Consider the following 72,089-nt stretch of genomic DNA (forward strand, 5'->3'; position numbering starts at 1 on the left):
TTTTTTTTTTTTTTTTTTTTTTTTTTTCAAATAAGCTAGGGTTAGGCATGTAGAAAGCTGTATGTTATTTTTCATGTATAGAGCGCGACCCGCGCTTAGATAAAGTAATGATGGAGAGCGACCTGCACCTCAGGCATGACCGAGGTCCAGTAGCTAGAGCGCGACCTGCGCTCTCCTCTAGCACAAACAGAGCGCGACCCGCGCCCCGTGTTTCTCAAGTTACTGACTGTTTTGTTTCTTTGTTTTATAACCTCTATATAAACACTTGTAACCTCTTTAGAATTTAATCAAGTAAATATAGAACTGAATTGAATTGAATCATCTGATTTAACATGGTATTAGAGTCAAACCATTGAAATCCGCTACGTATTACAACCATTAATCAAACCATCCTTGAATCCTTGAATCTCAAATCCAAAAAAAATTCCAAAACCTAAACCCTAAACCTAAATTTTTCGTTTTTTTCTGTAATGGCTGGATATGACAACAATTCTTCAAACGTCATTCATCACCACTACACCCCACAAGACAACTCAGCGTTCCCAAAATCTATTTCATTAGATGAGTCCAACTATATCATATGGGCTCCTCTTATGCGGATGCGTATTGGAGCAAGGAAAAAGATTGGTTTTTTTACTGGCGCAAAGGTTGAACCGATATGAATTCGACCGAATATGAAGTTTGGGCAATAGATAATGAAAAGGTGAAAAGTTGGCTTATTGATTCTATGGAGATTCTCTTATGAATCAATATATTTGTCTTCCTACTGCAAAAGACATTTGGGAGGCTGTGGAGAAGACCTTTTATGATGACTATGATGAAACTCGAATTTTTGAATTGAATACAAAGTGCTTTGAAGTGAAGCAGAATGGGAGACCTATTCCTTCCTATTACAACGAATTGGTGGCCATGTTCTAGGAGATTGATCAAAGGGTGACCTCCCAGAATAACAATGTTGCAGCTGTAGTCCAGGACACGTCAACAATGTCCAGATTACGGGTTCATATGTTTTTGCGTGGACTCAATTCAGAGTATGATCAGGTGCGTGGAGAGATTCTTCGTAAGGACCCTAAATTTTCCTTGGAGCAAAGCTATGCTTACATTCGCAAGGTGCAATCGGAGAAATAGGCTATAGGGCGTGCTGTATCAACTGAATCCTCTGTCTTGGCTGTTCATAGCAAGACAATTACTCCACCCGGTTTCTCTGGTTCTTCACGCCACCCTAAAGGTAAATCCAATCCTTATGCAGATAAAAAGTGTAGTGTTTGTAGATAATTGGGTCATAGCAAGGAGAGATGTTATGAAGTGATTGGCTATCCTGATTGGTGGGACTTCGCAAAGAGGCCACGAAAGAATATAAGTAAAGCCATTGCCATTGCATGGAATCGATATGACTAATATGATTCAATCGGGTGCATGGATAATTGGATTTCGGTGCATCCGACCATATGACAAATGACCCTAGCCTTGTGGAAAGTCTTAGAGCTTCATCTCAAACTGCTGTTTCTACTGCAGATGGCACTCAACTCCGGTTAGCGGAGAAGGTTCTATTGTGTTATCTAAAACCCTCACTCTTGATTAAATCTTAGTTGTTCCATCCCTTGCTTATAACCTATTGTCTGTTTGTCAAATCATTCTAGCACTTATATGTACTGTGACGTTCTATCCAACCTTCTGTGTTTTTCAGGCCATTCTGACTCGACAAGTCCTTGGTTATGGTGTTAAAATATCTGGATTTGACAGAAACTAGAGAGAAACAGAAGAATTTTCTGGGGCAAGCTAATCAGGTCAATAGGATTGAGAATGCAAAAGAAGTTGTGTGGTTATGACATCGTAGGTTAGGTCATCTTTTGTTTAGTTATCTTAAGAGGTTGCAACCTCAGTTATTTTCAGTTGTTAGTGATTCTGAGTTTCATTGTGACATTTGTGAACTGGCCAAGAGCCACCGTATTTCATATTCACCAAGTATTAATAGATGTCCTGTTCCTTTTATGAAAATTCACTCTGATGTTTGGGGCCCTGCTACAATTTCTTCATTTTTAGAGTTCGCTATTATGTGACTTTTATTGATGATTGCACTCGCATGACTTGGGTGTCATTACTGAAAAACAAAAGTGATGTATATGAGATGTTTAATGGGTTTTACAAAATGGTGGCGACACATTATCAACAATCTATCAGGATTTTTCAGTCTGATAATGGTGGCGAATTTGTGAATGGCCTCATGTCTGAATTTTGCCGGTCAATTGGAATTCGTCATCAAACCTCCAATTCTGGTACCCCCAACAAAATGGTTTAACAGAACGGAAGAACATGCAGTTGTTGGAAGTTGTTCGTGCTTCCTTGTTTGGCATGAATGTACCTCGATCCTATTAGGGTGAAGTAGTGAAATCAGCAGCCTATGTTATAAACCGTACTCCCTCACGGGTAATTAAGTTCCAGAATCCTTATCAGAAACTCGATACACTTTTGTCCATCCCATCCATGCCTAACTTGGAGCCTCGGGTGTTTGGATGTATAGCTTATGTCCATATCCCACAACCAAACGAAGTAAACTTGATCCTCGTGCGAAGAAGTGTATTTTTGTGGGTTATATAGGCCGAGTTTCAGAAAGTATATAGGTGTTATGATCCAATTACTGACAAGATGCATATATCTCTTGATGTCTCATTCCATGAATCCGACCCGTATTACTCAGGGGGAGTTTCCCAGTCTTCCCTTCAGGGGGAGAGTGTCGGTGAAGGGAATCCTGATGTCTTTGGAGAATTGGAACACTTGGAGGAATGATTTGAAGTTCCTGAAGCAGTAGAGACAGAAGCACATGATCTGGATGTATCTGAAACTGTAGTACAAGACATTTTCCTTTCTACATCAATAACTGAAGATCTCGATCAGAATGATCCGCCTCAGGTACTTCCTACAACCGTTAATGAATCTGTTGGGTTAGAAAGTCTTGAACCTAGACAATCGCAAAGAACTAGTAAGGGAGTTCCTAAGAAACAATATGAAACTAGACATCAAAGCCAATGCCAAATATCCTATAGCTAACTGTATGCCTAACCATAGCCTTTCTGAGTCACATGCACTTGTCATAAATCAATTATCTACTGTATCTATTCCTAGTAACGTGCAGGATGCTTTGAAAGATCCAAAATAGAAGAAAGCAATGAATGAAGAATTGGAAGCCCTTCAAAAGAATGTAACATGGGAGGTAGTTGATATGCCTGTTGGAATGAAGACTGTTGGATGTCGTTGGGTGTTTACTGTGAAGCTTAATGCAGATGGAACTATTAATAGATATAAGGCGAGATTGGTTGCCAAGGGATACACACATCGTTATGGAATTGATTATGAGGAGACTTTCGCACCTGTGGCGAAAATCAATACGGTCCGAATTTTAATTTCTCTTGCAGCAAATAAAGATTGGCCCTTGCACCAGCTTGATGTGAAGAATGCATTCCTAAATGGGAATTTGGAGGAAGAAGTATTCATGGATATGCCTCCAGGTGTGAAGAACCATCCCAAAGATGTTGGGAAGGTGTGTAAACTGAAGAAGGCTTTGTATGGCCTGAAACAATCTCCAAGAGCTTGGTTTGGAAGACTTACACAGTCAATGAGAATTTTTGGGTACAAACAGAGCAATTCTGACCATACCTTGTTTATCAAACACAAGGATGGTAAGATTACATCTCTAATTGTGTATGTTGATGACATGATCATTACAGGGGATGATCTGAAGGAAATAAATGAATTGCAAAAGTATTTGTTGGAAGAATTTGAAATGAAGGATCTAGGACAACTGAAGTATTTTCTGGGTATTGAAGTTGCAAGGTCTAAAAAAGGGATTTCACTCTCACAGAGGAAGTATGTCCTAGATTTGCTTGCTGAAACAGGAATGTTGGATTGCAAACCTTTGGAGACACCCATTGAGATGAATCATGGACTCGCCATTCATCCTGATCAAGTTCCTACTGATAAAAGAAGGTATCAACGTCTTGTAGGAAAGTTAATTTATCTCTCTCATACTAGACCTGATATTGCTTATGTTGTGAGTGTGGTTAGTCAGTTTATGCATTGTCCTAGTGAAGAACATATGGATGCAGTCTATCGTATCTTGAAGTATTTGAAGAAGGCACCTGGCAAAGGTTTACTGTTTGGAAAGTATGATGTGTTGGATATTGTAGGATACACAGATGCAGATTGAGCTGGTGATAAAACTGATAGACGTTCTACATCAGGATATTTCACTTTTGTCGGTGGAAATCTTGTAACTTGGCATAGTAAGAAGCAGAAAGTTGTTGCTAGATCGAGTGCAGAAGCTGAATTTCGAGGTATGGCACAGGGAGTATATGAATTGTTATGGATCTGTACTGTCTTGATGGAATTGGGCTTCAAGCTTCAAAAGCCTATGGATTTATATTGTGATAATCAAGCCACCATTCAAATTGCACATAACCCAGTTCAGCATGATCGAACAAAGCATGTGGAGGTTAATCGTCATTTTATTAAAGAAAATCTTGACAGGAATGTTATTTGTTTTCCATTCGTAACCTCAAAGGAGCAATTAGCTGATATTCTTACCAAAGGTGTATCCCACAAGGTGTCTGACAGCTCAGTTGACAAGTTGGGCATGATTGAATGCACCAACTTGAGGGGGAGTGTAGAAAGTTGTATGTTATTTTTCATGAATAGAGCGCGACCCGTGCTTAGATAAAGTAATGATGGAGCGCGACCTGTGCCTCAGGCATGACCGAGGTCCAGTAGCTAGTCTCCTCCAGCACAAACAGAGCGCGACCTGCGCCCCGTGTTTCTTAAGCCACCTACTGTTTTGTTTCTTTGTTTTGTAACCTCTATATAAACACTTGTAACCTCTTTAAAATTCAATCAAGAAAATATAGAACTGAATTGAATTGAATCCTCTGGTTTAACAAGGCAGACCCTCACCTGTATTAAAATCAATAACAGCTTACATAGACATATCCACTGACATCCTCTTTTAGATAGGCTTATGATAAGAACCCAAAACTGTAGTTTTAACCCTGTATCAGTCATACTTTTAGACCAATTATGTGAGTAATAATTAAGAGTTAACACTGATTATGTGTTTTTATGCATTTCAGGTTTCAAAGTCCATTCTGTGCAGAAATGTGCCACTTTAGCGAGATAAAGGAGCAAAGGTCGGTTACTAAGGAGTTTCGTGATTAAAGGCCAAGATTCAAGAAGACAAAGCCTTTCTAAAGCCCGGTCAAAAGCTGAAAAGTCGACGCGGGCAGAAACAACACACAAGTCAGCAGAACTTCCAAAGGCCGTATCTTTGGACTCAGACCTCGGAATGGGGCCTACCTTATGTCAAAACGACCGGCTCAGAAAGAGCTTTCCAATGGTCTAAGTCTTGATCCAATCAGAAGAGCAGAAATGGACGAAAAGTCTGTTGAATCCAACTGCAGCTGAAGAGGCCTTTTTGGACTGAAAGTATTGGGTTTTGGGCCTGATTCTCTGGCCCAAGACATGGCTCCAAGCCCATGCACGATTTTTGGATCTGAAAGTATAAAAACCAAAGCTTCACTCTTTGTTAATGGTAGCTAGTTAGACCTAAAAATATATATATAATTCTAGATCTAGTTTTCAGTAGAGTAATTAAGTTTAAGTTCCAATTTCAATTCTTGTTTTAGATTAAGTCTTGAATCATTGTTCTTGATTGATTAGATAAATAAAATAGTTATTTCTATCAATTTAGATTTTTGTCATTTCAATTTATAGATCTAATTTAATTCTTGTTGATTATCATTTCGTAGTTTAAGTAGATTGAAACATTGTTAGTTAAATTAGTTAAGTTAGAATTTTAATATGATGTGTAGTTATAATTCAATGGGAAATGATGGGTTGATGACTCAAGGCTAAAACCTCCATTAGAGGGGTTGATGAAGCCTTGATGAAAACTTAGTGGTATAGTGTAGAAGCATTGTAGAATCTATTCCACTCTAGAAGGTCGTGATTCGCCATGAGAATGGGTGGACGACCTCACATGCTAGTTAGTATTTGGTAGAAATGCCATGAACACTAGGAATTAGAACTCGAAATTCTTGCCATAAGAACGTGAGAATCGAGATACAAGAATCTATGCTAGGTTACTAAGTTGGATTCGAGGTGGATTCAATTCCCCTCTAATCCTTTATCTAGATTAAAAAACAATCATATTTCCATAGCATTCGTAGTTTAAATTCAACATAATCAATTTCATATTGTATCGTAGTATAACACCCTTCGTAAACCTCTCATTAGACTTAAGACCGATTAATTAGACTATAAAACATTCCATGCTAGAGAACTAGGAGTGGAACGAATTTGTTACTCCACTCTATTTCGATAGAATTGAGAGTAGAAACTTTGATAAATATAGACACATAAATAGTTTTAGTTTACTTATGTTTTGAGAGTTCATTGTTCATTTCGTAGGTAAACTATTCAATTTTATCGTTTATCAAATGGCGCCGCTGCCATCTTAGTTTCACTTTAGTATTATTTTCATAGTATAATTAGTCATTTTTAAGTCCCATTAAACCCACCCACCCTTGTTTGATTCATACTGTGGTTGTCCGTTTCGTTGAAAAGTTCAAAAAAATATACACGCGAGCGCGACGCTTCTATCCGAAGCACCTGCCCAAAAGCTGGAACCTTGGCGTGACCGCCCCGAAAAAAACTGGAATTCTAAAACATTGGAATTTAAAGTTACTTTCGGGCGACCGCTTCTAAGTGATTTTTCGCCCTAAGCTAAATTTTCGGATTTCTACAGGTTTGTTTTGACTTCGATTTTTTAAGTTTTTTCGTTGTTATAACTTGTTATTTACACTAAACACGCGTAAACAAGACGCTATTCATAAGTGAAGCAAGGACGCTATCAGGTATTCCTTTCTTCCATACCTTGCATCTCCAGTTAGAGGTTTATACTAAAATATCAAGATTGTTTGGAGTGTTGTCATGTTTAGACTTAGACTTGCATGAGATTAAGGTTTAGTCGGAGAAAAACACCGAACGTAATTAACCGTCAGCGTCAACAAACAAATCTATCGAGTATACCAATCACTACACCTCTAGCTACTATTCCACCAACCACACCGACATAATGGTTGAAGAAAGAGAGACTCCTCTCTCCGACTTTTACAAAGCCTTGGCGATAGCCCTAAATCTTGCATCGTTCTAGCGGACCCGATTGGGGGATTTTCGAATTCCCCAAACATATTTAATTTGTTACCCGTTTTTCCATGGTTTAGATCATGAAAACCTTATCAACACATGCATAGGATTGAACAAGTCCTTACAACATTCCATCATCCTACGGTTAGTGCGGAACAAATTAAACGAGGGTATTTCCTTTCACCTTAGCCCGATAAGGCGTCGTCTTGGTTAACGCCTGGCGCCTAACTCGTGGACTCGTGGGCTAAACTTGTTCAAATTTGTTTATGGAACATTTTACCCACCCCTAAAGACGGATGAGATGCTTTCCAAGATTCATTTTTCCGACAAAATCCTCATGAATCATTTTTTCGAGGCTTGGAATCGCTTTCACCGATCCGCTTATAGAGTGTCCACACCATAACCTAGCAAAAGACACGTTAGTTCGTGCCTTTTCAAAGGACTTCAACATCACCATAAAGAAGTCCTTGACATAATGAATGGGGTAGTTTCTAAGTAAAGGAACCCCGGAGGCTTACAAATTTTAGAAGATCAAACTAAACGTAATAACAATTGGGGGTAGTGATGATATCCCCGCTCGTTAGTTCTTCTTCAACATTAAGGCCGCCCGGTATGTTTGAGATGAAACCCGATCTAGAACTTAAAAATTTAATAGAATCTCTAACTAAAAAGGTTGAGGCTATTTAACAGACAACAAAAGCTTATTCCCGTCATGAATGTTAACTCCAACCCATGTAATGTCTGTTTGAGTCCCGAAAGCACCCGAATCCTATTGTCCTCTCGCCTATGAACAACAACAATTAGAGCAAGACAATGTTTGCTCCATTAATAGCTATCCTATTCCTAATGCCCCATGGAGACAACATCCCAACTTTAGTTGGCGAAATCATCAACAAGTTTCACCTCCAGGGTTGAATAACCAAAATGTTAGGCAAGCAAACAACTATAATCAAGCTCCACCTAGGCAAGGACATGGACAAAGTTAGGGAAATTATAAAATTATAACAACCAAGCGCAACCACGACAAGGTTTAGCACAAGGTCAGGGTAATTATAATAGTTATAATACCAATAGAGGTATCGTTCCGGTTAACAATAGTAACTATCACAACCCACCCATAAATAATCAACGTGAGATAGTTCCAGTCGCACCACCTGTGACTACTACACCATCACATCCGAATCGTATAGACGCCTTTATACAAGGTTACACAACAACTTTTCCAATCAATGACTCAATCAAACCAACAGATCTTACAATCCATAAATCGGGGCATACAATAGTTAGCCCAAGAGAAAGCCCAACAAAAGTGTTTCGGGACAAAGCGATACCAAACCCTAAAACAAAGCAAACACGACCTTTGAGGTAAATGGTAACACTAGTCTTGAAACTACAATCGTAGGTGACCTTAATGCCATCACCACTCTCTCGCCTCGGAAGAGTGGTTGATAACACGATAACTATGCCTATAGTTACCCCGTGATACTCTACACCGGATATCGAACTAGATACCACAAGGTAGAAACTGAAGAGCCTACCAGCGTAGAGGTACCGGTTAAACAACAAACTAAGAAATAGAAAGCCAAGGTAACACATCAAGTCGAGCCATACGCTAAATATAGAGCCGAAACTACCATTCCCTCGAAGTTAGCCATGCTAACCCGGGGATACAAACTTTGAGGAGATTAGGAACGTTTTCAAGAATCTAACGATAAACCTTCCTTTTCGAAGCTATTAAAAGCTACCTAACCACGCTAAGTTTCTTAAAGAGTTGTGCACTACTAGGCGTAAGACCAACATAATTAAAGGCGCTTTTAAGCGGAAGCAGTTCCCAACTTTATCCGAAAATAATGGAATTGTTAAGTACAAGGACCCCGGTCGTCCCTATTGTAAAATGCACCTTAGGAGATTCCCACACACGGCACGCTTTATTAGACACGGGGGGGCAAGTGTTAACTTACTCCCTTATTACTTGTATAAACAAATAGGTCTACGGAAATGCAACCTACAAAAATAATGTTGCAATTAGCGGACCAGTCAATTAAGTATCCTAAAGGGTGTAGTGGAAAAGCGTGCTTGTTAAGGTTCGTGGATTTTACTATCCTGGCGATTTTGTTATCCTCGATACGAAGTCGCTAAAGACTCAGACCGATCATCTTAGTAGCCCCTTCTTGGCAACCGCCAACGACTTATAAATTACGCGATGGTAAGATGTCCTTATCTTTTGGCCATCTTACAATTGAGGTAAATGTTTTAAAATGATGAAACAGAGTTATCGATTAGATACATAGATGGGGAGGTTAGCATGATCGAGAGTTTAGCTCAAGATTATTTTAACAACACGTTTCGAAAACAATATGTACAAATTCCTTTCTTTTGGAACTTCAGATTTTGTAAATGACTTCTACTTAGAGGAAGTCAACACCATCCTTGAGTCCACACCAATTGTAGACCCTTCGGTTGCTTCATATACTCAGTATGAAGACTTGCTACCAAAGCAAGTATTCATTATGCAAAATGAGGACCCGAAATTGAAACATCTATTGATTTTCCTTCCACCCGGTCTTAAACCTCTTCCCGGAGTTAAAATATATTCAACTTGATCCGGATGGTAGTCATCCGGTAAGTATATCTTCTCTGTTATCTAAGAATGAAGAGACACGTTTAATCCGGGTGATTAGGGAACATCGGTCGGCGATTGGTTGGTCCCTAGCCAACATTAAGGGAATTGACCCTAATGTTTGCACTCATCGTATCCATTTAGAGGATAACGCGAAGACTTCTCGCGAACCTCAGTGTCGCTTGAACCCTGCCATGAAAGAGGTGGTTAGGGAAGAAGTTTTACGATTACTCGATGCGGGTATCATATACCCAATCTCTGATAGCAAATGGGTAAGCCCCATTCATGTAGTTCCTAAGAAATCGGGAGTTACCATGGTACGTAACGGGAAGGGTGACTATGTTGTCACACAAAGTCCTATGAAATGAAGGATATGTATTGATTCTGGGGCGTTTAAATGCTATGACACAAAAGGATCACTTTCCTTTACCTTTTATAGATCAAATGCTTTCGAGCGCCCTAAATGGGTCATGCTTTTTATTGTTTTTATGGATGGCTACTCGGGCTATTTTCAGATTATTATTGATATTGATGACCAAGAAAAGACTACCTTCACATGTCCCTTTGGAGCGTATGCCTATAAACGAATGCCTTTTGGCCTTTGTAATGCTCCCCGTACCTTCCGGTGTATGCTTCATATATTTAGTGACATGGTAGAGCTTTTATGGAAGTTTTCATGGATGATTTTTCTATCTATGGAGACTCCTTCACGATTGTTTGTCTAACCTATCTAAGGTTTTGACACGGTGTGAAGAAAAGAGCCTCGTTTTTAAAGCTGGGAAAAGTGTCATTTCATGGTGAAAAAGGGCATAGTACTAGGTCACATCATTATCTAGTGATGGTATCGAAGTAGATAAAGCCAAACTAGATAAGATAGCGACCCTACCTAAACCACGGACTGTCGCGTGATATTAGAGCCTTTCTAGGCCATGCGAGGTTTTTATAGGCGGTTTATTAAAGACTTCTAAAAATAGCTAGGCCTTTAACTAATATGCTTTTGAAAGATGCAATCTTTGATTTTAATTTTAACCGCATAACGGGCTTTTGAAACTTTAAAAGCCGCCATAACCTCTCGCACCAATTATATAGCCTCCCGATTGGTCTAAACCTTTCGAACTCATGTGTGATACTAGTGACTATGCGGTTGGTGCGATCTTGGGACAAAAAACTAGATAATAAGTCCACTATTATTTATTATGCTAGTAAAACCTTAAACGATGCTCAACGGAATTATTCAACTACAAAAAAAGAATTCTTAGCTGTCATTTATGCTTTAGATAAGTTTCGTCCTTATTTGGTTGGTTCTAAAACTTTAGTTTACACGGACCATCGCGACCTTTAAGTACCTTCTTGCAAAGAAGGATGCTTTGAGATTAATCCGTTGGATCCTTCTCCGCAAGAGTTCACATTAGAAATAAAAGGACAAAAGAGGGGTTGAAAATGTAGTTGCCGACCACTTATCTAGACTCACAAACGGACGATCGAGTGATTCCGAGTCCATACCGGACTTTTTCCCCGATGAGCATCGTAGATGCGATTTTTTTCAAAGACCATGGTATCTCGACATTGTAAATTATTTAGCGGCTGATGTTATGCTTTATAATTGGTCAAGAAATGAACGTAAGAAGTTCTTGGCCGAGTTAAGTTATACTTTGGGATGAGCCATACCTTTTTAAGTATTTATGCGGATCGGATTATTCGTCGTTGTATTCCCGGTGGGAATATAATGAAGTTCTATCGTTCGCCATGACAAAGAGTGTGGTGGCCATTTTAATGGGATGAAAACAGCCGCTAAAGTTCTTCAATGTGGATTTTATTGGCCTACCCTTTTTAAGGATGCCCAAGTGCATTGCAAGACGTGTATTCGTTGCCAACAACTTGGGCGAATCACGAAACGTAATATGATGCCATTAAATCCAATCTTGATAGTAGAAATTTTTGATGTTTGGGGCATTGATTTCGTGGGTCCCTTTCCTGTTTCCCACGGTTTCATTTATATTCTAGTTGTCGTGGACTACGTGTCTAAATGGATAGAGGCCCTAGCTTGCCGTAGCAATGACCATAAGACCGTTGTATTTTTTATTAAAGAATATATTTTCGGCCGATTTGGCATTCCTAAGCCATCATCATTAGTGATGGTGGAACACATTTTGCAACTTGAGTTGTTGCATCCCTAGTGAAAAAGTATGGAGTTACACACAAAGTAGCAACTCCTTATCATCCACAAACTAGCGGACAAGTAGAAGTTTCTAATAGGGAAATCAAAAAGATTTTAGAAACAAGCGTAAACTCGATAGGAAAGATCGGTCGAAGCGTCTATCGGATGCCTTATGCATGTATAGAACTGCTTTCAAAACTCCTATAGGTATGTCTCCCTTTAGACTTGTATTTGGGAAACCATGCCATTTGCGGATTGAATTAGAGCATCGTGCTCGTGGGCTATAAAAGCCTTAACTTCAATATTGATGAGGGGTGTCAAAATATGAAGTTGCAATTGAATGAGCTTGAAGAAATCCGTGGCGATTCTTACGATCTCGCTGAAGGATTATAAAGCTAACATGAAAGCGTGTTCATGATAAGCAAATCTTAGCGCAAAGAGTTTGTGGTCGGTTAAAAGGTCTTGCTTTACAACTCCCGCCTACATATTTTCCCGGAAAACTAAAACCCGTTAGTGCGGCCCGTTTCAGTTCTTGAAGTCACCCCTTACGGGGCAATCACCTTGGTAAATCCAAATGACAACGGTACCTTTCAAGTTAATGGTCAACGGTTAAAACATTTTCACGAACTTCGTCCCCACGATGTAGAGGAAGTCCTTTTACAAGAGACATCTATGAGGATTGACCTTTGTCATTGGTGTACTTCCTTTCACTTCCATATAGTGGTAAGTGCACCATTCAGGTAACCGGGCCCTCCCTATGGAGTGTGTGGCTGTAAGTACCGGATCCTAAGTCCACAGTTAACATAATTCACATTTTCCACTTTTACATGTTTTCTCGGTTTTTGAGTCATGTTCCTCTATGGGGTGAATTATGTATTTATTGTTTTCGTTTTTCTTATAATAAACTAATAAAAAAATATATATATAATAAAAAAAATAATAATAAAAAAAATTCTTAATCATAGAAATAGCAATCCAACAAGTCTTGGGAATCTGACTTTAAACGACCCGCGTTAAAACAAATTTTGTGATTAAAAATTTATTTGGGGGTGGGCAATCTGTCTTTCCATCTGGATTGCTCGAACTTTCCATTTGTGTTGCTTAGGCCCATTACTTGTAGTTCAATTGGGTTGACGTAATCTAAACTTAGATTTCGCCCGTCGCATAACTTACGTCACACACGCACTTCGAGGCATTTTTCCACCCTCTTATACGTCACCCATGGTTGGAATTGAGTGTTTTATGGATCATTGAATTGGAAATTCTCTACTGATCATTTCCATAACTCATTAGCCAAAATCGGGCCAGTAACGAAGCGGCAAATTGAATTTGAAATTGCGCGAAAAATCGGAAAATTTCGGAATTCAAATTGGGCTTGGGCCCAAACCGCATGCACAACTGTGCGTCTCCTTCCTTCCCAAAAACACGCAGTTCTTTCCCTTTCAATCCCGCCGGTTACCAAGTTTAAATCAAACCTTGAACACCAAAATAAAAAAAAAATAGAGAGAGAGAAGAAAACCTAACTACACCCACACCAAAATAATCAAATCCAACTAAAATCTTCTCTAAACCATTACCACCACCACCCCAACTCCGAAAAAAAGCCACCAATTCAAGTAACCACCGCCACCACCGTTGTTTTTAGTAGTTTTTCTTCAAACTCGCCTCCCCCACAGTCTACAAAACCATTAGTTGTCTCAGAAACTTCAATGGCGCTACGACGAAGAATTTTGCCGGAGCACGCGTTTGCTTCCGACAGCTTCGTGCCATTTTACGACATGGAGATGATTAGGAGGCATTGGAACGGTTGTGGTACTTTCATTTGAGGAGTTCTATCACTATGATTTGGTAGAACAGTTTTATAAGAAGCGAGAATTGAGGGGATAGGATTTTCATAAAGGTAGCGAGGAACGAGGAGGGAAGTAACGAGATAGTTGTTGGCTAAACTTGTTAGGAATTACGGCTTTGAAAGCAACACGGTAACAACAATTCGGGAATCAAAGATCTTTGGAGTTCCTACTTTGATGAAGGATCGTCGTGGAGGGTGAATACAATCCGACATCTCATTCGTCGCCGATCGACCACGAGAACCAATCAACCGGTCAGAGCTCGGTGGATTGGTAGGAACGTCCGGGAAAGACAAAGTCGATTGATATCGGCCCGCAATGTATGCGCGCGTTCTCTCGGATTTTGCAAACAAATAAGTATAATTTCTACATCCTCGATTTAATGTTTAATGTGATTCGAGGAGTGGGGAAAAGCTTGCGCCTCTTCCCGTATTGATCACTAAGATCATGCTCTCCTTTAGAGCTATTGCAAGATCTGCTCCTATTAAGATCAAATTGCATTCTAATGCAAGTATCTATCTACGGATTGCATCCAAGAGACTTGGCCGTTATGCGAAAGAAAAAATGGTTGAGTCGGAGGATGAAAGGGAGGATATGACATGTCTGGATGACGATGCATTAGATAAATGTAGTTCTAATTTAGAACACATGCAAGTGTTGCAAACTGCCTTGCGTTGCGTTTATGGTATTTGTGAAGATATCCGAGATAGACAGATTGTAGTTCGAAAGAAGCAAACGAACCTTCGGGCGAGATTTGAAATGCTTCGAAGGGTTCGGGGCGATATCTTGTCTAACATGGAGACTATCCACCAGCATCAACAAGCCCAGCATGCAGTAATTAGGACTGAGATGGAAGCACAGCGCTTGTTCCGAATAGAGATTCTACGACGCATGCCACCCGTGGAGGACTCTGTTTCAGCCGAGTCCGGACAGGCATGAGCGTCGTCGCCGGCGACGATGGTTCAAGCCAATCTCCATCTCGGGTCCATCTTCATCACATAACTAGGTGTTCACCATCGGTTTGTGTTATTTGTTATTTCATGATTTTGTTTTATTAGTTGGATTTTAATTCGGTTGTTAAATTTAAATATTAAGGTGTTTGTTTTATGTTGTTTGCTTTTTAAATTTTAGTTTTAATATAATTAGTTATATGATCATCTGCTTTGTAAAAGTTGTTTTGGAGGAAAGGTTGAGAATTTGGCCGATATCGGCATATCTATGATTTGTGTGGTGGTAGCATGAAATGTAGGAGAGTTTAGAAGTTACTATTCTAAATCCATTATGAAAGATACCAGAATTTTTAGAAAATCCGCGAAAATGGTTTGTTTCGTTTTTGGGTTGGAATTTTTCTATTTCGGAAATTGCCTTAAAACAATTTGGGAACTTGCCGATTCGTTTTGGAAGCTCGAGAACCTATTTAAACTCCCCTTCATTCTACACTAACAAACCACACTACACCCCACCATCATTCCGCGACCTTTCATTCCAAGCTTTTCCTTCTTTTTCCTCTAAACTCTGTTTTCAAAGATTCTACGAGCGCTGGCGCTGCTTCGCCAATTTCACAAGCGGTTTAGTACAATTTCCTCTTTAGTCGAGAGGACAAACTCTGTAATTTAAAACTTCGAGGACCAGCGCCTCGCTTGAAACAAAAACACTGTAATTTTAAAAACCCCCGAGCGCGACCTGCGCCCATAGCGAGCGCACCCGCGCCCTGCCATCTGTGAACACGGAAGTTCCAATTTTTTGTGGGTCTTTCCAGGATTTTTGGAACTGTTCAAGGAGTCGTTGAGATGACATCTCCTATAGTCATACCTGAACAGTCTTTCGAAGATGTATTGGGAACCGAGACCTATGGACATTGGTTCCGACCACGAGGATCCTCATGATTAGGATGGCGTCATCATCGGTAAGTGATGACGATTCATATTCACCAAAGCTTACTGCTTATTTCTACGACCACGTTAAATTCTATTGTAATCAGGATGGAGAACAAGAATTCTCCGTCGTAGTCAATGACACGACACATCAATTCAATAAAAATGTGGTCGCTTTAGTTTCAGGATTACCAATACCTTATCCTGTTCACACATGGGCATATATGACCGATAATGCATACCTTTATGATTATACATATTTCCATGAGTATTATGGGGGAGGGGTATTTCGAGTAATGGACCGAGGCGATATAGCATTTCCCTTGGTAGTCTTTCCCTAAGCGTAGGCACCACCATGTTATTCATCCCGATGAATATTTTGGGGAATGGCGGTTCATTTCTACAAAACGATCTTGCGGTGACATTTTCTCGCTTTTTGAGGGGCGTTACCCGATATGACATTCCCGAAGTTTTAGTCGCTAGTCTTAAGAGAGCCCAAAGCATGAGGCATAAGTATCTTCTTATGCTGTTTTTAGTAAGCCGCATCATGCGTAGTTATTTTTACACGTGATTACGTGAAAAAATTCACAGATTGGAAAAGGGTTGAAGTCATGAGACCCACCAATTGGGTGGTTCGCTCATTGCGAATAATGACTTGGCCGGGATGGCAGGTGCAGCCTCATTTGGTCGCCCCGTACATCCCATTAGACATAATAACACTTAACAGGTTAGCATTAGTAGATGATAAATGGCGGCAAGCTTGGCAAGTTATAATGGACTAGCGGGGATCTTGAAGGAACCTCATCTCTTTTAAGGAGGAGGAGGATGCGGGGAGATAAGGTAAGTTTTAGTTTTGTTATTGTCTGCTTATGTCCCAAGCAAATTTAATTTTGTTAACCCCATAATGGGTGGAACTCTTATAGAGTTGTGTCAGTATTTTTATTTCCTATATTAGTATGTTCTAACCTTGTTTTGCGGATGTCCGGGAATTTCACGCAGCGTTTCCATGGTATTTTTCTACCCTCTTTATTTAAATGCTTTGAGGACAAAGCATGTTTCTTGTTTGGGGGGGGCATAGAAACACGTGTAATTAAGGCATCTGTTAGGATATAGAAATGTATAATATGCATTTGTTTTCAAGTTAAAAATTTTCAAAAACAAAAATAAATAAATTTATGCTATACACTTAGGAATATTGGTATTGTTTTCTTTCTCTATGCTCTTAACAATCTAGAAGTCTCACATAGCTTTTGCATCAGAATAATTGTTAGAAACTTAGGTTAATATGTAGGTAATAATCTTTGCATCTATCTATAAATATATTACATGAGTATCTATGATTGTTAGCAGTAAGTTTATGAAAGCTAAGCTAGAGTACTTATTCTACAAATCCTGTGAGAATATAGCTTAAAGCCTTATATGAGCGAAACATTTGAGAAATGACACAAGGGAGAAGTAAAATCCGGATAGAGAAATCACACGTCCACTTGCTATAGCGAGAATTTAGGCCCTCTTTGGATCGATATAGCCAGAAATTCAAACCTATGAATTATTTTCCGCTAGTCGCCCCTCTGAGCCTTTCTTTAGCCTTTCATAACCCACAAATCCTTTACCCTGTTACAAAAAAAAAAAAAAAAATAAAAAAAATAAATAAATAAATAAAAATAAATAAATAAATAAATAAAAAAATAAAAAAATCAACCTACCAAATCTAGAATAAGTCTGAGAATAGAATGAGGAAGAAAAAAAAGAAAAAAAAGGTGTAAACAAAAGTTAGTTAATTGCTTGAGGAAAATAAAAAAAAGAAGTTTCCATCCAAAGAAAAGAAAAATAAAAATAAAAATAAAATAAAAACTCCGAAAAAATAGAATAAAAGGAGTTAAAAGCCAAAGAAAAAAAAAAAAATATGGCTAAGGATGGAAACAAAGTGTAGAAGCAAAAGTAAATAACAAGGTTTTCTAAGTTACATAATATGAAGACTCTACTATCTCGGACTTGTCCTTTTGAATATCCATTTCTTTCATTCTTAAACCATCTCCTAATCCCCAACACCTAATAAAGACCTCTAGCTCAATTAGGAATAGGTTAGTGTGATAGTAAGTGGCAGATGTGTTTGATCGACTCCGAACTTCCTTGTTGTCATTGAGATTGTAAGGTAAAGTGTGCTTGCTTTCGCATTAACCGGAGTAGAATAAACTTGAGCGGAAAAAATCGAGAGTGGTTTTCGCCTTGACATTTATGTGAGGACCTACTTAAGGATGCTATTCCGAAGTTTTTAAACGAACACGCTAGGCATTTCATAGTATTACTCATAGTATTTATATTCAGTATCATAGATGATTGATTATTATGCATATATTAGCTTAGTTTTTTTACTTGGTTATTCTTATTCATTTGCTAGTGAGATGTATAGATAGTTGGGACATGAATGAGGAAACAATAGTTTTATTTCTTAGTCGTTGTAGTATAGTTGAAGTTTTTGTGAGTACCTTCATCTGAAAAACTCTCACAAGGTTATAACTTCGTCCACTAGGGAACTCCTAGTGGTTTAGCGCCTTGCAGATATGTGATCAATGCAATCGCGACTCAAATAAACGAGTAGTAGTTAGAACTCCATTTTGGTCACTTATTTATTCTAATTTCTCATCTTTGCTTGAGGACAAGCAAAATGCTGTTTGGGGTGGTTTGATAAGAGCCCAAAACTGTAGTTTTAACCCAGAATGATCATACTTTTAGACCAATTATGTGAGTAATAATTAAGAGTTAACACCGATTACGTGTTTTATGCATTTCAGGTTTCAAAGTCCATTCTCAGAGAAATGTGCCACTTTAGCAAGATAAAGGAGCAAAGGTCGGTTACTAAGGAGTTCCGTGATTAAAGGCCAAGATTCAAAAAAGACAAAGCCTTTCTAAAAAAGGTCAAAAACCTGAAAAGTCGACGGGCATAAGCAAAGACACAAGTCGTGAGAACTTCCGAAGTCGTGTATCTTTGGACTCGGACCTCGGAATGGGACCTACTTTATGTCAAAACGACCGGTTCGCCAAAAGAGCTTTCCAATGGTCCAAGCCTTGATCCAATTAGAGGAGCAGAAGTGGACGAAAAGTCTATTGAAGCCAACTGCAGTTGAAGAGGCCTTTTGATTTAAAAGTATTGGGTTTTGGATTAAGTCGATTCTTGATTGGCCCAAGACATGGCTCCAAGCCCATGCACGATTTTGGATCTGAAAGTATAAAACCAAAGCTTCACTCTTTGTTAATGGTAGCTAGTTAGACCTAAAAAATATATATATATATATATATATATATATATATATATATATATATATATATATAATTATAGATCTAGTTTTAAGTAATTAAGTTTAAGTTCCAATTTCAATTCTTGTTTTAGATTAAGTCTTGAATCATTGTTCTTGATTGATTAGATAAATAAAATAGTTATTTCTATCAATTTCGATTTTTGTCATTTCAATTTATAGATCTAATTTTAATTCTTGTTGATTATCATTTATGGATTAATTAGACTAGTAGTTTAAGTAGATTGAAACATTGTTAGTTAAATTAGTTAAGTTAGAATTTTAATATGATGTGTAGTTATAATTCAATGGAAAATGATGGTTTGATGATTCAAGGCTAAAACCTCCATTAGAGGGGTTGATGAAGCCTTGATGAAAACTTAGTGGTATAGTGTAGAAGCATTGTAGAATCTATTCCACTCTAGAAGGTCGTGATTCGCCATGAGAATGGGTGGACGACCTCACATGCTAGTTAGTATTTGGTAGAAATGCCATGAACACTAGGGATTAGAACTCGAAATTCTTGCCATAAGAATGTGAGAATCGAGATACAAGAATCTATGCTAGGTTACTAAGTTGGATTCGAGGTGGATTCAATTCCCTTCTAATCCTTTATCTAGATTAAAAAACAATCATATTTCCATAGCATTCGTAGTTTAAATTCAACATAATCAATTTCATATTATATCGTAGTATAACACCCTTCGTAAAGCTCTCATTAGACTTAAGACCGATTAATTAGACTAGAAAACATTCCATGCTAGAGAACTAGGAGTAGAACGAATTTGTTACTCCACTCTATTTCGATAGAATTGAGAGTAGGAACTTTGATAAATATAGACACATAAATAGTTTTAGTTTACTTACGTTTTGAGAGTTCATCGTTCATTTCGTAGGTAAACTATTCAATTTTATCGTTTATCAGCTTACAAATCTATATCTACAGGATGCCCAAACTGGACCGAACAAAAGCTATTTTCCTGTGCTAGAAACATGTCCATGAACTAACAACCTAGCCAAGCCCAACAACAAAAAAGACCAAAACTTCATGTCTACCGGCCCAACCAGGTCAGGCCCAAGAAGAGCGGACGGATCTGAGCAACCCGAACTCCTTCTTCCGGATAGCCGAGAAGGTGTAACCGCCTGTTAAGTGATGTCTTCCCCATCGCAAGGCTAAGGATTAACCAAATCTAGAAGTTATTACCAACTCCTCTCCTCAGAAACCCAAAAACAACAATCATAACAAAGTTCATCAGCCAAGAAATCGTTTTCCAACCAATCAATCTATCATATCCACCCATAGAGAACAGTTGATTGAAATGCACCCCTTAACTGCTATCGCCTCCCTTGTTTCCTGCCAAACACCTTTTGTTTAAAGTCCCAAACTTGTGCGCGAGTTCTCACACCATATCCAAACTTGTTCAGCATAAAACTCCAGGAACAACCACAGTAATGGAGCCATGGTTTCGACACAACCCAAACTCAGAAGGATTTCTACGGATCAAGAGGGGTCAACTATCTTCTCTACCCATGAACGATGAACAATTGTACCTGCCTTTCAGATCTGCTGGCTAGATCGAGATCCAACACGTTCAGCCAAGACCAAGCTTTTGTTGACTCCTGTGAGTGCTCTTGAGAGAGACCGCGTGCTAGAGAGGGGGTGGGCAACTTTTCCAGCCACCAGCCGTCAGTGTTGACGCCGGTTCTTTAATGGTGGTTTCGCTTTATCACTCCTAAGTTACTCTTGTCCTTTCTTCAAAAATCCTCTGGGCAGTCTATTGGAATTCCATACTTCTTTCGCCAGTCAATTAAATAGCATTTGCAAGCAACACTTGATGATTTACGGTTTGAAGGTTCTTAACAATGGCGAGAGACGAGAGAAAACTCTTTTTTTTTTTTTTTTTTACACAAACATAAAAATTCATAATAAAGAAAAATGATACCGGTTAGAACGGTTGCAAAAACGAGTAACCGGTATGCGTTGAGGTTTGGGGTGTATTGGGCTATTATTATTGGACTTTTTGTTGGGCTTGGCCTAGAGGCTGCCCAATCTAATTCGGTGGGTGTAGAATACATGACCCGTTGGATTACCTCAGAATGGAGCCATTCTCCACGTTCAATACTTGAGATTTCCTCGTTATGGAGCCATTCTACACGTTCACTACGCATGCCCACCTAAAAATGATGGTTTGTAAACTTTGTAATCTTAAATTGATTCATAATTTAGTAGGAGTTTTACAATCAAAATCTCTTACAGATTAGATTTCTTAACATATCTTTTAATAGACGATTTTATTAAAGGATTTCCAAATTTGATACAAGTTCTTCATTTTATGGCTTTTAATAGACGATTTTATTTTATTAAAGGATTTCCAAATTTGATACAAGTTCTTCATTTTATGGAAATTATTATCACCATTTTTCTATTTCGTACCAAATTCAAACACTAACACACCATGGACCAGGATCAATTTCCAAAGATATCTAAGCAAAACCTTCCTTAAACAGGCTACTGAACTTTTGAGATGTGAATATGGATCCAAATCATGGCGGGATTCACATGAAGAAATATAATAAAAATGGTAGGAACTGAATCTCATAAATTTCATAATAAAAATAGTCTACCAGTTGACTTAGTCAGTGAAACATTCTAGCATGGATTATGGTAAATATTGTTGCCTAGCAACAAAAAACGCCAAATAGAGCTCCTAGTAATTACAGTAACGTTTTCCTCTTTATATAAACAAAGATCGACCTCTTTCTACCTGAAGTCCTTGATGGAATTTTCTCTGTTTCTGTATCTAGCACTTCTGTTACTATGTTCATGGCTTATCATTGTGGAATCTTATCAAAAAGATGATCAACTTATGCACAAGGATGAATATGGTGTCAAGGATGTTAAAACTGATTATAAGAAAGGTAAATGAAATTTTCATATTACAGATCGACTTTATCGTTTAACTAAAACTATCGAACAGTATATTCATTTTCGCAGTGGAAATGGTTTGGATTCTTTGGAATGATGATGATGGAGTTGTTTTCACGATTAGAAGTTCCATTCTATACCAGACCAGAACATTAGAGATAGAGTCTTAAGCGCGTATTCATGTTTACCAAACAAGAAGTAAAACGAAAGAAAAGTGGTCAGATTACTCGTAATAATCTGTTTGGATTAGGAATAGACGTAATCTGATCCTTTTTTTGTTTCCTTTTAATATTCTTATTTTCTGGTAATCACTATAAGACATACTAGTTACTACAGGGTCTACAAGCTTACAGCATCACCTACCTTTACTCCATAGATGATCACTCTAGCAACACAGGACGGAGAGGACAATTTATACAGGGTGGGGGTGGAGACGTTCTGCTGCTCGGCTTCATTTGGAGCAATGGGATATGCATATCAAATAAATTACACCCAAACCATTTCATTTTAATGCTTAATAAACCACACTCCAAGGGATTAAGATGTAACGTATAGATGAAAAAGAGAAGTTGACTAAATGGTTTCGATGTGTCTGCAGCACCAGATGAGGCAATACATGGTTGCCCATGGTCTGCACACAGCAAAAAGACGGCATAGGTTGAAGGTGGATGTTGTTAAGTGGAAAATGCTACAAAAGCTGATGGGATAGCTGCAGAAAAAAATGTGCTCGACAGAGTCCATAGAAAATATCCATAACTTTAGGTGCTACATATATAGTTTTTGTCATGTTTTTCTTCAACACATATTATAATCGTTCGTCTAAAGAAGCCCTGATTGTTGAATATTGTTGTACAGGAGGCGACTTTGCAAGTGGAAGCATAAATCTAGGAGGCCTAGAGTTGTGCCAGATCTCTCAGTTTACAGAAGTTTGGAGAACGGATTACGGAGGACCAGAGGACTTCGGGGTTACATTTTTTGAAGCTTCCTCATTACCTGATGGATTTTCCATACTTGGTTCTTATGCTCAAGCCAATAACAAGCCTCTTTTCGGGGGGTGGGTTCTTGCTGCTAAAGATAACCAAAATGAGTCTTCAAATGGAACACTGAAAATGCCAGTCGATTACACGCTTGTATGGAGCAGCGAGTCGATGAATGTGACAAATGATAGCAATGGCTACATTTGGCTACCGTCCCCTCCTGATGGTTATAGTGCAGTGGGACTAGTCGTCACCAATTCTACAAATAAGCCACCACTCGAAAAGGTTCGTTGTGTTCGTTCAGACCTTCTTGAATCTGGTGAACAGGATGAATGGATATGGGGAGAAGGCACAGGTCAAATCATTGTCTATGGATTGAGACCAACGACAAGGGGCACCAATGCTCTTGGTGTTCAAGTAGGTACATTTGTCGTTCAAGTTGCTGGAGCAGATACACCCTTACCTCTGTTTTGTCTAAAGAATGTAAACTTTACTCTAGCTTACATGCCAAATGCTACGCAAATTGAAGCACTAGTACAAGCTCATTCTCCAAGGATCTATTTTCATCCAGATGAGGATTACTTACCTTCTTCAGTAGACTGGTTATTTAGTAAGGGAGCCCTACTGTACCAAAAGGGGAACGAATCGAATCCTATCTCGATTCAGCCTAATGGTCTAAACCTTCCTCAAGGGGGTACAGACGACGGAGCGTATTGGTTAGATCTTCCTATCGACGAGGGCGCTAAAGATGAAGTCAAGAAAGGTGACCTACAAAGCGCAACGACTTACTTACATATAAAACCAATGCTAGGCGCAACATTCACTGACATTTCTATTTGGATTTTTTATCCCTTCAATGGACCAGCAACGGCCAAGGTACAGCTTATTAATATTCATTTTAAAAAGCTAGGTGAACATATTGGTGACTGGGAGCATGTGACCTTGAGAATTAGTAATTTCAACGGGGAGCTATGGAGAGTGTACTTTTCGGAGCATGACAAGGGAACTTGGGTGAATGCCGCTGAGCTTGAGTTCGAGGGAACCAAATTTGTAGCTTATTCTTCATTACATGGGCATGCTGCTTACCCAAAACCAGGATTAGTTCTACAGGGGGACACAGAGTTGGGCATCGGACTAAGAAATGATGCTGCAAAGAGCAACATATTGATGGATACGGACTCAAATTACGAAATAGTCTCGGCCGAGTACTTAGGTACCATCGTCGAGCCTCCATGGTTAAACTTTAGTAGGAAATGGGGTCCAAAAATTAGCAATAACATTGCTAAAGAGTTCGGATTTATTCACAAACTATTTCCAGGTGTTAACCTTACCAAAGTATTCCCGGATGGGCTGTTTGGAGAAGATGGACCTACAGGCCCCAAATGGAAGAATAATTGGAGTGGAGATGAGGTCATCTGAAATTTACGTTTATTATTGTTTGTGTAAATTTTAGGGACCGAGATCAGTAATTTTTCAAACTTATTTTTGTATTACATGCAGACAGTGGAATGCATAATTCTAGAATTCAAATTAATAATGTACCAGCTGTTATCATATCAAATTATATAAAGGTACATTGTTTTGAGAAGATGCTGATTGATAGAAGTAGAAATCAATAGCCTATATACATAGGTAGAGAGAGGACATTGTTTCCTACTTCAATTAGATCCCATATGGTAATTAATCAAGTAAAAACTTCGTGAATTAAACAAACCAGCAGCACCTTCAAACTAAACAAATATTCATTGTGGACCACAATATAGGTTTCTATTATGATCGATGAAATCTTTTCCCTACGGGTTAATTTCTTCCCTAGGGTCCCTACCCCATAAAAATATATATATATTTAATGATATAACCCTCAAAGCCACAAGTCACTATTGTAAGTTTTTAGTATTTCGTATGATCAAAATTACTGCTTACCCCCAATACTGGCTTATCATTTTTTTTTGGCTGAAAGAGATATTGTATTATTTAATTATGATTAGGTGATACAAGTATGAGATGAACTATTTGTGTATTTGTCTCTTGTCTTATCACATGTTTTACTTCACTATTTTTTAGTTGACATTTACACTCCAAGTACTCATTTTTGATATCATACAAAAGAAAAACTAAAAATAATAATAATAATTAAATAAATAAAATTTGCAAATAAAAACTTTAAAACAAATAAAAACTCATAAACAAATAAAAGGAAAAAAAAACTATAATTAAATATTGAATACATAAACACCTATTCTTTCAAATAATTCTTCAAATTTTTTATTTATTTATTTTTTTTCAATTGTACTAAGATCAATTCTCTTTCCAATTGATTTATACAAAAAAAGCATTCCTAAAAAAAGAAAAATTCTAATTTGATGAATAATGCGAAGATTTAAACACCACTTTTGAAAAAAAAAAAGATTTTAATGAGAGGAAATAAATAAGACGGGGTGAGAGAAAATATATAAGGTTCATGGTTCCATTACTAGGATTCCTGATAAGCACCCAAAACTATATTATAAAACCCCGTATAGACATAACATTTTGGTTAATTATGTACTTAATAATCATGAAATAATCGTATTTTCGTGAATTTGCAAGTTTACGTAACCAACGTAAAAATAAAGATAAATTCAATATTTAAGCACGGAATAACGTGTCTACGTAAAGATTTCCGATGTAGCTCATGCAAAGCTCAACAAAACCCACCTAAAACCCAAGAACTCCAACAGGACGATTCCAAGTCAGAAAGGGATTACGTGCATAGAAGCATCAAACTTTCGAAGCTCGTATCTCTTGAACCGGGATTTTGATTTCGGCTAGTGAACTGCTTAGATGATCAGTGCGACGAACTCTACGCAAAGGCAAGAAGTTGTAAAAATGTCAAAAACTCAGCTCGCCACTAGACACAACATGTGGACCCACTCTGCAGGCCTATAAAATTGGATGAGTCATCAATCATGGAGCAAGTCAAGACAAAATGTGCAAATTATTAGCACAAATTGACACCTTGCATGATATTAATTAAGTTGACTAGACTTTAGGTGATAATAGTGTCAATTTGTACAAGGTGTCACTTTGTTTTGATTTGGAGATAAGATAGAATTAAATGTGAGTAATGGTGGGAGTTGATTCACGTGGGAGAATAAGAAAAAGCTTTTGAAATGGGCTGATTTGTATTGATTCTCATTCATTCCCATATGCATGTTTTCATTGTTCTTTACTTAAGTTAAGTTCTTGTAATATGTTTAATGGTGGAAAACTTGTGTTTTAAATAAAAATCATACTTTACCTTAGGTAAAATCAGCACTTATTATTATTATTCTTCTTCTTTTCTTAATTTATCGTAGCATCATTAACATATCACTTGAATCCAATGATCATGAGCTAAAATCCTCCCAAGGGGAAGGTTAATGATGCTCATGTGAAGAGCAGGTTACGAATTTAGAATTCCAGTATCACTAATTAGAGGCTTAGGTTTGGTTTTTCATCCTACGCCAAAATGGCAGAGATTAACTGAGTTTGGAGTTTGGAGTTTGGAACTTTATAAAAGGTCGCGTGCGCGAACCATTGACACTGGATACACTCGCGCGCGCGAGTCCTGGGGAAAACATGTTGTGAAACTTGCTCGACCGGTGTAGAACGAAACCCGGAGTTGAAGGGAGGAGATGAAATATCTTGACAACTCCTAGCTCATTAGTAAGATGGACTCAGAGATGAGTACATCTTGCTAGGGATCGATACTCGAATCAATTTCGGCTTTATCTTTGAACTCGCAGCTGATTAGAGATGTAGTGATATTGTTTCCTAAAAGCTATGTAGCTAATATTTGCATGAGTAGGTTAATCCTCTCATTATCTTTCTTTCTATTTTTAATTAAGAAACAAACTTGCAAATTTTAGATAACTTGTGTAGTAAGTAATCATTAGGAAAAAAAAATCTTCAACAAAACAAAAATCCTTCTCACTAGTTCCCTTGAACATATTCTAGTTGTGACGTCAGCCTAATAATTAGGTTAGAACGAAAGCCTTACTCTAAACATACAAACGAAAAAAACGTGAGTAAGGAAATCTTGAAAATTAGTACGTAATAGGTTATGGAATTTCATATTCATAAAAGGTGCTAACATCAATTCACGAGAGAGAGAGAGAGATCATTCTTTACATATTATTATTATTAATATTATTTTCTCTCTCATCGATAGAAAGCACATTTTAGGGAATTTGAGTTTTTCCTTTGGATTTGCTTATCCACACTTTTGTGTTCCTGGCTTCCTGCAATTCAAGGGGCTTACTAAAGTATCCACGTTTTAGACAGACCAAACACCTGTACAAGGTGAACATGACTGCCACATCACCAATTCTTGAATATGGACTCTCTATCCACACTGCCAAACAGAGCCGAATGTTGTGTAGGGATAAACATATATGCGGTATCTGAAACATTTATATATGTACCACGGTGTATGCTACAATTGGTTCTTACACTATTGCCAAACTGATTCTATCAAGACTTTTGTGATGTCTATATCTAAATGGAAGCATGTAAAATAACTGGTGAGGAGTGAGGACATTATACAAAAGACATTAAACAAATTAGCGAATAAACGTCAAGCAGGTAAATCGACATTTTTATATGTGGTGATATAAAATTTTCATTTAGTTAATCCCTCTTAACTAGGTAGGAGAAATGCTACATGGCTAAGTACAAATGTAGAGTGAACCATAGTGATACTCCACATTTTCACATCTCCAAGAATCATCCAGTGATAACATTGTGCAAACTGACATGATATGGAACATGTCTCACAAGATAGCGAAGACTAGAGATGTATCATTTTGTTGGAGTATGAGGGTGTGTGCCCCTTCTTTGGTCCTTGTATGAGGGTGTGCGCCTCCTATATATAGTTGACGTATGTAACGTCCCACATTTCTATAAGTGTGGACTTCAGTTTGGTATGCCAAACTGAATTGTATCTTGTTTTTTCTATTCTCAAGTATTGGGGTACCTTAACACTCAAGGTAGGTTAAGTATATATGAAATTATAGATAGAGTATGAACACTCTAAAACCCTATTATTCAAGCATCTATTCTTCCAGCCTCTATTATTCTCCTTCTTGGTTTTCCTATTACAACAATATCACAACTCTCCTAGAATCACTGTACCACTAGCATGGTATCAGAACATCATGTTCAAATCTAAGTTTAGGCTATGTTTTGTAGTATGGATTAGCTAGCGTGTACAATAAATAAGCCCATGATAACATCAGGGGCCACAACTAATGAGTAACGAGTGAAGCTGGTGACTTCTGAAACCACAAAAATGTGTATAATGGTATCGGGGGGTTTAGGAGAGATAACGTTATACAAAAGAAAAACAAAGAAAAAATAAAAATGAAAATAAGACTTTCTTTGGTCAACTACTCTATTTTTAGATCTCTAACTCCCACAAACTTTTCTTCCATCTTCTCTTTAAATTTTATTTTGAATCCTTCTATCCCACCATGTTATCTTTAAGCTCATCTCTCACTACCCATTACCTTATAACACCTTTTTATTTATAAGTTGTGAAGATGAACTATGAAGAATTTGGGGTTGGCCTTTTGCCATGCATTTTTTAAGACAAATAAATTGAGAAGGGGCGAGTTGATATTGGGGTGTTGTTGTGCTTGATCTTTTTTATTTTTTGTTTGTGGATTTTAATTTATTTATTTAATTAAGATGAAGTAGAGGATGGGTATTGGGTATTAATTTCGAATATCTCCCTTATGAAAATAGAATAATATATTTGGGTTTTTTTATTGTTGATTTTAATTGGATTTTCAATAAAATTGATGCGTGGAATGTGCAAGAATGTCATATATTTTACTTTTTTCTTTTATAATTGATTGAATTGAAGGTTGGAATTTTAATTTGAACCCTTTTGGATTAGTTTTTGTATGTTCTTTAAAGGGATTTCTTTTTCTTTTCATTAAATTGGTGGGATAATTTCCAAGGGAGGCTAAGAGAGAACCAAATAGTTTCTACACTGATCATCTATAAGACACCAACCACCAGAATTGGATACTCCAAACATGATCAAGTACCACGTTACACAACACTAATTGCTACTGCCAAATAGAGCCTTAATGGTATGATCAAGTACCACGTTACACTTGTATCACAACCAAACGCTTGACTACTTTTCTCATGTGGTGTTGCTACACTTGTATCACAACCAACCAACTTATTAATTTTTTCAAGTGCACTACTTAAAGCATCTGTAAACACTTTAGTTGCTTCTTCACTTTCGAGGGATTTATCAACTACAAGTGTTGACATTTGAATCAATTCATTCCGCTTCATGATGTATAATTTATCATCTTGAACCTCCATTCCACCATCATCAATGGCCCCGACTTTGCGGTTTTACACCATCTCTTCAAAATGTATTGATTCGCAACTTATCAAAATCATGCATCTTATTCAAATAAGCTAAAATATGCCTACAAGGGACCCCTAAGCTCTCAAACTTTTTACAAGTGTATGAAGCAAAATCTAGATCTTTTTTATAAGAAATTTCCCGCACTCTAGACTTTTCGGCCGCCATTTTTCTATGAACCTTATAAACGCAACACTTCTCATTCTCACTAACAAGTACAAATCTATAATTCAAGCTCTCCCATAACTCATCTTGAAATTTAAAGAATAACTCATGTGTATAAACATCAACCATGTGTACCAAAAAGCTATGGGGCATTTTCATTTTTGGTTTCTTAATCATATCTTTGTTATCTGCCATTAATTCTTCATGACGTTGGTGCACAAGTCCCCTACCAAACTGAACCATAAAATCTACCAAAGAATTTTCTTTTGAAACATACATTTTAAAAAATGAATGAGCGCTTTCCGCTCGTTGACTACTTGACATACCTGCAGAGAAGATGTGATTCACATGTGCGGGTACCCATTGTGATCGGATTTCGTACATCGACTCCAACCACCTGTTCTCATGTAAACCACTCCTCTAAAGAATATCATTCCACTTCAAGTCAAACTCATCTTTCATCTCAGATCCCCAAATGCAGTTTGAAAACTCAGTGTAGTACTTACTATATATAACTGAATCTATTTTCATCGAAAATTTCATCAGTATGTGCCAACTACAGTATCTGTTGACATAGTACCAAATAATAACGTAAAACAAATAAAAAAATAAAAAACCTATGAAAAGTGGTTGGAAGAGTTTGAGAAATGGCTTTTGTCATTGCTGGATCTTGATCTGTAATAATCATCTTTGGGGGATTGCCTGGAATAGCTTCTAAAAATTTGTTGAACAACCAAATAATTAAATGATTATATGGTCTCATCACATAAAAATGAGCAAGCAAAAACAACTGTCTGACCATGATTATTAACCCCAAACAGCAGTGCAAGAATTAAGCCATATTGATTAGTGTTGTAGGTAGAATCAAAGATAACCACATCACCATAAAATTTGTATGCTCGTCTCGAGGTTGCATCGACCCAAAAACAACGTGTAATTCTCTGTTTATCGTTTCTCTCAATTTTAAAAGTGAAAGAAGGATTCCTCCCTTGTTCCAATTTTAAAAACTCATAAAACATATCTCCATCATGGCCTTTCATCTTATTACGCTTGTCCCTTTCCTGGTTGTTTAAATCTTTCTGTGTGAAACCAATATTTTATATCCCTCCTGACTGAACTCCAAGAAGACTGAACTGCTGATGTTGTGGTATGTTTACCATGCCAAGTTGTGTGTTAAACATTTTTGGGCACTGGAAACACCACAGTGAGATCTTAGAAGATGTACTCTTCGTGGGGTCGACAACGGGTGAGAATGCCCTTCAACAAATACAGTAACAAGAAATATACCAGAGTTTGACTTCGTCACAGCAACTTTTGCTTTACAATCTTATTTTACATTGCCTTGACGCCTTTTTGTATCAATGTCCGCTATTTCCAAACTTTTTCCTTGCTTGTAACACACATATTCCTTTCTTACACATTCACCATCTTTCTTCCTTTCAGACCAACTACGAACACTGAATCCAGCAGCTTTGGCATAATTATTCTAGAAACTGTAGACATCATCAAGTGATTCAAACTCTTGTTCTTTTCTAGGTTTGGTATCATTTGATACTTGGGGATTGTAAATGTGATTAGGTTTCCCACCTAAACTCCCTCTCTCAATTTCGAAATCCTCATTTTCCATCACAATCTAACCTGAAAAAAAAATTAAAAAAAAAAAAAAAAATATATATATATATATATATATATATATATATATATATATATATATATATATATATATATATATATATATATATATATATCAAACCCAAGTTAAACTTCAAATATAGAACTACAATTATAGCCGACCCTCATGGTTTAATTTCGATTACGATTTGTATAATCGCAAAGACATCATATGCCTTAGGTACGTGTTTTCTTCAGACAATAGAAAATGGCTGACGCCAAGGACATTCGGCCTCTTGTTTGTGACAATGGAACAGGAATGGTCAAGGTAAAAGACTATTGTTACTTATTAGATAGTCCTCATTCCTGAACATCATTTGTTCTATTATAGTGAATAAAGATTTTCCTCCCTCCCGAATATTAATATAGTGAATGACAATTATAGCCGACCCTCATGGTTTAATTTCGATTACGATTTGTATAATCGCAAAGACATCATATGCCTTAGGTACGTGTATGCATCTCCATTTTATGATTTTCCTTCAGGTTCCATGTCAAATAACTAGATATATAGAAGTGTTATACACTGCACCAACATTCAATGTAGGGACAAACCAAGTCTAACAAAGGAAAAAACTCCCGTCAACTATATATGCTTACACTAACTCGATCAATTTGTCGATGACTAATAACATGCACTACAATACTATCTTTTACAATGAATGTTCGTATAATAAGCTAAAAAAAGGCGCTTAAATCACTACAGCAAGTAGCAATACGTCTCTAACAAGTGAATATTTAGATTAGGAACGTATATAAAAATTGAAAAAAAAAAAAAACTTACGTGTAATAGAAGATTCTCTAACTTGTGTTGTGTACTTGTGTCTTGTTTTTGGGGAGGGCTTGTTATAAGATGAGACAGAGAGAAAGAGAAAACTAGGAGATATAGAGAGAAAGAGAGTGTTGGGAGGAGAGAGTCACGAAAGATGGGAGAGAGAATAAGAGAGAGGAATAGGGAATATGATCGAGGTTTAGGGTTTTCCCTTTTTAGGACCCGATTTTTAAAACCTTCGTGAGTATATTTCGCGTGATATTTCAAATTTTAGATCAAGTCCGTTTAAGTACATCCGCTTAAGAGCGGGGCTATATATATATATATATACAAATTCTTTTTCAGTTTTTCAGTATTGAAGTTTTAATCTTTTTCACAAGAAGAAACGAGTATCAAGTTGTATGAAATAACACGTTACCGCTGGTGTTTGTTGATCTAGTCTTCTCTTTCTCTGGATGATTTTTTTTTTTTTGGAAGCTCTTTGGCTGACGACAGTGGCGGAGCCAAGAATCCCCTCCACATAAGGCACCGAACGTCTTAGCTAAATCACAATTTGTTTTCCCCAGGTAATATACCACCTTGCATATATGGAGATATTAAAAATTCAACAATCAATCACATGCATCAATATAGTTTGAAATTCTAAAAGTTTGATGAAAATTTCCCAAACGTCAAGAAATTCGACATGGTATACATCACATATTTCACAATCCGCGCTTCGAAAAATCTACAAAAAATGAGAAATGAAAGAAAAGAACATATCAAGTTTTCATACAAAAATTTAGACTTGACTTGTGAAACTTACACAAGGATCAAAACTATCCTCTAGCTACTTGTAGACGTTTTTAAAATACTCTATATCACTTTTAAGTCAATAATTTTGCAAAGTCAGGTAAGGTAAATTTCGTTAAGAAATAATATTATTCCTAATACATTGGTTGATGAGAAAACAATTGTCCATCTCATTTTGGTCCTTCAATGATTATGGTATCAATGTGTTGTCGATGGTGAGTATTGAAGTGGTGGCTGGGTACCTTTATATAAGAGAATTTCATGGCACTAGATAATAGATATTGGTAACTTCAGTAAGTATACTTCAGATTTTCTACCGAGTTCACCTAGGGCACGTGTCCCATGTAACTCCCATATGGCTTTGCCACTGGCTGACAAGGCTCATACTAATTTGTCTTTTATTCTTTTTGGTGATATTGTTTCTTTGAGTTAGAGATTTTCTTTTCCGGCTAGCAGATTTGGTGGTATTTTGGTTGATTCTATTATTTTTATGCTCTTGGGTTTATTGTTCACAGTTCACTGTTACTGTTCACAGTACTATTTACTATAATGTTTGCAGTATTGTTTATTGTTACTGTTCACATCACTGTTTATCATACTTTTGTGGTACTATTCACCGCTGGTTTGCTGATATAATATTTGTTTTCTCTTGATGCACTCTATTTTGGAAGCTCTTTGGCTAAAAAGCTCAAGCTTAATTTCCACGACTTGTTCATGTATGTTTCCGCATCCAAGTGTTTGTTAAAATGCTCAACTATGTTTTGTGGTAGTTTTCTACTTACTCTAAGTATCTCTTGTTTTGCTTTTTAGTGTTTATTAATTCTTATAAGTCATGAGAATATGACTATTGGTGAATACAATATTGTTATTTGATGTGGGCATTGGTTGATCTTTGGTCGTATAAATTTGTCTTTGCTTGGTTCTTTGAAGTGGGTATTAGTTGGTTGTTTTGTGGTAGTTTTCCACTTACTCTGAGTATCTCTTGTTTTGCTTTTCAGTGTTTATTAATTCTTAGGGTGTGTTTGTTATGATGGGAACACTATGGAAAGGAAAGGAAAATAAGAGTGGTCCACCTTTTCCATAGTTTTTAAGGCGTTTGTTTACCCATGGAAAGGAAATGGGCTTTTCCATATGGAAACAAATGGAAAAGGTTTTGTGTCTTTAGCTAACCCCTGAAAATTTTGTGGAAAGGAAAGAAAAGGAAATAGATAGATAGGGACTTACTACTAATACACCCCACCCAACAATACAATTATTCCTTTCCATAGCTTTTGCAAACAAACATGATTATTCCTTTCCCCATTTTACCAAACATATACCATTTAAAATTATTTCCTTTCCATTCCATTCCATTCCATTCCATAGTGGACCTTATAAGTCATGAGAATATGACTATTGGTGAATACAATATTGTTATTTGATGTTGGCATTGGTTGATCTTTGGTCGTATAAATTTGTCTTTGCTTGGTTATTTGAAGTGGGTATTAGTTGGTTGTATAACTTTGGGGATGGTCAATCTATTTATCGTATTGGTATTTGGCTTCCTCTGTTTCAAGCTCAAGTCGGAATAGACATGTCTTTGTATGTTCCAACTCAGACTTGTATATTCCAACTTGAGAGGGATAATATGGAGATATTATGACATTGAGTAGTATTTGAGGCTAAGAAAATATGGAGATGTATGTGGAAAAGTATGGGATCCATATTCGTATGAGACAATGACATCTCTATTGTTAAGTATCCAGTATTTAGGTAGCAGTCATGCCTAAACTGCACTCTTTAGTATTCAGGTAGCAGTCAAGCCTAAACTGCACTCGTTAGTATTAAGGTAGCAGTCAAGCTTTAACTGCACTCATTAGTATTCAGGTAACAGTCACGCATAAACTGCACTCGTGGTTTTCAGTAATTAGGAGTACCCAGAACAATATTTTATTGACTTCAACAGTGATATTAATAGTAGCATCCAAGAAGCGCACATCAGATCAGTGTTATTGTTTGTAATTTATATTATGATAGTCATAACAACGAATGGAGTGAAGCGGAAATGAAGCATCAAACCGGTGTTATGGTTTTAGTCAATGGTATCTACTACTGAGAATGACACATATACCACGGTCAATAAAAGCGTTTATACCGGCGGTTCTTCCAAAACCATGGGAAATACTTTATATACCACGGCGGAAATTTATTTGGTCATTGGTTTCTTAAGTATATGCCACGCCATTCATGAAAACCGTGGGATAAGTTGGGCCATATACCATGGTTAGTTTTTTTTCAGCATGAGAGTACTCCACATCCCCACTACCTTAAACATAAACAGTGGTATATAAATTTTCCACTTTCTACTGTGGTTTATGACTTTATGCCAAATAGTCAAATACGCAAAAAAAAAAAATACACAGTACGAAACTCATTCAAATTGGATTCCCGCTATTCTCTCGGTCTCTCCCCACAACTTCTACAGTTCTACGACTCTTAGGATTCCCGCAACAGTGAGAAAACCCACAGTCACTACACCATAACAGTGCAAAGAATTGGATTTCTTCTCGACCTCAACTCAAGAATACAACAAAGAGAAACCCTTCCCTCTTAACTCCGCATGATGTTTTCTCCATGTTTCTTGATCTATTCGAATTCCACCTCATTTTCGTTCATCTTCCCCAAATTTCGATGAAATTGAACTAAAGGAAGCAGTTTTTGTTCATCTCAATTTCTTCATCTCAGACAAAGGTACCATCTTTCCGATTTTTTAAGGTATCCATACTACTACTTTCGACGAAGTTCAATTTTGTCTTTCGCTATTTTGGTTTTGTAATTCTTGAATTCGTTTTCTAGGGTTTATAAATTTCTTGTTGATTGAGTTTTAAATTTTATTGTTTTTACCAGCTATATCAGCCGTCATGGGGACTAAGAGATTACCGTATCCTGGCAGGGTCTTTGATCTTGTCCACTGTGCGTGCTGTAGGGTACCGTGGCACATTGAAGGTATTTCTATCTTGCAATGGCTTTCTGGTGATGTTATTTAGTATAACTGCTCTTCTGTTCTGGAACTCATTGGGATTTGAGTATGCAGGTGGCAAACTTCTTTTAGAGTTGAACCGGGTTTTGCAACCTGGTGGTTACTTCGTGTGGTCTGCTACTCCAGTATACCAGAAGCTGGCAGAAGATGTTGAAATCTGGACAGGTATATTACGTTTCTAGTTGTCTGTTTTGAATAGGGAATTGATAGATTGCTAACTCTGTTCTGCAAAATTGATGCAGCCATGTCTGCTATCAAGGCCGATCCCTTGTGCTACGAGGTATATAGCTTTTGAGATTTAGCTGTGTTGAGTCTTTTCAATCGTTTGATGTCACACTCATCTGACTCATTTCTAACTGAAGTAATGATTATGCACTTTATGATATTGTCTTACATTCCTCGGTGTATTTCAGGCTTTGGAACGCCTCATTGAGAATCACATGCTTAAATCTGAGGAAGGTAATGTGGCTCTATGGACTTCTGTTTTTGTGGTTTAGTTGTATGTCAGCATCGAGCAAGATGTTCTCTATGCTGACCGTCTTGGTACACGCTATAATTTGTAGCCCTTCTTTCATGCCAGATGAGCAGTGTAATCTAGATTCTTCATTTGTGACAGATCCTTCATTGACATTTCCTCAAAATTGCCTCTTAAATAGTGTGCTCACTTGGTATGATATTTCAGAATCAAGTCTCATTTCCTCACTGAAATTTGCTCCTGAAGATAAATGGCTCTCTTCATTTTATTCATGTTTAATAAAGAAGGTGAGATTTTACTTGAGAATATGGATAACATAACTCATGCAGTTTTATCCCCTTCCCTTTAGTTCTGTCAGATAGTTTAATTTTGTATGGTCTCTCATTACGGTCTCTGAGAAATATATATTTTTTCTTTTGGCGTTTTCAGTATGACAAAGAAAGCATGGTAGAAGCAAAATTCAGGAAGCTAGAACAAGAAACTTGTGATAATAACACTGCCAGTTTACCTGTAGCCTGCACCTTGAAAAACAACACGGATCTGTTGGCCTGTAAAGCTGAGTACTACCATCAAAGTGGAGAATACCAAAAATGTTTTGAGCTGACTTCTGCGTAAGTTAGTAAATATTTGCATAGAGATTTAATTGGTAACGTGTTGTTTGGACGATGTAGCTCTTATATTCATTTATACTATGTTTATTTCAGCTTACTTGAAAGAGACCCTTTCCATTTGAAAAGCACATTGGTGCATCTAACCGCTGCTATGGAGCTTGGCCATTCAAATGAACTATATCTAATGGCTTGTAATTTGGTGAAAGATTATCCTCAAAAGTTGGTAACCTATCCCTACTCCGCAATTTTCATTTTGTTTTCTGTTCTTTACACCAGTCTTTCACTAAGTCACTTCTCAATTTTCAGAGCATTATCATGGTTTGTTGTTGGTTGCTATTACTATTGTATCAAGAAATATAGTGAATCGCGGCGTTTTTTCAGGTGACAACTTTCCTCTTAATAAATTGAGATATTCACTCATGATGCTAATCTAGTTATTCTTGAGTTAAAAATTTTGTGCTCCATATCTAGATGTGTACTATTCGATCATCAACAGTGCCTGCTTTGTGCTACATATTCAGTCAGCTGGTTTAGTTGAACTGTACACTTCATTTATGTTTTACAAAATAAATTGGATCTCAATGAAAAGCTTCTCTATTTTTCCTCACTCATAGTGTCAATGAAAGGCGCTACTTTGTCTGATCTGGCAATATTTTTAAATACCCAAAGACATTTTTTTATGAGCATATATATGCATCGGTGGATCAGATTTACATTTAGTGTTGGCCGTTTGAGGTTAAAAATGCTTCTTTCTTCCTTGCTAACCCAACTTTTGAAACTTTTGATCTTATGTTGCATTCATTCTATTATTCAAAAACAAAATCTTTTATGTTTGTTTTTATTTTGTACATCCCAAACCGATATTTGCTCATCCAGCTAACTTTCTGTTCTACAACAAAGCTACAACTCTGGATGGAACATTTCTCCCTGCTTGGATAGGTCATGGAAATGCTTTCGCTGCTCAAGAAGAGGGTGATCAGGCTATTTCTTCCTTCCGAACAGCAGCTCGTTCGTTTCCAGGGTAATTGTTAATATGAACTCTATTGTTCAATGACATAATGAACTACATGTCTCTGCTTTCGTGTTGTGCTGATTTTGATGAGTGCAAACTCATGTTGATTACATAACTTTTTAGCTAGAAGAATTATCTTGAAATGCTTTGGATGTGTAATTGCTCAAACCAGTTTACCTGCAACCTGCTTAAGTCATTTACATTTATTTGGATCGCTCAAAAGTGTGGTCCATTTTCTTACAACTGTTGTCTCCGGATACTAAGAAGTAAGAGAAGAAGACAACTCTATAGAATTGCACATTATTTGGTATACGCTTTAACATAAATTGCTCAAGATAGCTTGAGTTTCTAACAGAAATACATTCATTGTTTCCTCGTTGAGTTGTATCTACTTGTGGCAGCGTTACTTAGCTTTTAAAGTGATCTCCTTTAAATTAACTGAAAGGGACTGTGTTCTTAACTTAAATAGCATTTCATCTTGAGAGTTTCCTTCCTCTTTGGACCTTGGTATTTTTAAGTCAAAACATTTAGTGTCTAAGTTATCCTTCATTGTGGATCTATAAGCTCTGTCGCCATGTCCACAAACATCAACTATAGTATATTACTACACTATAGAACTTTTCATGGTGCAAAGTACTAGGCTTTGTTATATCCTATAGTTCGAGGAAAAACAAAATATGTCTGACTCTTAATACTTCATACTTTCTCAAAGACATACTCATTGGGTATACAAGTTCCATATTGTGATAGCAAATCCAATAGAGAGAAAGGTTGATTTGGGCTAAAAAGTTGTGTGTACAATGTCCTTATTATTATCCACTTTTGGATTTCTTTTCATTGCATTTTTTAAAGTATGCCACGGAATAGTTTTATTTCTCCTTATGTTGGCCATAATTGAAATTCTCTTATCACATAATAATGTTTTGTTTACAGGTTGAATCTTGATATTCTCTTTGTTCGGTGCCATTTGCCTACTTTGTACATTGGGATGGAATACATGCGAACACATAACTTAAAACTTGAGAAGGTGAAATTTTCATGCCTCTAAGCTATGATAGCTACATTTTATAACTATGGATGCTTGCCGGGTTTGCAATTGAAGTCTACATAATGAACACATAACCTCATGGGGAAACTATGGAAATAGGTCATTAATATCGGTCGATAAGTGTGACACACTTGTTGGCTACCTAATAAGCTTAATAGTTTGAAATAGAGACACGGTAGACTTTTTTCAACAAATGAATTGAATAACTTTGGATATTTGTATATCTATCTATCTCATGAGTATTTTTTCAAGATAGCTTCTTACTTATTTCTCGGCCCCCCTCTCTCTCCCCGTTCTCTACTTGAAAATGGAGAGGACACTACAAAGTAGCTTGATCCATTCTCGTGACTTGTCAATTGTAGCTTAATTTTCTACACGATATTTAATTTATCTGAGGAAATGCAATTTCGACATGGTGATAGCAAAGGATCTGTGAAGGGTGGGCATGGTAGAAAAGAGGTTGCTGGAGTTCAATCGGGTCAAAGTTCCCAGGTATTATTATATTTCAATGGTCTTTTGGGATTTAAAGAGTTGTTGTAAATACGGGTAATTGAATTTCACAGCTCACTCATCAGGGATCTTTTGGGCAAGGGGCAAGCTACATCAACTCTCCGGTAAGGACACCCTCTCTGATATTATTTTTTTTTTATTGTAGTGCAACTTAGGAAGTAAATTATTGATTTTTTTTTTTTCCTGGTTTTCCATTCATATTAATTTGGTTTTGAAGATACTGCGAACCACCTTATTCCTTTTTGTTTCATAATGTGTCAAGTTGATGATTATCATTGATCATCCTTACCATAAAAAAATGTTAATTTATGGATGGAGTAAATCGTCTGATGAGGGACCTACTTGTTTACCCCTATTACATGGTGGTGTTTTGCTTTAATCTTTATAGTCTCTTCGATTCTCTTTCAATGCATCTATTCTCAAACCTCTTGGCAGCCATGTGTGAGGTGAAAACCTGTATGTACAAACTATGTGGGAGTGAATCATGTTTCGCTTGATAGAACGTAGCTTAGTTTCTATTGGTTGTCTCTAAACCTTGTGAATTAAATGTTTTGCATTTATCTTATTGTGAAGTCGCGGTCCTCACATTGCAAAGGCGGTTGACGGAAATGAGTTCATTTGAAGTGGGACAAGATCAAGGTAAACAAATCCTACACATTATTGTCTTTTTCTTTGAAAAATATATGTTTACATATGTTGTGAGTCTATATGTTAGGGCCCATATCAACCGGGTGGCACAGAGTGTGGGTATTATACAATGAAGTTTATGATGGAAATAGTAGAAGTTTGTTCAACCTGGATCATTTGAAAATAAGGTATTCGAAAGTTTTGACAAACACTTTATTTGGCTCAACGACTTCGCTTTATTCTTATATAGTAACTCCACATGTTGTGCTTTGACTCATCCAGATAACAAATTTAGAACCGAAGGAGACATACACGCAAGATGAACTTGACGTTGTTGACTTCGATATTATTCAGTTCATCTAGGAAAATACGGTGTTTCAGTCGGAAGTGAATGAGGATAAGTTTTAGCTATGTTCGGACCCCTCCAGTTTAATTTATGAGTCTTACCTTTTTAATTTATGAAAAGGAATTTGAAGTTTGTTTTCTTAGTGCACTCAAAAAAATTAATGGAAGTTTTTATTATTATTATTATCTTTTTTTGCAATGTTTGATAGTTTATTGTACATTTTGGAATTTGTTGGGAAGATGGAAATGTTGTATGTAGGCAGGCTATGTAAATTTTGTTATGCAGGTTCGGTTTTTAAGTGGAAGACTGTTACTAGCATTATTATTAATATATATATACCACGGTTTGGCATAAACCGTAGTGTTTAGTATAATTATATACCACGGTATTATAACACATACACTAATATAAACCATGGTTTCAATAGTTTATATGCCACGGTTATGTTGACAATTGTGGTATATAATGAGAATTACAAACCACGGTTCTTTGAAAAACCGTGGTATCCGTTAAACATATATACCACAGTTTTGCTATTATTATATACCACACCACCTACTGTCACGGTTGTATAACAGTGGTAAATATATTTATACCACACTTAAAAACAGTGGTATAAGTGTCATTCTGTAGTAGTATACGTAGTACAACTTCAGTATTCAGATTAGGTCATTGCCTACACCGACATTTTCACTTTTCCGAATGTCTCAACAGTAGTTTGAGTTCTTCAACTAAAGACAGTTCTATGTGAAAAAGAGATCAATATTCTTATATTTTATTCATACAAGGGAGTGCTCCTTGTATGAGAGTGTGTGCCTCTTATGCCCCCTTGTATATAGTTAACATATATAACACCTCACGTTTCTATAAGTGTGGACTTCAGTTTGGTATGCCAAACTGGACTGTATTAATTGACAACTAAATATTCATTTTTCCACTTTTTGTGAATTTTACTGCTCATCATAATTAAATGGTAACTCTGTATGTGTTTCACTTCTGACAGATTAGTGCAAATTCCTAGCAGTTTGCAAAACCAACTCTTATTATCTCCTAATTGGTCTAGGTCAGAATAATCAATGAAACACACACACACACACACACACACACACACACACACACACACATATCTATCTAATAAGCTAGGGTCTTTTCCCACTACAAGACAAAATTACACACAAAGGACGATCCAGATCATTTTGAGCAAGATCTAACGGTCGAGATATTTTTGAATTGGGACACTTACGGGAACGGCTCCTGCTTGGTTATTTTGGCTTTGTTAGGGTCGCGGGTTCGAGCCCAATAAATCTTTTTAAAATCCACTCACTAAAAGCAGTTACAGGAAGCAGTTCGTTATTGATGTTCAATCTCAAAAAATGGCAGACGCGACAAAGATATAAGTGTAGATCTTCGTTGGGATCCATCAAGAGTGTCTCAAAGGGATTTGGCTTGAAGACTTCATCCTTCAGGGTGTCTGCAATGGCAGTGTACGAGGTCAAGCTCATCGGCCCAGATGGCGATGAGAATGAGTTTGAACTCCGGATGACTGTTATATCCTAGACTCAATTGAAAATGCGGGATTGGAGCTCCCTTACTCTTGCAGGGCAGGGGCACGCTCTACATGTGCTAGGCAGATGGTTAAAGGTGGGGCGTTGATAAATCCAATGGATCTTTCCTTGATGATAATCAGATGGAAAAAGGGTATTTGCCGACATGCGTCTCATACCCCACCTCTGACTGTGTGATTCACACACACAAGGAAGGTGACCTCTACTAAGTTTGTTTTTTCTGAACGATGTCCTTTGATCAAATGGGTATTGTTGTTGAAGTTGTGAACCAGATGTTTTTTTAGAGTAGGGTTGGTTGTCATTTTTTTCTCAAGATACAGTCTGCTAATGTGTTTAGTTCCTCGAGTTATTATGAGCCTCAAAACCAGTCTTGATAAGGCATGCAATCAAAAATATTTGGCATACAAATACCCAAAGTAAGTGAATAAAAATCTTTCTACTTAGCCATTGAAAAAGCCAAAAACATGTCAGAAGAAATGGTTTGTCATTGAAAATAGAAAAAAGCGGAAACTGATGAAAAAGTTATATCTACAGTTATATGTTAGAGGCTTAGACATATTTGCAGTCTTGTTTGGTTTATGCTTTATACGCTTCAAAGAAAAACTCTTCCAACTTATCTATGGACTTCATTCTTTCGAAGTGACCCAATCATCCTAGACCGGGAGTTCCTTAGCAATGTCTCTTGGATAACCTTATCATAAAGAAAGTGGTGGAAACTGCTTTGTTTACAGTAGTATGAATCTATTGCTCCCGCATATATAGTACACATCTGACCTGTTTGCACTTTACACTACTTTTTTCAGGTCTAAATTATTATTATGTCTTACCTCTTATCGTCTATAGGAGGCACTGTAACCTTTGTTTTTGTTAGGTTGTTTTTCCTGCTACATATCTAGCATTATATTAGTTGTTTGTTCTTGGCAAGTACAACAATGGTAAAGTTTTTCTTTTCTAGCTCTTTTTGACATAATGGTCTTATGTGGTGCTTTCTTAAAGGCATTTTAAGTTTTTAATGCTCTTCTTAGTTTACTACATTTTTGGACGAGTTATTTATGTTCTTACGCCGAATTTTTAGATATTACAATTCTTATCACACATCTTTGACACCTTAGCTATTAAGATGGGTGTTAAAAAAGATTTGACACATTTAACACCGTGCAGCAACAAAATTGGTGTGACAGTTACTGATTCCATTGAAGGTTGTTTGTCACCCATTTGTTAAATATTTTATTTGTTGATCGATATTTTTACTTTGAGAAGGAAGAAAGAGTGGGGCAGTTCCAAGCTGCGCACCCACAGATAAAGATTTTCAGATTTTCAACTTGGTCAAATCATCCTATGCAAAGATACAAATCCATATGTTATTTTCAGCTGGCGGGGTGACAGTGAACTATTTTGAATGGGTTCAGGTATGGTATAGTACTAAATATTTGTGAACTTGGCTTCTCTCCTTTATTCTTATCTTAGAACTTCATATACCTCTATCTTTATACTGAGGAAAATACCTATTCATTACATTTTTTTCCAGAACATTCAAGGTTTTATGTGGGGAGATGAGAAAGGTAACATTGAGCTGCAGAGGTACATGAGACGTGCTTTCACATTTTTGTTCAGTAATATCAAGGCAATGTGTCAATCTCAGGGTTGCAGCCTTTGAATGGATGCCTTCACATTCAGCCGGTTCTCTCACCTACATCTTAAGGGGTTGGGAAGCATAAGATCGATACATTTTTCATCATAGTTTAAGAACGTATTTATGAGTCAGCATTTACTTATGTATTCCCTTTTTATCATTTGAACTTATTTCTTAAGTTTGGGTTGTTAAAATGAACATTGAAAGATTATATGTATTTATTTATAAAGCTATAGAACACCCCGAGAGCCAAAAAAATTAATGAATTGGGGTTTAAGCTTAATTGGTTGATTTATCAGTTGACTATATTTCCTTTTCTTCACAACATTTAGATCTTCCTATGCCTGCAAAGATATGTCAATATGCTTGCATGCTGGGAAAGTAGTTGGACCTTGAACCTGTTCAGCATGATACAGTAACAATACAGACGTGTTAGATTCATGCGTATTTTGCTTTATTTAAGCTGCTAAATAAAGTTGCTGGAGATGTGTGTTAATGATCCTTCTATTTCTTGATGGTTACTGACCATCATCTTCTTTTCATATCTACTTGCCGATAAGTATGAACGAGTTGGCCTATTTTTCCCCTATTCTCTATAGGGACTTTTTCTCGAGCCTGCAAAGCAAATCATAGCTATTTGGGAGTGGGTGAGAGAGAAGGGGAGGGTACTTTATGTCATCTGGCACATTGTTCATAAGCATAGTAAGCTTGCGTATATAAGATTTCTATAAACCCACTTGAGTGTGGAGTAAAATAAATAATGACACTGATCCCATGCTACCAATGGAGATGGTATTTTGGGAAGTTATTTCATAAAAAAGAAGAACATGTGCAGCCATTGTGTCTAGAGTGCCGACTGGCACAGGCATTCACTAGTCTATCTAATAAGATAGGGTTTTTTTTCCCCACTAAAAGACAAAATAACAGACAAAGGACGGCTCAGATCTGTTTGAGCAAGATCAAACGATTGTTCTTCATCCTCACTTTTCTTCTCGACTCTTTCTCTCTAATATCGAGTCTCTCTCCAAAGAAGCTCGAGCCCGATCTACTCTCTCTGATAGAAGGCCGTCTTTCTTCAAGAGAAGGAAGGAAGCTCCCGATCCACTATTCCTAAGGAAATCTCGATCTGCTTCCATGTCCGGTGAGTCATACATGTTAAGCATAGAAAAAAAGTTTCTTGAACTAATGATAGTTTGTGTAATCTCATGTTTTTTTTCTTGAACTTTCTAATAATAATTAGTTGTTTAGCTTACTCATTTAGTTATTTTGATTTTTGTTATAAGTTTGATAACTATAAACGCGGGAATTGTAAGTTTACTGTTGGATTTGAAGTTTAGCAAATAGTAGACGAATTTCTCAAATGTAAACATTGTGTTATCAAGTGCAATTGATTAATTATGTTGAGTTTATAACTGTTACCCCAAGTATATAGGCCCCTGATTCTATATATTGTGTTATCAAGTGCAATTGATTAATTATGCTGAGTTTATAACTGTTACCCAAAGTATATAGGCTCCTGATTCTATTAACTATAAATATGTTTGACAGAGTCGACTGCGTGTAAGTAGTCTAGCCTATAGTATACCACATGAAATTTAAATCTATGTTCAGTGTATACTTTTTCCTTTTTTAGTTAAGGTTTGTGCGGAACTTAAGTTGGTTTACAAAGGAAGAAACGCTATGCTAGGATTGTGAAGAGAAGGTTTGCAGTAGATTTGTTTGGGCAGAATTCTCTAATTTATATGTATTCTTCGATTATAAGAATTTGGGATGCGAGGAAGGTGTTTGATGAGAGGTCTGAAAAATGGGGAAGTTGGTATTACAAGGGAGTGTTTTGATGTGATGCTTGAAGAGATTTTTAGAGCTGGAATTCGATAATTGCGTGGTATGTTGGAGTCGGCGATATGGAGGCTGCTCGAGAGCTCTTTGAGGGGATGGTGGTTAGAGATGTTGTCAATGTGCTGATGCTTTGTGTTAACCTATCGTTTGCGACATATTACAAGTTTCTTAGAGTATTTTGGTTTGGTTGATCTATGAAGATTGTATTGTTTGATTTTCAAGTTATGACAGGATTTATGTTTTTGAAATGTTGAAAATACAAAAGAGATTCTGCTGGATTTTTTTATTTTAAAAAATAAAAATAAAAATGATGATGCTCTTAATTAAAAACTCTCTCCTCTTATTTTCCTTATTCTCATTTTGATATGTGCTGAATTAATAAATGTATAAAGATATGTGTAATGAGTTGGTTTGTGAGAAATGAAATGCATAGAATTGTAATCATTAAGCTCACTTGAGTATGAATAGTATGAAATGATTATGAAGTATAAAACTATTGGAAATGGTTATATCATCGATCCAATACTACCATAGAGATGGTCTCTTGGAGTGTTGTTCAAAAACAATGTGTCTAGAGTGCCGACTGGCATGGGCATTCACTAGTATATATATATATCCCACGTCATTATTCTGACGGAATTAATTTGTACTCCATCATACAGAAAGTAATGTTGTTCATGGTGGTTTTACTAAATCAGCAAATAATTATCACTGATTGACTAATATACAACAACGTTTTGCAAAAATAAGAACATGATATAATAGGAGTACTATAAACATAGTACTCGCCTTTACCAAAAAATAGAAAAGAAAAACTACTATAATATAACAGACATGAAATCAAACTCGCATAGCAACACAAAAACATGAAAAAAAAATGAATGATCATAATAAGTTTAGAAAGATAAAAAACATCTAACAACAGTAATTTTACATTTTAAGCATGCGACTGCGGTCTGCATGGATTTGACATAAAAAAGTACAGGAATTTCAGTGCATAAGAGTTCCACTCGTGTATACAGTAAACTTTTGATAAACAGCACATATAGTGAAATATGGAAACAGAAGGCAGTAAGATAGCAAACCCATCCATATAAATTTTCAAACACCATAATCCAGAACACAAACAAGTCTAATCCAAACCTAAAATTTAAATCCATAACAAAAATCTAAATCCAGATGCAACATAAGAACACTGGTAAATACAACAGACTTAATGAAGGAAAATATAAGAGTAACCGGTCCATTGAGAACAAAAAGGACAGAAACCCATCAACGCAACCTTCTTGCTTCCCTTTCGGACTCGAGCAGGGTAAGGATATCCCCCTCTCTGACTGGTCCCTTGACATTCCTCATGATGAGACGGTTCTGATCATCCATAAACTTCACTCTCACCTGAGTCACCTGACCCCTTGATCCTGTTCGACCCATCACCTTCACAACTGATGCCAACTTCACTCCAGAATCCATGATTAAATGCTGCAATAAAGAAAAAGATAAGAAAGCTGCTCCAACTTAATCAACAAAATCACCATGAAGCAATCAAATACTAAATAAAATAAACCGCGTAAAACAACAAATTCAGGATGCCATGAATATAATAGCATAAAATCAATAAGTATTTTCCAGTCAATTCTCAATCAAATCATGCATACGTACTAATAATCTGAGCAAAAGTTATCTGACAATCTTCGAGTTTAACAACTGAAACCAAATTCTCAAATTGGCATGTGAAACACAAAAAAGGAAACAGTAAGTATAAAATATAAATTAGACAAACAAGCACATGCAATTGAGCCATAGCATTAAGTGACACATAATGCGTCTTTGTTCCAAAATTTCTACACAAACAAACTACAGAAACCAAACAAGTTAACACAAACATATCACTGTCTCAATGTGTTCAACAGGTATATAAAGCTATATAAACAAGGGCATACTAGATACACACGCAGCTCAAAAAGGGGATAATATAGCATCAGCAAAAGAAAAAGAAGCCATAGCAAATTTTCAAACACAACATCTAATCCAAATATGGGATTTAGTTTATCAATCTCAATACCAACAATCAACACATATTCCAGTTAATAATTATAGCAACCTCAATTAACAATTAATCTTTGTATTAGACTAAAACATAACCAAACATTCTCAACCAATTAAATTAACCAAAAACACAAGTAATAACGTACAATTACACGCATGCGACATATGACCCTGTTTAGTATCAAGTTTATCGATCTCAACACATATATGTTTCAATAAAAATGGAAGCAAGATATAGAAAAGATAGTGGTGTTCAAACCTTTTGATAAATTGATTTCCACGAAAAAACTTTTCTCTGATGAAGAATAAGAGGGACTCTCAAAACCCTCGTTCTTAATTTATATAGAATGAAGGGTTTCATTTTCCAATTACGAAAATACCCTCAACAAATGTCCACCGAACATGTGTGTACGTGTGTCGGTGTGTTTTTCTTTCGTGGGCGTTTTGGGTCAAGGCCCAATTACAAATTTTAGACAAACACCTCCCCACACCGTAAAATAGGTAATATGGTAAAAAATTTTTTTTTTTTTTATATATATAAAAGGAAAAACCACTTCCAAAAAATTTAGGAAGCGCTTCTTACAGAGTTTTCATCTACGGACAGGTGAATCAGAGACCTAGCCGTAGGTGGGTTCAAGCTAAAAAATGGGGGAGCTCTCCTTCCCCTACTAGCTAGTGCATGAGCAACAAAATTAGAGTCTCTACGAATAAAATGAAAATGACAGTCATCCAACAATGAGATACAAGCATAAATATCATGTGCTATTGAGGTAGCTCCCCAAGATAAGCTTGTTCTCCTCTTTTCCAACATTTTAAACTAAATTTTTGCGAAATCAATCAAAATGGCGAGACATCGGATCTGCAAATGTCGAGTCAGGTCTAGTCCTCCTCGGATAGCTCGTGCCTCTGCCTCTTCTGGATCAGAGGCTGTGTCTCTACTGTGTCCTGCACCAATACAATAACCAAAGTTATTCCATAAAGCAAAACCTATTCCTATTTGCTTTGTGTTATAATCCCAAGAGGCATCCGTGGTGAGGTAATGCCAATTGTTGTTTATTTGAGGCCACATGTGTAAATGATTGTTTTTGGAAAATGGTTTTTCATTGTTAGTAATGAAAGTTTCAGCTCTACATATAATGTTGGAGACATTTGTTTGTTTTTGGCTGAAAACAAGGTCATTTCTACTAATCCAAATGGAAAACATAGTAGTGGCGAAATTACTCATCATCGTGCTTCGTAAAATAGTTTTATCATGTAGGTTAGAACAAATAGTACTAATAATAGAGCCGATTGAATCTGTTTGGTTCCAGAGGTCAGTTCTAATGGAAAGTTTAGAAGCATACCAGATGTGTCTGAGCATATTGCAATGGAAGAGTGTGTAAGAATTAGATTCCACCGGTTGTTGCACCGTGACAGGATTCTTGGAGTTGGTAATAGTCCTATTCCTCGGGTTCTCTCGTGTAGGAAGGTCTTTTGTGGATGACTTTCCGGAGGAACAACTTTACTCTTTTCACGTATCAATATTCCATATCTTTTTCGAGTTGTTGATTTTGCTCGTTGTCGGATGTTTTGTCTTTGAGATATTTGTACCGTGATTTGACGCCGAAGTTCCCCATTTTGTTCCCTTGTCCATCCGATGGTGTCTACATGTTAGATTCGACCGAGTTTGTATTTTCAAGATCTCCCTAACAATGTTGGGGAGAAAGAGGTATCCGAATATTCGTTTTCCAAAGCGGTTTTCTTTGGGTCTATAAGATCTGCAACTCTCTTTGTAACCGCGTTGTTTGGACGGTGGAGGACCAAAAGGTTTTTTATTTGGCAGAGTAGGTATCCAGGGATCTAGCCATATGTCTATATCATTTCCTGATCCGATATGCCAGCATAATTGAGGAAGAATTTCGTCTCTTGCCTTTATAATGTCTCTCCAAATCTTTGAGGCACCCTTTGGGCATTTAGCAGAAAGGATCGGTTTTCCTCTTGCATATTTCTTTAAGAGACTAGAGGCCCACGGTTTGTCCGGTTCTTTTACAATTCTCCAAAATAACTTTGCTTGTAAAGCGGTATTGTGGTGCGAGGCAATTCTGATTCCAAGTCCTCCACTTGATTTTGGGTGGCAAATCTTGTTCCAAAGCATATATAATGGATCTTGTTTGTGTTTTCTTTTGTTTTCCCCCAAAAGAAATTTGCATTCAGAGAGTCCAGGGTATTGCAAGTCGATGTTGGTAACGGGAAAACAGACATAAGGTGAGAGGGTATAGCTGAGGTGACGGCTTTAATGAGGGTAAGCTTCCCCGCTTGGGACAGGAGTTTAGCTCTCCACCCTTCCATTCTTTGAAGAACCCTTTGTATGACTTCATCAAACTCAATTCCACTTTTTCTTCCGAGAATCAAGGGTGCACCGAGATATTTTTCATGGGTGATTGTTTTTTCAATCTCAAGGATGTTTTTGAGATCTTGTTTGTTCGAGTGGTGAGTATTGCGGCTGAAGAGAATACCCGACTTTTGGAAGTTTATCTCCTGCCCGGACACATTTTTAAAGGTCTCCAAAATATCTTTAAGGTGATTTGTCTCGGAGAGGTTGGCTCTGCAAAAGATGAAGTCATCAGCAAAGAGGAGGTGAGATATAGGTGTGTCGGCTCGGTGATCTTTACTCCATGTATTTTCTTTTTCTTTCGGCTTTGGTGAGAAGCCTTGATAGAACTTCCATATAGATGATGAAAAAGGAAAGGTGAAAGCGGATCTCCTTGTCGGATGCCTCTCTCGGGCTTGAGAAAGCCCCAGTAGGTGACCCATTGAGCTTGAAGGAGAGAGAAGTAGTAGAGATGCATTGGTTTACCCAATTTCTCCACTTTTCGCAGAAACCCAAGGCTTCCATGGTATCCAAGAGAAAATCCCATTCTACTCTGTCAAAAGCTTTGCTTAGGTCTAACTTTATAGCCATACAGTTTGAAGCGCCTTTTTTCCTTTTCAAAGTTCTGACTACCTCATGAGCAATGACAATATTGTCAAAAATTTGTCTTCCTTTTACAAAAGCACTCTGGGATGGGGATATAAACTTTTCGAGGAGAGGTTTGATGCGGTTTGCAAGAATTTTTGTGATAATTCTAAGGCTAACATTGCAGAGGCTAATGGGACGGAAATGGTCAAGAGTTTCTGGTTTCTGGCCTTTAGGGATTAGGGTGATATTTGTGTGGTTTATCTCAGTCAGGAGGTGGTCAGAGTTCATGAAGCTTTTGATGGTGTTTAGAAGATCAGGGTGGATGATATCCCAGAATTTCTGATAAAATAAAAGGGTAAAGCCATCTGGGCCTGGTGCTTTGTGAGGGTCCATAGAGAAGAGAGCCTCTTTGACTTCATCTAAGGTGATCTCTTTGATTAGGCCCTCGTTATCATCGTTGGTAATAACAGGGTCAATGATGTTGAGCTCGTTTATTTTGCTAACAGGGTTCGACGAGGTGAAAAGATTTTTAAAGTGTTCTTCAATGACAGTACTGAGAGCATGTCGGTCTTCGGCCCAAGTTCCATCCGTCTTTTTCAACTTGTTAATCTCAATACGATTTCTTCTAACAACTGTTGATAGGTGAAAATATCGAGAGTTCGTGCCGTCACAGTGTAGCATAGTATCCCTTGATTTGTCTCTCCATAACTTTTCTTCAAGCTACATCGCTTGGTTAAGTTCTTCCAGAAGCCTACTTTCGAGGGAAGGGCTAGATCTTGGGTTTGACTGACACTTCTTTATCTCTTCTCTTAATCTCTTAATCCGATAGTGGATATTTCCAAAAACATCCTTATTCCACCTTTTGAGATCACTATTTACTTTTTTCAGCTTAGTACAAAAACGATAAGGTTGAGATCCTTGTGAATGAGTGTTCCAGGCTTTGGAGATCACATTTTTACAGTCTGGCTCATTTGCCCACATCGATTGGAAGTGAAAAGGTTTGGGTGCAGGGGGTGTATGCGGTTTAAGGTGCACAACTATAGGCCCATGGTCAGATTTGATGATCGGCAAATTCTTCGTTCTAGCATTTGGGAAGAGAGTTCTCCATTCTGTGTTGACAATAGCTCTATCTAGTCTCTTTTTTATAAGATCAACTCCATTATTCTTGAATCTCTTGTTTGACCATGTGAAGGGTACTCCTTCAAAACCTAGATCCATAAAATCAGCCGAGAACATAAATTGCATGAAATGAGTAGCCAAAGAGAGACGAAAGGGGTTCCCCGGATCTTTCTTCTTGACACGTTGTTTCATTTAGATCCCGACAATGAGCCATGGATAATTATGATTAGTAGCAAGATCGGTGAAGCTATTCCAAAGTTCTGCTCGACGAGATTGATCAGGATGTCCGTAGATGAAAGTGCATAACCATTCAGTGCCGGTGGGATTATTTTTTACAAGGGCAGCAATGTAGCGCTCGCAGGAGTAAAGAACCTCAAGATTTATATTGTTATTCCAACCAAGCCAAAGACCACCGCTACGTCCATTAGCAGGGAAGTTTACAGAGTGTTGAAAACCGAGAGGAGATAATCTGTCGAGACTAGTTGAGGCATCAACCCTTGTCTCGGACAAGAAACAAATATCGGGTTTGATTGAGCTCATGTGTGTTTGGATTTCACGAATTGTCGCAGAAGTCCCACTTCCGCGACAATTCCACGCAAAGATACTCATTGCTCTTGGCGGGGGGCTTTCCCTGAGCCCGCCGCCAATATAATAGAACAGGTCTGGGAGGAATGGTATGTTTGCCAAAGCCTCAAACCAGACAAAAAGTACCAACAAACATGAACCCCAAAAACACTCGGCGAGGTGTTGCTCTCTATATTGTAGACAGCATTAACCATGATGAGCGAATTAATAGTAAATGTAATAAAGCAGAATACATGCCTGATTAAAACCAAAAATATGCACGTACCTAAGGCTGGGAAACAAGTATATTCCTGATAGTGAAACCAACTAATAAGAATTTTAAAACAATACTTGGAGCAATCTTGTGTGATGAGGAAGCTTTCCCTACAAAATATCTTAGTCAACATTAAAATATATTGGGCATCAACCTTCTCTACGATGAGATGTGCCCAGCGTAAAGAGTCCTTAAAGAGTAATAAGTTGTATACCTTTAAGAGTTTGCACTCATATTGTTCAAAGTCTGGCAAGGTTTTGTAATTATTTAAACATGGTCCGGGGTCAAAGCTAAAAACATTATGTTCAATTAAGAGTCTAAAACAAGGGACCTCATATATACAGTATGTTACAAAGGAAAAAAAAATTAAAGTAACAAAAATAGGCAAACCAGGTTGTCGGTGAGTATAATAGTGGCTCCTTTTGTTCCCACTAGCCATCGGGTTCAACATGCTCCCCATGATGGTGTAATCGCCTCTTGCACACTCTCAAGACAATGTTCTCAATTTGCAACCTTTGCATCAGTAATGGGTGGCAAATAGTCATAACGACCGGGCTGCCCACAATTTCGGTATGTCCCATGTCATTTGGGCACGCTGATTGGGGTTATCTCCCAATGATCTTGCCCCTGGGTGACTAAGAAACGAGGTGGTGCTTTGAGGAAATATTTTTGTTGGGTTGGGATATAGGGTGGTGGTGGCGATGGAGATGGAGAGAGGAGAGGATCGGGGGGGGTAAGAGATTGTCTATTCGATTGTTCGAGAGATTTGAGGCCATACTAGAATTGGTTGGGCAAACATGACTTAATGGGCTAGGCTTTGCTATGAGGCCCATTTGTAAAGGATTTTGGTTCCATTTGGCTCGAGGGCCCAAGGGCTTCCTTTGTTCGGGTTGGTGTAGGGTACCATATGTCTTTTGGAGTCTTATTAGGAGAGTTGAGGGGGCTCTCCGGCTACCATAGTTACGACCCCTTTTTTCTCGTAAGGCTCGACTTATCGGGTTGAAAATTTGCCTCGGCCTTAGACAAAGGGGTGGACTCACCAAAAACAAAGGTATTTGTATCCTTTGCCGTGATAGTACACATTGACTAGGGGCCTTGGTTGTTGTGTCATGTGGCATCAACATCGGCTTTTCTCTCCGGGATGCACTTCTTTGTTGATAGGACAAACCAACTTTCGGAATAGATTTCAGCTTTTTCACGTGAAGGAGTCCGCCCCAATCTTAACATCTTATTTGGATTTTCCTTAACATGCGCTTCATTCAACGGTTCAAAATGGGGAGATCGATTTGATGCTCCGCATCGATTGTTTCGATCTTGCTACCTTCCGGATCACCGCTTCATCCGGCTCTTGCAATAGGTTGCGGCGGCGAAAACGAGTCACCGATGCATCTTTTTCACGTTCAAACCGATTTCAGATTCTTTTTCCATCTAGGCGATGGTTTAATGTGATTAGCTTGAACCATAACTGTATTTTCTCGGACAAGAACCAATAACAACCGGATGGGTTGTCCTTTGTAATGGGTTTTGACATTGATTTTCGGTATGGCCTAGCATTGCACATTTGAAGCATATCGGACCAGTTTTCTCAGAACGAAAAACAACTAATGTTTTCTTACCATTTGGGAGCTTTGAGAAATTTCCAACAACAAAGCGGGACAAGAGGATTGACCTCCACTTTAATCCTTGCATAACCTACACATGCATGATATGTGTGCGGGAGTATCCTTCCCCGCTTCGATAGCGATGTTCATGATTTGTCTTTTGCTACTAATAAGGCCGGGAGGGAGCTTGTGAAGTTGGACCCGGATAATAGCTGAATCAAAGTGGATGTGTGAGACATCGGTGAGTGGATCATAGTCCTTTATCGGAGAAGGTTACCCACAATGGTCCAAGGTTGTCTTTTTTCACCTCTGCAAGTGCATGGAATCATCAAATTTGTGCAAAAAGAGGGGGTCCTCTTTGTTATGATAACCTAAAAATGCAAGCGCATTCTTATTTGGGACTTCCGGAAGTTACGGATAAGCTCCATTATCTTCTTGGGTTGGACTTTCTTTGTCTCCTAAGAGTCGCGAGGCTACGGTGTTTTACCATGCGCGAACCAACTCATCCCAAACTTCTTGTGGGAAGTTTGTTTGGTCACCTTTGTTCCGAGAGAGAGCACTCTTTGGAATGATTCCTCAAGGTCACTCATGTTTTCCAAGCGGATGTTAAGTTCCATAGTGGAGAGAAGGAACAAACCTTGAGAGAGGAAGAAAGTTGTAGAGTCCGTGATACAAAGAAGTTGAAGTTTTGAAGATAGAGAGAAAAGAGAGAAAACTTGAAACAGAGCGGACTTTTTAAATTTGGAGTAGTGATATGAAAACCTTTGAGGTTTGAAGAGATTAACATAGTTGATGAGTAGGATTACATATATCCATGTGGATTGAGCCATAGACTTTTGTTGGTTTACAATGAAATTCATATTTGTGCTGACGTTGCAGACACTAAGCGAGCCATAGACTTTGTTGGTTTACAATGAAACATGGCTTATTACAGCATTCCCAATGCAGGTGAAAAGGAGGGGGATGTGAATTTTTTTACTTTCTTTTGGTGCAAAACCAGTGCCCAATGCAGAGGTGAAAGAGATGGTGATTATTTTCCCAAGTCATTTCCAGGGTGAAAACCTTCAACCGAGATAGTGGCTGACTTGCGAACTTCGGACGAGATGTTAGATTTCGTCTCGTGTTTTTTTTTTTTTTTTTTTAAATAGGGGAGTTTTTTTTTTTTTTTTTTTTCAGACGAGAATCATTCTATCTCGTATGATTTTTCAACTTTTTTTCGTTTTTTTTAAAAAAAAAATTCAGACGGGATATTTCATTCTATCCAGAGGACGGAATCTAACATCCCGCCCGAGATTAATATTCATATTTGCATTGGGCAGCTTCACCTTGCTTTTCACCAAAATGGTGATAAAAGAGGGAAAAACTGTCTTCGTGGAGGTGATAAGAGGGGGAAAATATTGACTTGCATTGGGAATGCTCTTACTTATTCAATATGAAAAAAAGGGACCGTCTTATTTAAAACCCCGATTATGACATCCCTTCTCTCCCAATGCACTATGTTTCCATATAATCTATTAACCAACCAACAAAACTACTTGTTACAAATAACATTTTGTTGTTGCATCGAAACATATAAATGTTGACTAATATAGCTAACGTTGAACTTGGTAAAATGAAATGGTCCTTTGAGCATAATAAAAAATGGAAATATTCCATAGCTTATTTCGGAATATTTATATGGTCCCGCTTATTTGCTGAATAGACAGATCGGATGAAAAAAAAAGCACCAACTCGCTTTTTAGATGATCCTTCTAGAAGAGTGGAATTTTTAAAAATCCTTCTAGTTACTTCGTTATTTATGTCTACTTAATCAAAATTCAAGTTTTAAACTCATGTAAATTAATTAATATATTCTGGTTAATCCGAGCCCTTGTGTTTGTTATAAATATTTTATCATGTATATAAAACCTCCACACATATTTTATCATGTATATAAAACTTCCACACATCTTTAACGATGAACACAATGTGAAATTGCTTGATATTCGTGGGTGAGCTTGAGCTAAATCTAGGCATGAGTACTGTAGGCCTGGGTTGGGCAAGCCAAAAATAGATTTGTTAGTGGCACCACACCATTATGTGTATGAACCCGTCCACAAAACACAATTGTGGAATGTACACACATACCCAAATAAATATCACAACTTGCACCGTGCTTCTTGGCCAGATTCACTGAAAGCGGCACTTAGGGTTTGTTGTGATGCTTAGTATTTGATTTTCAATTCACTCCAATATCTGAATTGTAGAAATATCCATGTACATTTTTTTTTTTTTTTTTTTTTTCGATAAACATTCATATTATACTGAAGAATTTACACAACAATCTGATTCCAGTCTTGGATTATCACATATAAATAAATAATATACAAAAGTCTAACAAATTCCAGTCACGAATATTAGACTTCCAGAAACAAAAGTATTGTGATCACCAAATGGTATTGGACCTGAAAAATGATTATCCAGGCCCATAGTCATCCAAACCTAACGAGTCCAAATTCAGGACAGTATATAAACATGAAATAGTTTTGGAGAGCAGCAGCAGCGCCGCCTAGGGTTTATTTGATTGATCTCGGTAACAACGAACAAACATACCATGGCTGAAGTTGTGGCCGCGAATGAAGTCAAGCTTTTCAACCGCTGGGCTTTCGATGGCGTTGAGGTATAATATTTGCCTTGGCCAGGAAAAACATGATGAATGTAAATGTAATGATAAAAAGTTTATAGGAGGACATTGATCGACGCCACAAGGGAAAATATGAAGTTTTACTGGTTGTGCAGGTTGGTGACTTGTCTCTGCAAGATTACATTGGTGCGACTGGTAAGCATGCAACATATCTTCCACACACTGCTGGTAGATACTCAGCAAAGAGATTCAGAAAGGCGCAATGTCCCATTGTGGAGAGGTTGACCAATTCCCTTATGATGCACGGACGCAACAATGGAAAGAAACTGATGGCTGTCCGCATTGTTAAGCATGCCATGGAGATCATCCACCTTCTCAATGATCAAAATCCTATTCAAGTTATTGTTGATGCTGTTCAGAATAGGTATGCATCAGTTGGATATTTTGTTATAATTCATGTTTTCTTTCAACTTGGTTTTTTTAACACGACTTCTCTGCAGTGGACCAAGGGAAGATGCCACTCGTATCGGTTCTGCTGGTGTTGTGAGGCGTCAGGCTGTTGATATTTCTCCACTGAGGCGTGTTAATCAGGCAATATATCTTCTTACTACTGGTGCTCGTGAGAGTTCATTCAGGAACATCAAGTCAATTGCTGAGTGTTTGGCTGATGAGCTCATCAATGCTGCCAAGGGTTCTTCCAACAGGTAAAAGAGTTTGCAAATGTTTGAATTTACATTTTCGCATTTGTCACATAGTTGGAATGTGTTTTCTAATGATTCATTTATTGTGTTTCTTAATCGTGCAGCTATGCCATCAAGAAGAAAGACGAGATCGAGCGTGTTGCCAAGGCCAATCGTTAAGAGACTTTAGTGTTGTTTTTATCATGTTCAAGAAATAGTAAGAGAGTTTTGTCTGTTTTATTCATTTAATGTTTTTGAGTGGTACTTCCAGGATTAAAGGGCTCTTGTGTTATTATGATGGATTATTTATACTTTTGGTTGATATGGAAATGCTCTTTTGAGGCCTTGCATCTCTACTTCAAATTTAGAAATGAGTAATTGTGGAGGATGATTTATCTTTTATCTTACTTTTTATAATGGTAGTTTATTGTATTTTTCAGAAATTAGCTAGTAGTTATTGTTGAGGCTGATTTGGCTTCAATTTTTTGTAAGCATTTGCTGTTTACAAAGGTGCATGGCTTTGAGTGTGTCATTTCCACGGGTATTCTGCAGTTGCTTGATGTCATGCATTGACAAGCATATAAATTGTTGTCATATTATTTTATCTGTGAAGTCGATGCAGTTATAGTTTTTGCTATTTAGATTAGTGGGCGTAGGAATTGCTCTGGACTCCCTATCCACTATCCATTGTACTCATTTTGTTATTGTGGTTCTGGTGCCCCGATCGAAGTCACTAGTAGGAGTTTTTTCTGTTGTTCAGTTCAGCTCTCATGAATGCTGATCTTCCTTTTTAATGGCTGCCTGAAATTCCATTTTATCTTTCCATTATATTATAGCAAGAAATAGGGCTACATGCATCTCCATTGCATTTACAAAAGTTAGAAAGAGTTTTTTAAACAAATTTAGTTGCAGCATTTGATACATTAGATTGTGTAAACTTTAATCAATTTGTCACTGTTGGAGATAAGCGTGTCACTCAGTTTTCTCTGGTTGGTTTTGTGTTCTCTAAAAGAGATAAGGTTGTCCTTTTTTATAGTTTGAGGATGAGCTTCTGTAGCATTGCGTAGACAGGGCGTCAGGGCATATAATTTTAGGGTTACTGCTGGACCGATTTACCATCACCACTTTGATCTGGTCTGCCTTTGACTCTAATTGGGAAACAGTCCGACTCTTTTTGTTGGGTCTCGAACTCTTTGTTCTTTTGTTAAGCATCAAGTCTTTTGAGTCTTTATGTAACTGAGTTATGTATTAATTGTGTGGTAGTTTGGCCTGGGAAATCAGACTCCCACACCTGCTGACAGCTGCATATATCTCCTAGATTGGCAGGCTTCTGCAAATACAAAATGACATTTGATATTGCTAGTTTGATAGAATGAAGTCTTCCAATTTCGCAAGGAAGAGTGAACATAAAGAAGACAAAGAGGAGACTGTTTGGTCCAACTAAAAGCTGGTCCTCTTGGTATTAGAACGTTTGGTTTTTTGCACGTCCGACCCTCATAACCTAATAAAACTACCAGTCAGTCCACAAATGCTACAATGCACCATCTGTTCCCAGTTAATTCGGTTTCAGGCACAAGTGAAGCTCCCATTACACATCCTGCATTGATTCTCTCCCACTCCGATTGTTTAAATTCCTTTCTTGTCTATGTTGACTTCTTCAAGACTCCATTGTTGCATTGATTCCTTAAACCAGACATGGTTATGGACTTGAGAAGATGCATGTGTTCCTCTTCAAACTCATTCCAAAGTTTCAAGGTGAGTTTATGCTGCCTCCTATGTGAGCTCGTCATCTTATTTTGTGGTGCTTTTCTTTGTGGAATTCATGTTGGTATCTATTGTTCGAAGTTAGTTTCTGATGTGGTTATGCGAAACTGTGAAATGTAGATTAAATTGTGAAGTAATGTTGGGAAATGCTCAAGTGCATGAGTAATGGTCCTTTGATATCGTTATTATTTCTGTAGTTGCATTCTTGCTACTGCTGCTGCTGAATGGCTAACCATGATATGTGTTAACGTAAGCAACCGCAATTCGTGAAAGCAAACACCACTCAATTTTACTGGAAGTTTCCTGGCAATGTATTTCTCTAACATTGTTATCACAATATCACTTCATGCACTGGACTCGACGTTGTAGATAATTTCCGCTCTTTAGTTTTTTGGGAGTTTCTTTCAGTAATAGTTGGATGATGTATATTCTCTGTTTTAGTCTGAGAATCTATGCAGAAGAATAAAACAGTCAAAACATTAGATGTTGACGAACATTTTGCTTATGAGTTATACCTTTTCCTTATAGACTATTGGAAGGACTCTAAAAGATTTCCTGTGAAAGTAACAGATTGACAACTATTATACATGGAACGATTGTTCTCAAGATATATCTTCAGCACTTGCATTGACACCATTTACCACCACCTGACTAACGCAGTAGACAACAAGTAGTTCACTCCAAACTCTGTTGCCTATTGCAACTATATTTCAGTGCGCCAATGGCGCAACCTCTGCTTCCTCTATTCCTGGTGAATGGATGGAATAGCTTCCTGTCACAGCTCGCAAATACGACTTATCTACATTTGGACACTTGATCTAACACTGTTCTTAAGTGAACCTTAGATTGTAAATTGGATTATATATTGTCCTTTACAGGGAACATTATCGGATTCAGATTCGGATCCAAATATTATATCTGGATCTAGCAGCCTTCGCACATCATTTCAGTTGGGCCGATTTCAGTTCCTACCCATGTTTTTTTAAAATTTGAGCCATCTTTAGTTCTTTACTTCTTTAAAAATCCCACTCCCACGGTCCCACCTACAGTCCCTCAATAATAAATTTATAATAAAAAAATGGTCACTTTTTTATGACTGTTTTGTCTTTGTAGTTTTGTTCTAATTACGGATTTACCCAATACAAGTTTGTAGCACTTTGACCGTACTAGTATACAAAATTTCGGCCCTAAAGCTAACTTTGATGAGGCAAATGGGCTTGAAATCTTGCCGATATATGTCGGCAATACTTTCAAGTTTCAATATTTAGATCAATGGGCTTGAAATTATAGTTGGAACCACTTGACAATCTGTTTATCTGACTGTTGGATACTGTGTGGTTGGTTATCATGAGAAATGAAGTTGTAGTTTTACCTAAAACTCATTATCAACCATAATGTGCACACGCACCACCAGCCAGTCAAACTCCACAAAGAGTGAAGATTATCAATTTGTAATTTTGTACTGGAGATAGGTGATAGTAATTTTTTGTTATTGGATAGGTGATAGTATGATACCATCATAAGTCCATAACCACCCCTTTTAGCCCGACACCCCCCCCCCCCCCCCTATAGAACAAAAATGGAAAAGGAGAAATAACTATGACTTTGAGGCTGTGCTTTTGCCTTGTATACAGTATACACTAAATCTTAACACACATTTTACGAAGTTTTCTTTTCCTCTTTTCCATAGCAGATAAGTTCATCGATCAATCCAATATTACCTCTATCTGGAAGTCTTCTTGTCAGTGAAGAATTTCCTTGAATAGAAAGCGCGCTATACTGCTCAATAATTAACAAATAAGCTATACATTAAAAAGAAAATATTTTAGTCGATTGTCCAAACCGTTTTTGGGATTATTCAAAAATAACTTAAACTCTTAAAGTATATCTAAAGTATTAGTAAACGCGTAAAATCTAACTTATAGGTGGTGTCCATCATATCCAATGTAATATGTTCTATTTGAAGTAATAATTTGTACTTCTGGTAGAAAAATAAAAGTACACTGAAGTTTTCCGAATCCTAGGATGAATATCAATATATCATGCTGGAATTGTAGAATGATGAACAGTGTTTTTAATAAGTTTACCTATACAATCCCATTCTCATGCACAATAATCTCATTCTCTTGCACACATGTATGTAATTTCAGTTTTATGTGTCATATGGATATTATAGGATTATGTTCTCTTGTAGAAGGTTGAATTAGTCGTAATTTTTGTTCCATCTAGGAAATTTGAAGGACAGTTCGTTCGTTTTTTGTGTTTCATCAAGTGTTTCATAAGCAGGCTAATATACAATGTTGAAAGTATTTATGTACGTATAGAGACTAGAGAGTACGGGTATACTCGTGCATTTCGAGTAGCAAACTCTTCTGTAAAGATCCAGCAAGCTGATTTACTTCAATATGTCAAGGCAATAAGGCGTCTACAATAACAAACTAAATTCCCTAATTAAACAGAAACCATCATTCGACAAATTAAGAAGCTAGTGAAAATTCAACTATTTTCATATTTAGCACATTACGTATACAGGAGAACCAACTAGAGAAATCAAGAGTAAACAACACAAACTTAGCTTCACGTATTAGCACACTAACACATTTTGTTGAATTGAACACTTTAAAAGAAACGCTACTGGCTACAAAATAAACAGGATCCTTGGATAGAGGAGATTTATGAGCATTTGATGATTTGTATCTCTTCTTCTCAGCAATTAACTGTTCTAGCTGAACCACCCAATTCTAGCAGTTAAATAAAAAGAAGTGCGGCATGATTTCCACATAAAACACCAAATTAAATATGGCCTACAAGTTAAAGGACAACTACTGTTGAATTTTTATTTTTTTTGAAAAGATGCTGGGATTTTGTAGATCCCCATCTGTATTATAACCTTTCATAAGTTAACATTACATCATCCTCTTCTACAGAATTCAACTTAATACATAAATGAGGAATAAAAACAACAGGTTCCATATTTCCGCCTAACGATAGTTTTGCAATTCCGAAGGTAATCTGCAGCTCTATTTTCTTCTCGGAATACATGGATCAAAAAGACATCAACTAAGGAAAGCATACTGTTGGATTTTTATGCAAAGAAGAATGACATTAGAAGATCCACGAGAACACCAGATGAGTGTTTACAAACCAACTTGTGTATTATTCATAAAACACATACAAAAGTAACCAACTTGTGTATTAATATTCATAAAACACATACAAAAGTGATTGATACAACATGATCATCTAACAAACATGCATTTCAATTCATCAGTTGTTTTTCTTATTACAACACGTACTGCTATCAACAGCATTAATATATACCAATATATACCAACAACTTAACTCAAAGCTCTATCACAAACCACTTTGATATGGGTGATCCAGGTATACTTATGGACTTGATCTACAAATCACCTGCATGATAAAAATAAAAAATAAAAACTCAAGGAGTAGTGCAGCATTCGAAACTGTGCCACAAGTACACCCTTTGAGAATAAGCTATTCTTTAGAGTTGGAATCAGATCGGACTGCTTGCGGCTTCTGTTGAGGATTTAAGATCACGTCATCGTTGATCAAGGAATTCAGAAATGAAGAAAATACTTCATCACTACACAATCCAATATCATCTCTTTCGTTGTCCACTTCCAAATTCATCAACCAAGTGTGATCTTGATCAAGGCTATCGTTTCCCTCAAGATATTCACTTCCCGCCTTCTCGACAACTTCTTCATCGGCACAGGTACTAGAGTAGTTTGCGACTTTATTCGGTTTTGAGGTAGGTGTCGGTGGTTGTTGTACAATAGAAGTAGAAGAGTTAGGGTTAGGGTTTAACGGTTTGTGAGTTCTTGGATCTATTCCTTGACTAATAAGCTTCTTACTAAGGTGGGTGTTCCAATAATTCTTGATTTCATTATCTGTACGTCCAGGAATCCTTCCAGCAATCAACGCCCACCTAGGGGGAAAAAACGTCAACTTAGTAAATAACACACATCAAATGACCTCAAGAACAAGAAAGATGAGTGAGATATAGCTATTACATGGTACCAAAAATAGCTAGTACCTGTTACCAAGGAGGCGATGAAGGCGAAGAATAAGATCTTCTTCATCTGGAGTGATTTGACCACGTTTAACGGATGGACGAAGATAATTCATCCAACGAAGACGACAACTCTTACCACAGCGAAGTAGCCCAGCGCGCTTAGGAAGTGTGCGCCACCGGCCTTCACCTTCTTTTTTTATATAATTGGAAAGAATCTCATCTTCTTCAGGTGTCCATGGACCTCTTTTCATCCCCACTTTACTACAACATGGTGTAACTTTGCTTGTTGAAGCCACTACTGAATTTCTGGTAGGTTGTTTCATTTCTTTTCCCTTTTTTGTATAATTTTTTTTCAAGAGAGAGATGGAGAAAGTAGATTTGAGGGCTGAACTAGGGGGTTGGGAACATGTAGACAAGTTAGGGAAGCAGAAGTGGTGGGATCAGCTGCTTTTACTAAGATACTTGGTCAGTTCTGAATGTTTCTTAAGAGAATGTGTTTAGCAATCAAGCACATATTTCGGTATGGGGAAGATTTCGTAAAAGTTTGCCAAATATTGCGGTATTTCAGAATTCTATTACAAAACTACCAGAGATTTCAACACTGATATGCTGGAATATGTTGAATTTTTGAAAGTTTGGAAACATATATTTCAGGAAATTTTGGTTTTTCAGCACTATGAAATTTCATTCAATTTGAGATTTCATACCATCGGGGAAAGATTAGAAGAACCACTTTTCAGAAACCAAATTTAACAGAAATTGCATCCAGAGTCCAGACTATCAGATCGACCAAAGAAAAACAAACAAACACACACATTTTTTTGTGTATGTAAGAAATTATTGATTGAAAACGGGGTGAACTTAAACAAGTTTTCAAGAGAAAGAATTTCATCTTTTATAAACTGGAGTGATGAAAATACATTATTAACTTTTTAAGTCATTTTTAGGTGGGAACAGATTCACAGAATTATCTCCATCATACTGTTGGACTCATTAATTTTCCAAAACACAGTAAAGGTTTTATTTCTACTTTTTTCCAAAATACAGTGTAGCTATCCCTCATTTAGACCATTTACTAGTATGGTGCAAGTCCTAAGCAATTGTGTTGGGGTAAATTTGAAATTAGAACAAAATTATTAAGGCAAAACAGTCATGAAAAAAGTGACCATGAGTCACATTTTTTTTTATATTATAAATTCACTATTACTAGACTGTAGCTGGGAGCAGGATTTTTAAGATGATAAAGATATTCATGAATATTTCTTTGTCCAATTTGGACCTTAATACACATCCATATCTCGTGCTAATACAATAAAGCTAGAGCAAACTTCTAGAAATGTACCCTACACTATAATATGTAGATCTGAAAACAAGAAAAGTTGTATCTAGGATTGCAACTAATGGTAGATGCAAGCATAGTACAAAATATCACAATATATCATAATATCTATCGAAGAATTAGAAAACAATATAGATATATCACAATATGATACTAGATACATTTGATTGTAAATATGATCGATATATCCACAAATATCATGTTATTGGGGGTATTTGGAGATATGTGGTGGTGATATATCAATGATATCTAGGGGTGTGTACGGGTCGGTTTGGGTTGGGTTTAGGTTTAAATCGACAACCGAACCGACTCTATCGGTTTATATTTTTTTGAAATTGAACCGAACTTATTTCCAACCAAACCAATACCCAACCCGACCCGACCCAACCTGACCCTAACCGAACCGACTGGACAAGAGTTTAACCGATGTTAACTGATCTGAACCGACCGGTTTTTATATATTTTAAAATTAAATCAATTAAATATATATATTATAATATATTTTATATATAGCGGGTCAGGTTTAAGACTAAACCGATGACCAAACTAATCTTATCAGTTTTTAAATATATTTAACCGAACCAAACCGACTCATAAACATAAACAACCCGAAATCGACCAGTTCAATCGGTTTTGTCAGTTCAGCCAGTTTTATGTACACCCCTAATGATATCAATTGATTTTGAGGATATACCAAGAAAACATAAATAGGATGATATTTATCGATATTTGTTGATCCAGAGTATATCCTCGATTCTGCAGCTGATTGTATGGCTAATCATGGTGTTACTTTATGTCCTGGAGTCATAGAAATTTTGTTGGGAGGCCCATCAAAGACCATTAATACTGAGTAGTGGAAAATGCTCCCAGTGGCTCCACGCCAGCTTTTTTTTTTTCGAGACCCACATCAGATTTTTGTAAAAAAATGAATTCTATGCCTGTTTTTGCCGATTTCAATTGTTTGGGGGTAATTTTGATATCACTCTATCATCCTGAACAATTTCTTAGTTTAATTTTGGAAGAATAGAGGGTTTGAAGAGATGATTTTTTTTTTTTTTTTTTGCAGAGTTGGGAGTGTTTTGTAGAATTGATGTTGCTTCTGCATTGGATTATCTTCATAGTTATTGTCCAATGCCAATTGTTCACTGTGATCTGAAGCCAAGCAACGTCCTTCTCAATGATGACATAGTTGCCTATGTTGCTGACTTTGGACTAGCAAAGTTTCTTCACGGGAACACTAGCATAGCTGTTGAAAGCGAAACAAGTTCAATGGGCGTAAGAGGAACTCTTGGGTATATCCCTCCAGGTATGGGTTTAACTGTTTTAATTAGTTGTTGTGAATTTTTTGAAATCTATGATCGTACTTAAGAAAGCAATGAATGTTGTGTAGAGTATGGAATGGGTGCAGAGGTGTCTACACAAGGAGATGTGTACAACTATGGAATAATGTTGTTGGAGATGTTTACAGGAAAGAGACCAACTGATGCAATGTTTGACAATAGCCTAAACCTTCACAACTTTTGTAAAGTAAACTTAACTGTGGGATTGATGGACATTCTCAAATGTTTATCATTGGATATATAGGTATGCATTTCTCCCTCTTTTTATCATAAGTTCAATTGCATGATTAAGTTTAACAAGACTGTGATATCTAAAGTGTGTTCATACATTTCGTTGGTGGTGATTATAGAAAAACTCAACTTTCTTATGATGTATGGCCCTGGTATGTCAGTGTTTTGTTTTACTGTTTATATGTTTTTTAATTAATTAATTCCATTTGATTAGTAGCTTTTGGTCGGTTCTCATGAGTATTTTCGTGTACCATATATGCATTCTATATATGATTATAGAAGTAGCTCTGAAGTGATTAACCTTGGGGTAAAAGTTTGATTCGACTTTTACACATTACACCACAACACCATACCAATTGTTTCCTCTTTGAAAATGCAAACAGTGACCACGTCCAACTGTCCAAGACTGCTGTTTTGTGGTGTCAAGGGAACAATCACTAGGTTCACTACATCGGATTCGGTATTTTACTCTTTATGTTTTACTACCCATAATACAGCCAGAACCTTATTCTCACTGAATTGCAGTAAAAGTATGTTTGGTGAAATATATGGCCTACAGCTTTAGGAGATTTGTGCTTACTCTCTGTAACAACACAAACGTTGTTTGCACTCTAAGTCTGAACTACTGAAGTGTAACAAACAAGATATCATGATGCATGCTCCAAAGTCCAAACCTGCTTATAAAAAGATAGTATTAAATCTGCTAGCTGCTAAGCTGAATAAAATAGACAAAAAGAAAAGATAAAAAGAAAACAGACTACCAGAGCTTACACCACTAAATAGTACTAGATTAGTTAATAAAGGATCAAGATACCTTGCTTCTTCTCGAATAGCACCAAAACTTTTCTCAAGGCCGGTTGTAATAGCACCAAAACTTTTCTCAAGGCCGGTTGTAGGCTGCAAAACTAAATAGATTTTATGTTCTCAATTGTGTTTTACACTCTTCTATGTCACTGGCAAGAACATAACATTGAGTTTGATGAAATTGATGTCTGAGAATAACTTTCGCGGCTAGGAGGGGATTCAAGGTGTGTTTGGGCACTACGACCTGAAACAACAATATATAGTTAGTAAGTAATAATGGAGCTTTGACTAGAACGAGAACTGAATTTGGAGTACTCAAATGTAGTGAAAAATATAGTAATATTAAGTTTGTTCTGATAAAAGATTTTGGAGCTATTATGCAAAGGACTGAAAGATGTGAGCTTATGGGATGCAACTAACACAATAGTAGCAAGTTATCATTCCAAAAGTGCAAAAGGAGACACCACCTTGGTATTGTTAATACTTGGTACCACCAATCAATTTTGTTTACTCTTCCTTTTCTCTTATTTTTTTTTCATACTTCAGGAAATCATGATACTCAATGCTCAATGCAATGCTCTTTTATCGTATTTGGAGTGAAACTTCAATGAGGAGTACGTACACTATGTCAGTTTAGTATTCTTCCTTTGCCATATATATATTTTTTCCACCTACTCTTACTAATTTATGAAGCCTTGATATGAGGCTATTTGGCTATGGAGTGAAGACATGTTAAGAACAAAATCTATAGATAATATCCTAAGGTGGTGTATGTATATTTTTGTCAAAAGTAGATTTAAACTTTGAAGTGCTAGGTGTTTTTGTTTGTATCACTTTATTTTTCTTTGAAATGCAGAACTTAGATATGAACCATGTGAGTGAATCACTTTTAAATTTCATGCACTTATACACATGAACTTACTATCAAAGAAGAATATTGCAATAGGATAGGAATGCCAGGACGTGAAATAGACGGTAGAAGAATGACACCAAAGGCAACATGAATAAGGATGTCAGAAATGATTTTGAATAATGCGCCAAAGGCAACACAAGTAAGACACAAATAAGATTGCCAAAATCGATTTTGCTCTAAGCTAGATTATAGTTTTGAATGCTTTTTCTTCAACAACTTTGGACTCTGGTTAAATTTTCAAATATTCTCAGTTGTTATTTGCAAGGGTATTTGACAGTGTTTGTAAGTAATGGATGTATACTCTGTATGTTCTATACCGTCGAAACATTTTGCAATTCATAGTACATAAGATTTTACTTTCTCTATGGTGTTTTTAAAGAGTTTGTGTTGGAGATGTTAAGAGGGCATTGTAGAGTAGTAGTGTTATTTACAAACTATACTATATGTTATGCTGTGATTGTGCTGGAAAAAAAAACAATTTCAATTAACAAGCCCATCCGGATCAGGATCATGACTATCGTTTTTATGCACAAAGTAATTCCTAAACTTAATCTTATTGCCATTATTTACTGCTTCTGGCATCATGTCAGATAGTTGGTTTACAGAACTATCTTTTTTTTGGTTTTGACGACTAGAGAATAATATTAATTGGAGTACATGCTAATATGCTAATATGCTATGCTATTTTTTTAGGATGCAATGCTCACAACCAATACTAAAAATGGTGGGTTGTAATTTCTAGATAGAAGAGAGCATTAAAGATTAAAATAATATAAAATAATGCAAACACGGGGAGGGGCAAAGTTTCATTAATAACGAAACTCTTCAATTTTCTCTTTTTCTTCTTTATTTTCTTCATCTAAAAAAAATAATCTTTCTTCTCCAAAAATAGGAGGTTGATCCCAAAAGTAAATAAATAATTTACGAAGAATAATGGAGGTTCGCAAGTAGAACGTAGCAAACGTTCCAAGGTAAGATTTTTTTCTTTCCTTTTATCTCTTTCTGATTATTCCATTACTTAGATTTGTAATAGATTTGTTTTTTATTTGTTCAGTGATTGTTTGTAATTGAATCCGCTTTTGAATGATTTCATATTATTGTCCAAATAAAGCAATTGATTATTTCATTGTTTAGTATAAGTCATTATATATACACTTTTAATTGCTATGCAGTTAGTTTGTATTCAGATGTTGGTTTGTAAACATAGAGAGTAAGCAACATAGTGAAGGAGATGGCAAACATTTGTGTGGTGCAAATGTGACTTATCTTGGCCCAACCCGGTCTTGAAAATAACTGCCTCATGGACAAGCTTTTAAAGTTGCATCTAATTCGAAAGACTATAGAATTCAGCTGACATATATAACAATTTCCTGAAGTAGTCCTAAGTACAAGAAATTGATGGAGCAAATGTCAATCTCCAAAGCAGGTAACTTGAATGATCAAATTCACTTGGGAATCTAAAGAAATTACATTTTTGTTGTGATAACTATTATTTGTCTCAATACTTCAATATTGCAAATGGTGCAATATGGTGTACAAACAATGAAACAAACATTCATTGTCACCTATATCATGATATTCATCTAAATTTGAAATTGACAACAATTTGTCTTTCGCTACTACTGATGCATCAGCCAGAAAAAATATATGCATTACACTTACTAGATCAAGGTTTTAGAGCTTGCAATTTCTTTAAAAAAAAATATAAAAACATAAACCCTTCAAACAAAGTATGCAATGAATCATTAGCTATCAATATACATATATTATTTATTCAAGTGGACTTTAGGCTTTTGAGTCATTAGCTATCTATATAGTAAGTCCGCCATAAGCTGGGCCAAATGGCTAGTTTCTCTATAAAGTGGAGAACCACCATTTGAGTTATTTTAGATTTAGAAAAGGTAGTCTCCTTATTCATTTGGTCTCTAAGACTAAGTAGAATGGAGAGACTGCCAACAAAATTGTACTGTTTTTTACTTTTTTTTTTTCTTTTCATATAGTTAATATAATTTCCACTTAGAGAGCAAAAAATACTGTAGATATGCCAACGTGCAATATCACCACAGAAAAGGATATATCCACAATATATGTCGAGATTTGAGGGGTCAATATATCTCCTTATAACTAACGATAGATGCAAGGTTTTTTTTTTTTTTTTTTTTTGCCAGCTAACAACATATCTTATATTAGAACATCAAAGGTACAGTACTCCTGTCTAGTAGGCATTTCGGCAGTAGACTTGCATCTTGATTAGGAGTGTAAAAAAAAACCGTTGACCCATCATCCGGTAGGGTACCCGGTCTTCACCCGCCACCCAAACCCGCACCGACCCGAAAATAGACCCGCCCCGCCACCGTTTTTATGCGGTCGGGTTATGGGTGTAGGTTCTATGTTCAAACCCGACCCGTCAAGCCGCCCAACCCGCACCGTGTCAAAAACCGTTGACCCAATCCCGTTGACCCGCACAATTTCAAGACTCTAACTCTAATATTTTTGTATTTTGTTTATAATTTCTTTTAACTTTTGTAGAAATTTGAGAGATATAAATACAAACTTATGAGTTCAATATCAATTTCACATATTCAAGTTTGAACATTGGGAAAATATCAGAAATTCAAATTCAACTTTTGAATTTTAGAGAAGATAAATCATTCATCCTTGTATTCATTTTGAATTATTTTAGTTTATATTTTATTGTTTTGTACCATAGATCCTCGCTCCCATCTTCATTTTATCATGCTATGGAAAATAATCAATTTACAAACACGATAAATAAGTTTCAAATTTACAAATATGGTTTTGGATTCAAATTCAAGTTTTTTATTTTTGTTTATTTTTATTGATTGATTCCATTTTTTTCTATATCTTTGTGAATTGGAAATATATTACTTACAGAATTAGAAGTTTTTTTTAGTGAAATTGGGTTAAAATGATAATTTTCACCCGACCCGGATGACCCCAAAACCGCCCAGTAAAAGACCCAACGGGCCGGGTGATGGTACTAAGACATGACACTTCAACCCCGCCCGCCCGTCGGGACCACCGGATTTGTATCCCCTAACCCCGCCCGCCCATCACTATTTGACCGCGGTTGACCCACCCGCCGTATTACACCCCTAATCTTGAAACAACGCGCCGCCATTAAACCTCCTGTTGATCCAACCATATTTACGAAACTTAAAAGGTCTACACAGATCCTCTATTAACAGCTTAACAGGTTCTAATTTCCAACTGTTAGAGTTATTCTCCAAGGGAAATACTACATTATGAATAGCTAATAGACTATCCCCCTTAAACAAAATGGAGTTCTCTTGTTGCGAGTCACGCCGCCTCCAAGGCCACCAGTCATCTACTGCTTTGAACCTTCTTGTTGCTGCTCCTATGAGAGTGCCTTCGTTATCCCAAGCCAGAGCTCCAGCTGCCCCATCTCCTGTCCCCTTATCAAAAGCAGCATCAAACCTTATTAGTATAGTATCAAGTTCAATTACTGGAAAGGAATCTTTATATTGACAACTGTTATGGATCCTAGTATGTCCTATATGGGAACTATTGTTCCCTACTCCTTGAGAGTCTCCAAAGGCTTCAAGGCATCTCCTCCATTGATCTGTTGTTCTTCTGAGCAAACCTTCTCTACTTGCAACAAGGCCTTCAAACTTAGCCTTATTTCTAGCCTCCCATATGCCTTGAAGCATAATGATAGCCAGACTTCCTTTTTTAGCAATACCCGGATATGTTCCCTTAGTCCACTGTAGGAAGAGATCAACCCAATCTCTTATAGTGTAATGTTCCATCTCGTCTAGGTTACCCCCCAAGTTCGAGGCAAACCAGACGGACTTGGACCATTCACACTTGAAAAAGATATGCATAGGGTCCTCTAGCTCCATCCAGCACAAGGGACAAGAAAACTCTCCTTTGATCCCTCTATTCCTTAGCAAGTCTCCCGTGGGCAGGATATCCATATACAACTTCCACAAGAAGAGAACAATGTTGGCTGAGGCAGGAGCTTTCCAAATAGCTTTAATAGTATTTGTATTAAAAAATGAAGATTGCTCCATGTCCCCATTCCCTACCATTCTTTGATAGGCAGACTTAACCGACAGAATACCATTTCTGGTATCCATCCATCGAATAGCATCTTCCCTAGCCACAAGGGGTCTAATCATGATATGCTTAATAAGGTTCCCAATAGTGGATGGGAATAGGTGATCAATCCTATTTGTATCCCATCCACTACCATCTGTCAACATAATATCCTTCACTTTGAGATTTTGAAGGTCTTGTCACAACGACATTAAGGTCATTTATAATGACAGGATGTTTGTTAATACTGAGCCAAGGCTGGCTCATAACCAACACATCCTTACCCTTACCAATGCTCCAGATACATCCCATCAGGACTTTCTTTCCCACTCTGTGAACCCCTTTCCA

At 37.0% G+C, this 72,089-nt stretch overlaps 6 protein-coding genes across 8 annotated transcripts; 3 read left to right on the plus strand and 3 right to left on the minus strand.

Moving 5' to 3' along the window:
* Window positions 1-21,624: 21,624 nt before the first annotated feature.
* Window positions 21,625-24,480, plus strand: LOC147485706 (hypothetical protein At1g04090-like). Of its 3 annotated transcripts, none has more exons than XM_086573447.1 (3): window positions 21,625-21,908; window positions 22,771-23,655; window positions 23,758-24,480. In XM_086573447.1, exons 1-3 carry the CDS (start codon window positions 21,767-21,769, stop codon window positions 24,309-24,311), a joined length of 1,581 nt encoding a protein of 526 aa, XP_086429573.1. In that variant the 5' UTR covers window positions 21,625-21,766; the 3' UTR covers window positions 24,312-24,480. The 3 variants fall into 3 exon arrangements, with proteins under 3 accessions (XP_086429573.1, XP_086429572.1, XP_086429574.1); XM_086573448.1 differs by adding an exon at window positions 22,514-22,677 and having other exon boundaries at window positions 21,769-21,908; window positions 22,771-24,480; XM_086573446.1 differs by having other exon boundaries at window positions 21,628-21,908; window positions 22,771-24,480.
* Window positions 24,481-35,036: 10,556 nt separating this feature from the next.
* Window positions 35,037-38,866, plus strand: LOC147485707 (anaphase-promoting complex subunit 6-like). The gene is made up of 11 exons (XM_086573575.1): window positions 35,037-35,431; window positions 35,588-35,686; window positions 35,775-35,885; window positions 35,963-36,000; window positions 36,134-36,179; window positions 36,337-36,482; window positions 36,625-36,806; window positions 36,900-37,025; window positions 37,113-37,187; window positions 37,702-37,827; window positions 38,752-38,866. Exons 2-11 carry the CDS (start codon window positions 35,602-35,604, stop codon window positions 38,864-38,866), a joined length of 1,050 nt encoding a protein of 349 aa, XP_086429701.1. The 5' UTR covers window positions 35,037-35,431; window positions 35,588-35,601.
* A 7,592-nt stretch (window positions 38,867-46,458) lies between these two features.
* Window positions 46,459-47,841, minus strand: LOC147485708 (small ribosomal subunit protein eS28-like). Its single transcript, XM_086573348.1, has 2 exons — window positions 47,692-47,841; window positions 46,459-46,865 (listed from the first exon to the last, which is right to left on the minus strand). The coding sequence occupies exons 1-2, from the start codon at window positions 47,791-47,793 to the stop codon at window positions 46,659-46,661; spliced, it is 309 nt and encodes a 102-aa protein (XP_086429474.1). The 5' UTR covers window positions 47,794-47,841; the 3' UTR covers window positions 46,459-46,658.
* Window positions 47,842-51,090: 3,249 nt separating this feature from the next.
* LOC147485709 (uncharacterized) lies at window positions 51,091-51,681 on the minus strand. Its single transcript, XM_086573576.1, has one exon. It carries the CDS (start codon window positions 51,679-51,681, stop codon window positions 51,091-51,093), a length of 591 nt encoding a protein of 196 aa, XP_086429702.1.
* A 4,705-nt stretch (window positions 51,682-56,386) lies between these two features.
* LOC147485710 (small ribosomal subunit protein uS7-like) lies at window positions 56,387-57,581 on the plus strand. Its single transcript, XM_086570668.1, has 4 exons — window positions 56,387-56,587; window positions 56,707-56,975; window positions 57,052-57,255; window positions 57,357-57,581. Exons 1-4 carry the CDS (start codon window positions 56,522-56,524, stop codon window positions 57,409-57,411), a joined length of 594 nt encoding a protein of 197 aa, XP_086426794.1. The 5' UTR covers window positions 56,387-56,521; the 3' UTR covers window positions 57,412-57,581.
* A 4,660-nt stretch (window positions 57,582-62,241) lies between these two features.
* LOC147485711 (transcription repressor MYB5-like) lies at window positions 62,242-63,564 on the minus strand. The gene is made up of 2 exons (XM_086571279.1): window positions 63,056-63,564; window positions 62,242-62,947 (listed from the first exon to the last, which is right to left on the minus strand). The coding sequence occupies exons 1-2, from the start codon at window positions 63,355-63,357 to the stop codon at window positions 62,494-62,496; spliced, it is 756 nt and encodes a 251-aa protein (XP_086427405.1). The 5' UTR covers window positions 63,358-63,564; the 3' UTR covers window positions 62,242-62,493.
* Window positions 63,565-72,089: the final 8,525 nt, after the last annotated feature.

This window comes from Coptis chinensis, chromosome 7 (genome assembly GCF_015680905.1).
Source record: "Coptis chinensis isolate HL-2020 chromosome 7, ASM1568090v1, whole genome shotgun sequence".
NCBI lineage: Eukaryota > Viridiplantae > Streptophyta > Magnoliopsida > Ranunculales > Ranunculaceae > Coptis > Coptis chinensis.

Coding starts and splice junctions, on each gene's coding strand:
- LOC147485706 (XM_086573446.1), top strand. CDS start 21,767: ATGGAATTTTCTCTGTTTCTGTATCTAGCACTTCTGTTACTATGTTCA. Junction 21,909..22,770: donor TAAAACTGATTATAAGAAAG/GTAAATGAAATT, acceptor ATTGTTGTACAG/GAGGCGACTTTGCAAGTGGA.
- LOC147485709 (XM_086573576.1), bottom strand. CDS start 51,681: ATGAAACAACGTGTCAAGAAGAAAGATCCGGGGAACCCCTTTCGTCTC.
- LOC147485708 (XM_086573348.1), bottom strand. CDS start 47,793: ATGAAACCCTTCATTCTATATAAATTAAGAACGAGGGTTTTGAGAGTC. Junction 46,866..47,691: donor GGAAATCAATTTATCAAAAG/GTTTGAACACCA, acceptor TCTTTATTGCAG/CATTTAATCATGGATTCTGG.
- LOC147485711 (XM_086571279.1), bottom strand. CDS start 63,357: ATGAAACAACCTACCAGAAATTCAGTAGTGGCTTCAACAAGCAAAGTT. Junction 62,948..63,055: donor CATCGCCTCCTTGGTAACAG/GTACTAGCTATT, acceptor TTTTCCCCCTAG/GTGGGCGTTGATTGCTGGAA.
- LOC147485707 (XM_086573575.1), top strand. CDS start 35,602: ATGGGGACTAAGAGATTACCGTATCCTGGCAGGGTCTTTGATCTTGTC. Junction 36,807..36,899: donor TGTTTTGAGCTGACTTCTGC/GTAAGTTAGTAA, acceptor TGTTTATTTCAG/CTTACTTGAAAGAGACCCTT. Junction 37,828..38,751: donor GCAGCTCGTTCGTTTCCAGG/GTAATTGTTAAT, acceptor TTTTGTTTACAG/GTTGAATCTTGATATTCTCT.
- LOC147485710 (XM_086570668.1), top strand. CDS start 56,522: ATGGCTGAAGTTGTGGCCGCGAATGAAGTCAAGCTTTTCAACCGCTGG. Junction 56,976..57,051: donor GTTGATGCTGTTCAGAATAG/GTATGCATCAGT, acceptor ACTTCTCTGCAG/TGGACCAAGGGAAGATGCCA. Junction 57,256..57,356: donor GCCAAGGGTTCTTCCAACAG/GTAAAAGAGTTT, acceptor TTAATCGTGCAG/CTATGCCATCAAGAAGAAAG.